The sequence below is a fragment of the Macaca nemestrina genome, chromosome 7 (genome assembly GCF_043159975.1).
Source record: "Macaca nemestrina isolate mMacNem1 chromosome 7, mMacNem.hap1, whole genome shotgun sequence".
NCBI classification, from domain to species: Eukaryota; Metazoa; Chordata; class Mammalia; order Primates; family Cercopithecidae; genus Macaca; species Macaca nemestrina.
Genome location: NC_092131.1, coordinates 150003366 through 150074403, shown reverse-complemented (window position 1 = coordinate 150074403; position 71038 = coordinate 150003366). Strand labels below are relative to the sequence as shown.

Genomic DNA, 71038 nt, shown 5'->3' with positions numbered 1-71038 from the left:
AGCAAGCACCAACCCCATTTAGGAAGGTAATTGAACTCTAGGCTGTGGCATTTTAACTGCAATGGGCAGAGACAAGGCTGAACTATGTTTACCCAATTTGAGAATTTTAGCTTTTTTTTTTTTTTGAGACAGAGTTTCGCTCTTGGTGCCCAGGCTGAAGTGCAGTAGAAAGATCTCAACTCACTGCCATCTCCACCTCCTGGGTTCAAGCAATTCTCCTAGCTCAGCATCCGTAGTAGCTGGGATTATATGCGACCGCCAACACACTTGGCTAATTTTGTATTTTTAGTACAGAGGGGGTTTCACCATGTTGGTCAGGCTAGTCTTGAACTCCTGGCCTCAGGTGATCCACCCGCCTTGGCCTCCCAAAGTGCTGGGATTACAGGCGCGAGTCACTGCACCCAGCCAAGAATTTCAGTTTTTTGGTGTTAAGAGATTATTCTTTAGTCAACAGTGATTAGCCAAAAACAAACAAAAAAAGCCTTCAACGGGCCCTTTTCCAATTCTAATCTCCTCTTCAGGACAGAGAGCCCTGAGGAGCCAGATGCCGTGTTGAGACAGGGCTCAGGTGAGGCTCTTAGGCACGCAGCTGAAGGGAGTTCACCTGCCCAGAGGGTTGAAGACCAACACTAACATTATCAACAAGGCAAGAGTTCATGCTAACACCACCCATTCCCTTTCCCTTCTCAGATAGAACCCAACTTGTCACTACAGAAGGTCTAAATGGGGGCCGGGCAAGGTGGCTCACGCCTGTAATCCCAGCACTTTGGGAGGCTGAGGCAGGTGGATCACGAGGTCAAGAGATCAAGACCATCCTGGCCAACATGGTGAAAAGCTCATCTCTACTAAAACACACACACGTTAGCCGGGCAAGGTGGCACGCGCCTGTAGTCCCAGCTACTCGGGAGGCTGAGATAGGAGAATCGCTTGAACCTGGGAGGCAGAGGTTCAAGAACACTGGAGTGCAGTGAGCCGGGATCTACCACTGCACTCCAGCCTGGCCACAGAGCGAGACTCCGTCTCAAAGAAACAAGAAAAAAAAAAAAAAAAAGGTCTAAATGGAAACTGCCTCCAGGAGGCTACATTTCAGATCAAAAAACTTGCCGGTTTTAATAGTCTGGCTATAGGTGTCCGATAAAGTGGGCCACTTCAGTCATTGAATCAACGCCAATAAGGTGGTGGGGAAAGAAATGGGGTCTAGCTCAGAGCCCCAGAGGCATGCGGTGGGCTCACCACCAGGTGGCTTTCCTTGGTCATCAGCTGCAGGCCAAGGGCCTGTCACTCTAACCTTGACCACAGAGATGAAGGCCTGCAGCTGAAAGCCAGGGGCCCAGAAACGTCCTCACCTAGGGCTGGGTGCAGCGGATTAGAAGTTAAGGAACCCTGGAGTCACCGCCACCACTGGGCGACCACCACACTCCACAACCTCTCTGGACAGGCTGAGAGGCGTGGGGGTTGTGATCAATGGGTCCGAGTCTCTCCAAAGGCGCATTTAATAGGCAGAGGAGAAAAACACCCCACCTGGCCCGGGCCGGCCACTGCCGACGTCATTGGCTGGGGATTTCTATAGGAGCAAAGCGTTCAGAGCTAACGCGGGTGCCCCCTAAAAGCCCCCGAAGGCTAAGGCCAGGGCAAGGTCCAAGTGAGCAGACCTAAGCCTGCGCAGCTGCTTCGGAACGGTTCTAGAGCCGTCTAACAAGGCCGATTTCTGCCGGCCTTTCTTGCCAGGGGAGGAGAAGCCCCAGACTTCACACCGAACGTTCCAGTCCCGCTGAAACGAGCCTTTCTGCTTTCAAGAAACCTGGTTCCAGGGGGCTGGCGCGGTGGGTTCCTCATCGTGCCGGCCTCGTGGGCGCTTCCCGGATGCCCGTCCCGCCCCGCGTCCCGGTGTCCGCCGCGTGCTCACCCAGCCGCCCTGAGCCTGAAGCCAGGCGCGGTGCTGCCCCGCGAGCCGCGAGCTCAGCAAGGCCACCAGGCGCTGGCAGTCCCGGGCGACGTCGCCCTCCTGCTCCTTCAGCCGCGGCTGGAAGCCCCGCTTCTTCCACCAGGCTGTCACCAGCGGCTCTCTCTCCAGCAGCGTCCCCGCGAAGGTCACCAGCGACACCACCCTGCCCCAGGTGGGGCCGGGGCTGTCGGAGAGCACGGCCTCCGCCATCAGCGCCACCAGCTCGACGCGGTTCCCGGGGTAGCCGCGGTAGGCGGAGAAGAAGGACCGGTGGAGCTGCCGTAACCTGGCGGCCGCGGAGCGCAGCACGGCGGCCTCGGGCGTGGACGGCCTTGGCTCAGGGGTGCCGGGTTCCCGGGCGCAGCACCCCAGATAGTCGGCCAGGAGCCGCTCGGTGCGCTCCCGCAACGGGTCAGCCATGGTCCGGCCTCTGCTGGGCGCCTCGGGCCTTCGCTGGTTTTCTTGGCCCGGCCGCGCCTCCCGCAGGGAAGGGCTGCCGTGCCCCGCCCCAGCCCCCAGCCCCCAGCCCCCAGCCCCCAGCCCCCAGCCCCAGGTATTTGTTTTTCAGGATTGAGAGAGCAGCCTTTGATGGGAATCCCACCTGCACCTGTTACAGTCCCCAAGGCAAGGCCTGCCGGCGCGCATGTGTTCTGTAGCAATCAGGTGCACTGGGAGGCTCTGGCGTTATTTAGCTCCAGGTCTGGGGACTAAGAACCTGAGGGGACAGTCTGGGAAGCTGGGCTGGGCTTCAGCCTCCTAAGGAGCGCTTGACAAAGGCTACACATGGCCCCTCACAGACCGCTCCCTTGGGCATTATCTGCATCTCTAGATTGGAAAGCACCCAGGTCTGTGTTGGGGATTCCTTTCTTTGGGTCCAGCACATGCGGCAGGAAAAGGGCGAATTATCTTGGGGGCTGCCAGAGGGCCAATATTGGCTGTATTCATTCATATTTAGTAAGAGCCTTTGTGGTGCTAGGCCTCCCCCCTTAGCCCTGAAGATACAATGGAGAACACCACATGTGGTTCCTGACCTCAAGGACTCTACAGTTTAGTGATGGCAAACAAAAGGGCTGTCCCTGTACAGTTTAATTCTGACTAGAAGTTGAAGGAGTCAGTACTAGGGCAGCAGCTGTTTCTTATACTATCATTCTGATACTGCTTGAAGTTCTCTTTACTTTTTATTGGCCAATCCCTAATTACTCCAGTCCCCTGATATAGCTAATATTTATATTAAACTTTCTCAGTTCATATGACTCCATGGCTTCTTTCTCCTGATCGGATCCAAACTGACGCAGAATGGATACTAGCAGTGATATTTCTGGGGGTTCAGGGGTCTGGAGCATGTTGAAATAGCCCTCCCAGGGTGAAAGATGAGTTGCTGCATCTTGCATCACTACAAAAGAGGCACAGCACTTGGTAGCTGTCTTATTCTGTCCAGGCTGCTATAGCAGAATGCCATAGACTGGGAGGCTTATAAATAAAGGCATTTCTTTCTCACAGTTTTGATGGCTAAAAAGTCCAAGATTGAGGCCCTGGCAGGTTCTGTGTCTTGTAAGGACCTGCTTCCTTGTTCACAGATAGCAGGCTTCCTGCTGTGTCCTCACATTGCAGTAGGTGTGAAGGAGCTCTCCGGGGTCTCTTTTATAAGGACAGTAATCTCATTCATGAGGGCTCCACCTTCGTGATCTAATACCTCCCAAAGGCCCCGTCTCCGAATACCATCACACTGGGGGTTAGGATTTCAACATATGAATTTTTGGGGGACACAGTAAGCCATTTTGGACTTTGAAGGCAACATATACTGTGTTTGAGTGTGCTATTTCAATCCAATTGACAGGCTGGTGGATTGAGGAGCAGAATGAGAGAAGACTGCAGAAGGTTCAGGCTGCAGTAAAGTGGCCCCACCACTTGGGTCTTGTGATCCAACAGATCCAGTGGGACTTTAATTGTCCAATAGGGATGCTGTATGGAGCCTCTGGCAAGCACTAACAGGAGAGAGGACAGACATCTAGAATTCTGAAGTAAATATAGAACCTCTTCTGAAGATAACTACTCTCCTTTTGAGAAGCAGGTTCTGCCTTGCTACTGGGCCTTGGTAGGGGCAGAATGCCTGACCATGAAGCTTGAGTGCCCATCATGAACTGGATGTCATCTGACCCATGTAGCCATAAAGCTGGATGTATACAGCAGCCATCTATCATCAAATGGAGATGGTGTATTGGAACAGCCCAGGGAGGTTCAGAAGGTGTAAGTAAATTGTACGAGCAGGCCACTCAGACTCTTCCAACATCAACTCCAGTTACTTTGCCTCCTCTCCCTTATTCCACGGCTATGGCCTCTTGGGATGCTGCTTATGTTCAGTTGACCGAGGGAGAAAAACCTCCAGCCTGGATTATAGATGGGTCTATACGACGTGCTGGTACCACATGAAAGAGAACAGCTGCAGCATCCACTCACACTCGCTCGGGTGACTGTGAAGGACAGTGGTGAAGGAGAATCCTTCCAGTGGGCAGAAATTCAAGGTTGTCCAGAGATGGCCAGAATACAGACCTACATTGATTCATGGACAGTCGCTGATGGTTTAGCTGGATGGTCAGGGCCTTAAAAAGAACAGGACTGGAAGATTGGTGACATGAAAATCTTGGAAAGAGATATGTGGCTGAATTCCTTTGAATGGGCACAGACTGAAGATATTTGCATCTCACGTGAATGCCCACTAAAGGGCATCCACTGCAGAGAAGACTGAATCAGATGGACAGAATGACATGCTCTGTGGCTGTCAGCCAGCCTCTCTATGCCAATGCTGTGGCGTCTGCTCAATGGGCTGAACGAAGAGCTCCTGGCAGCAGGGACAGAGGATATGTATGGGTCCAACAACATGGAATTCTCCCTCCAAGGCTGAGCTGTTTGATGCTTCTGCTGAGTGCCTAATCTGCTAAGGCAAATGATTCATTACAGTGAACTAAATGAATTTTGTTGGAATATAAATTTCTGTACATCAAATTCCCATTTGAACTGGTTTTGACATCTTACTGGTTCCCTTATTAATCAGTGAGTTAAATAAAAGCTTGGATACATGTTCATGTTTTATTTGCAAGAGAGTCATGATTTTACCTTTTTGTACATTATACTTTAGCAGTAAGACCATTGTTTTTTCTTAGATTTGCAGTAGCTTTGGGGTAAATGGTAAATCCTCTGGCACTGCCATTGGTAACTCAATAATGATGAATACAACTAAACAACAAATGAATACATTAACCTCAACATAGAATTTCCAGTTCACACAGTATGAGACAGTTTGTAATAAGACTTGGTGAAAATCCTGTCTCTGCAACTTGGAAGCAGTGCAGCTATGGGCAAGTTATTCAACCCTCCTAACCTCAATCTATCTCCCCGTCTAAAAATGGGGCATCATGGGGCTGTCACAAGGATAACATGAATTGGTATACACAAAGTGCTTAGCACAGTACCTGGCACATAGTAAAAGGCCATCATTCCAGAGAAACTTTCATCTGTAAATGGTAAATCCTCTGGCAAGGGTGACTATTCTCACTTGCCCCATTCTCAACCAAAACCAAAATGTGACAATATTAGTCTTACCTATGTAGTTTCTGTTTTATTGATAATAGCTAGTGACTACTTATTATTTTTTCCACGTTTTAAGTAACAGCTTTATTGAGATGTAATTAATGTACCATAAAATTCACCCTCTTAGAATCCAGTGGTTTTTAGTCTATTCACAGAATTGTGCAATCACCACCACTATCTAATTCAGCTGCCCCGAAAGAAACTCAGTGCCCACGCACCGTCACTCCTCACCCCAGCCCTGAGTGACCACTAATCTGCTTTTTGTCTTTATGAGTTTGCTTATTAGGACATTTCATATACATGGAATCCTACAACATGTGGCTCTTTGTCTCTGGCTTCTTTCCCCGGCACAATATTTTCAGGGTTCATCCATGTTATAGCATGTGTCTGCGCTTTCTTTCTTTGTATTCCACTGTGTGGATGCACCATATTTTGTTCATCAATTCATCCACTGTGGAACACTGGGGCTGTTTCAACTTTGGGCTATTATGAGTAATGCTGCTATGAACATTCGCATTCAAATTTCTGTGTGGACATATGTTTTAATTTCCCTTGGGTATAAACTTAGGAGTGGGAGGCTGCCAATTATCGTGGAAAACACACAGGTTGGAAACGGTGGCCTCTGCTTCATGGTTCCTGGTTTCTGACAAAGTTAATCTTTCACCATTGGTGTGCTGGTTAGATAACCTTGGGGGCAAAGACAGACATTTCCTGCTGTCACAGTCTTTACACAAACGCTCATACCATACTTACGATTAGTTGTTTATGTGGGTTAAATTAACCATGGAGTCACTCCTGATCCCATCTCCTTACTAGAGGGTCTGCATCTTTTTTTCTGCATCTACTTTTAAAAATAATTATTTTTAATTGACACATAATTGTACATACTTATGGGGTACAGTGTTATTTTGATACATGTATACAATGTGTAATGACCAGGGTAATTAGCATATTAATCCCTTAAATATCTATCATTTCTTTGTGTTGGAGATGTGAAAGTTGTTAGAATTCAAGAGCTACTGGTGTTTAAAAAAAAAAAAACCATGACAAATAGAGCTGGGGAGGCCATGAAGAGAGGATTCTCATGCTTGTATGCCTAATACGAAAATGATCACAAAATATTCTGCAAAAATTACAACCTTGCACATAGGCTGCCGCAACCTCACACAAAATTACTTCTGCAAGGACATCTGCCTAGCAACTGCCTGTCCAACCTTGGACTGGTGTGACCTTTGTTACTGATATTTGTAGCCAAGGATAATTCTTTCAAAACCATTATGTCATCCTCCTCATTTTTTACTTTAAAAACCTTTTTTTTTTTTTTCTTTTTTGAGTCAGAGTCTTGCTCTGTCACCCAGGTTGGAGTGCAGTGGCGCCATCTCGGCTCACTGCAAGCTCCCCCTCCTGGGTTCACGCCATTCTTAGCTGGGACTACAGGCGCCTGCCACCACGCCCGGCTAATTTTTTTTTTTAATTTTAATATTTTTAGTAGAGACGGGGTTTCACCGTGTTAGCCAGGATGGTCTCGATCTCCTGACCTCGTGATCCGCCTGGCTCAGCCTCCCAAAGTGCTGGGATTACATGCGTGAGTCACCGCCCGGCCACCTTTGTTTTTCTTTACCTCCTGGAATATGCACACAGTTTATTACAGCACACATATTCCTGTTGCAATGCCCTACTTTTGATTAAGTATCTTTTTCTTTTAGAGAGCCTGTTTTTGTTATTTAGGTTGACAGGAACACTCAAAATTCTTCTAGCTACTTGAAAATACACAGTAAATTATTGTTAGCGATAGTCACCCTACAGTGCTGCCACTAGACTCCTATCTTGCGGCAAATTTGATTCCATTAACCAGCTCCTCCCCACCCCCTGCTGCATCCTTTTTTGAATGACACGAACACATTTAGTCATTTCATTTCTTTCACTGGGGTTGGCCCTGCAGCAGCCCACGGGAGGCCAGAGTCCCCTGTGGAGACTGACCAACCCTGAAGGCCAGCCTGGCTCCAGCCAAGTCCTGTCTAGAAGCAGGAGTCTGTGGCATGTCCAGAAGAGTGACCCAATTCTCTCCGGTCACCGATGAGAGGGCAAGTGGTTTAGCATCGCAATCCTCACATAGGATTCACAGAGACAAGATTCACTCATGGCCTCACCAGTGGGCCTTTGGCTCAGATTTCCTGGTCCACCTCAGGCCCGCCCAGTCCATATCTCAGGGCGGGGCCCTGAAGGTGCAGGGCATGAACCTGCCATGGGTGGGATGATTCTTCTCAGCAGGCGAGTTTGGGAAATGAAGATCCACAAATCCCCATTCAGTCAGCTCTCCTAGGCTTGGGAGTGGCCTGGGCCTCAGCCCCAGTCTTCTACCCCACCCACTGTGCTTTTCCCGGGCTCCCAGGCATCCCCTTTTCAAAGGATTTTTGGGTCACAGGCCTCAGCTGGTCCCAAGCCCTTCCGACTGCCTCTCTGGGACTTCCCCCACCAACCAGGGCTGCCCCAAAGCCTCCTCCGAAGGCTTTCCCTAGGGTGGCTCTCCTCAATCATCCTGTCACCTCTTTCTTTCCCAAGTGCTTCCAAGGCCCTTAATGGCCTCTGGGAGGTCTCACATAGAAGGGCTGGAAAAGGGCTCATTAGCCCAGATCAGCTGTTCTCAAAGCATGATCCAGAGCCCCTGAGGGTCCCTGAGACCCTTCCAGGGGTCCTCAAGGTCAAAACTATTTTCATAATACTGACACTTTCTTTGTGAGTGTGTGTTGGTGACTTTTAAATTTTCATTTTCTCAGGAGTTTTCCAGAGACTACTGGCATGGGTGAAAGATCACCTTGATGGCTAACGGAACGTATGCATCTGTAATCTTGTGTTTTATAACTTTTCTCAGTCTTAATTTCTAATATGATAAATGTGGATACATACAATCCACAAAGTTATTTGGGGTCTTCAATAACTTTTAAGGCTGTAGGCCGGGCGTGGTGGCTCACACCTGTAATCCCAGCACTTTGGGAGGCCAAGGCAGGTGGATCATCTGAGGTTGGGAGTTTGAGACCAGCCTGACCAACAGGGAGAAACCACATCTCTACCAAAAATACAAAATTAGCTGGGCGTGGTGGCGCATGCCTGTAATCCCAGTTACTCAGGAGGCTGAGGCAGAAGAATCACTTGAACCTGGGAGGCAGAGGTTGAGGTGAGCCCAAGATCGCGCCACTGCACTCCAGCCTGGGCAACAAGAGCAAAACTCCGTCTTAAAACAAAACAAAACAAAAAACAGTGTAGAGGAATCCTAAGATCAAAAAGTTTGAGAACCACTGACCCAGATGAAGCACTAATTGATGAGAATTACTAATGTGCTATATGAGTGGGGGCTACCTATGGACGGGGAGGAGATGGGGGGAAAAGAGCGAGCTGGGGGAAGGGGAATGGGGAGAGAGGAGGAGGGAGGGAGAAAGGGCAGAAGGGGAAGGAAGGAGACCAGGAGAGAAGCGGAACAGGGAGAGAGAGGAAGAGGAGATGAGGAAAGGAGGAAGATTGAGAAGGGTTAGAAAAAGGAGTCTGGATGAATGAGAAGGAGAGGGGGAGGGGGCAGGAGAGAAAAGAGGAGGAGTTGGGAAGGAGAGAGGAGGCATGAAGGAGGCACTGGGAGGGAGGGAGGAGGTGATGGGAGGGAGGAAGGGATGGGAAGGAGGGAGGAGGACTTGGGAGGGTGGGAGGAGGAGATGGAAGGGAGGAGGAGGAGATGGGAGGGAGGAGACATGGGAAGGAGGAGATGGGAGGGAGGAGGCGATGAGAGGGAGGGAGGAGGAGGTGATGGGAGGAAGGGAGGAGGAGATGAGAGGGAGGAGGAGATGGGAGGAAGGGAGATGAGAGGGAGGAGATGGGAGGGAGGGAGGAGGTGATGGGAGGGAGGAAGGAGGAGATGGGAGGGAGGGAGATGGAAGGGAGGGAGTCTGGATGAATGAGAAGGAGAGGGGGAGGGGGCAGAGGAGAGGAAAGAGGAGGAGATGGGAAGGAGAGAGGAGGAGATGGGAGGGAGGCAGGAGGAGATGGGAAGGAGGGAGAAGGACATGGGAAGGAGCGGGGAGGAGATGGGAGGGTGGGAGGAGGAGATGGGTGGGAGGAGGAGATGTGAGGGAGGAGGAGGAGATGGGTGGGAAGGAGAGATGGGAGGGACAAGGAGATGGGAGGGAGGGAAGAAGAGATGGAAGGAAAGGAGGAGAGATGGGAGGGATGAGGAGATGGGAGGGAGGGAGGAAGAGATGGGAGGGAGAAGGAGACGGGAGGGAGGAGGAGATGGGAGGGAGGAAGAGATGGGAGAAGGAGACGGGAGGGAGGAGGAGATGGGAGGGAGGAAGAGATGGGAGGGAGGAGGAGAAGATGGGAGGGAGGGAGGAGATGGCAAAGAGGAAGGAGAGATGGGAGAGGAGATGGGAAGGAGGGAGGAGATGGGAGGGGAGGAAGAGGAGATGGGAGGGGAGGAGGAGGAGATGGGAGGGGAGGAGGAGGAGGAGATGGGAGGGGAGGAGGAGGAGATGGGAGAGGAGGAGGAGGAGATGGGAGAGGAGGAGGAGGTGGGATGGGGGAGGAGATAGGAGGGAGGGAGGAGAGAGGAAGGAGGAGGGAAAGGGAAGAGAAAGAGGGAAGATAGGTGGAGGGAGAAGGGAGGGGGGCAAACAGGAAGGGGAATAAGGAGGACACAGGGAGGAAGTTGGAACTAACCCTTCCTGAAGATGTGCTAAAGAATGAGGTATGCATGTCACATATTTTAGTGCCATCCCATGTTATAGATGGGGAAACTGAGGCTGAGAGAAACTCAGATATTATCACATATTCTGTGAACGTGTCAGAGCTGGGTGTGAACCAGGGTCAGACCTCCTTTGTCACCATGGCATCCCTCTAACTCACAGAGGAGTCCCAATATCAGGGGTGCCACCTTTCAGTCAGCTGGCCTGGCAGCTACAAGAACCCGGGACACAAAGGCCCTTATAACCTTGTGCTGTTTTAAACCACTTATAATCTAGAGAGGGGTGCGAAGGAGGCAGAAGGGCAGGAAGAGGGCAGTGGCAATGGGATGCCTGCCTCTGGCTCGCCTGGGAGAACAGGGACGGCTGCCAGGGCTCCGCCAGTGAGAGGCTGACCACGCATTCTAAAGCACTGGACTTGGCTTCATGTCACAGGTACTTCCCATAAATACCCATCACCCACACCTTTCTGCCTGAACTTTCGTTTTTTCTGGCCCGGAAGGGGGTTGCCTAAGCCTATACACCTCTAGGGGCCCATCTGTTTGGCCCCTTCACCTCCATTGGTTTCGTAGGTTTATCCCGAAGTCCTCTGGAAAAAGGAAAAGCTGATTATAAAATGCACTCAGCGTTATTTTCGATCTGCAAAACACAACCTATTCCATGGAGCTTACCCCTGAGTCTCCACATGCTGTCACATAGTCCAAATCCCGGCAGCACCCCCCGTGACAGCGCAAGCTCACAGCGGAGGGGGCTTCCTGCCCATGTGGGGAGTGGAAGCATTCTCCGGAATACTTTCCCTGGGCCTGTAAAGTGGCTTTTTGGATTGGAAAATCACAGTCTACTTTGCACATATCCTGAAGATGCTCTCCACCCCTCCAAACATAGAACCCGGAATGTGCTTCCCCTGGGCCACCTTTCCTTCCTTTCCTGTGCCGACCTTCACTTCTGGGAGCCGGAAGGCACACTGCAGAGCCAAAAAAAAAAAAAAAAAAAAAAAAAGGCTGTGGGACAGAGGGCTGGGCATGCCACCACAAGGCGGCCAGCTGCACCAGAGGCCACTATGGGACATTCTGGAGCAGAGCTCAGGAATCCCATGGTGTCCCTGACCCCTTCAGCAGCTGGCAGGAGCTGGCCAGACACTGGGCCCATTTCCTGAGCCCCTGCCCAGACTGGAATCTACTGGGACTTAAAAGCACTCTCTCTGGGCTCATTGGAGGCAGGCAGAGGCCTTTTATTTTTCTCTCTTTACCCCAGACCCCGGTGTGCAGTAAAACCACCAGTAACTGCTCTGCAAATGATCAAATTATTATGTTTATTTGAAGTGAGATGATGGAAAAGCTGGCCGGGCTGATTTTGGACCGAGTGGCCCATCACGATACCTGAACAAGCAGTTGTGAGGGTGGGCCTGGCATACCCCTGGAGCATCTGCTCCAGGCCTGTCCTATGGCTGTGCCCAGCTCAAGCTCTGGAACAGTCTCTCTGAGGAGCAGGGCCTGGAGCTGGGCTTGCAAAGCCAGAGCTACCACCAGAAGAAGGGCTGGGCTGGAGCAGGACCAGGAGAGGAGACCCGACAGTCCAAGGGACAGGGTGCTTGCAGCTTTCAGGCGCAGCCAGAACCTGCCGGCAGACCCCAGGCCACCCACGAGGCCGCAGGGCAGGCCTCACCAGGAATGACATCTGGTGTCTGAGGTGACCTTTTATTCCCCTAGATAATAATGCGTGCCATCTTTTTAAATGAGAAGTTTTCTAAAGCAAAGACTAAGCATCTACATCTTACAAAAAAACCAAAAAAGGAAAAGAAGGGATCCTATGACAAAAAGTACTTCCTTCTTCCAGAAGGAATTCTGAGTCTCAAATAAAGAGAAGATCTTCTTTTAATATTGTTTTTCTTTCTGTATAAGAGAAGCAGACATTATTATTCATGACTATCAATCAATTTGCATATGTAATTATAATTGCAATGCAATACATATGGATATAATTTATATGGACAAGATCCACTTTAACCTAAGTGTTTCCACTAATTCTACTAATAGGTTTTTAAATAAGTTTACTATCCTGTGTTCCTACACAGAGTTTTGCTTGCTCTCAGAAGCATTTGTTTACAAACAGCACTGGCTTTCCTTTCAATTCAGAGAAAACGCCCTGTCCAAGTGACACAGTGACATCATCATCATTCATCAGTCAAACCACCTGTCCTTTTGAGGCATTTCTCTATGTCATTTACAGCAGTTCACCATAGACAAAAATGTTTTACCTGAAAAAAGACAATAGAACAGGAAGCTGAAAAAGACACTTTTACAATAAAAACATTCTAAAAAAAGTGATTTTTGTCTGATTACATTTGGAATTGGAATTTGCTTCTATCCAGACCAGTTACCAGTCCTCAGTCCATAAAACCAGCACTTCCAGACGAAGGTTCCAGGCATCACAGTGCACAAGAAATATCAGACTTTAAAGTGCTCTGAAAATGAATTGACTCAAAGAAATAATACGGACTATATTAACTGCTGAATTCTACTGGTGACAGAATGAGTTGAGGCTACTATAATTTAGAATAACCTTAAAAACAGATACATTTTAAAGTGTTCCAAAAGAAAAATACTGTACTTGAAGGTATTCTCGCAGTGCTGAAGGCTCACACTAGTGTATTTCCAGAGGTGACAGTTTTAATAGTCATATTGGAGACGCTTAGTGACCTGTGAGCCATGGTTGCTCCCCTAAGCTAAACCGCAGTAAACCTAAGCTCCTCTAGAGGTAATATCTATTTACATGTGAAGATTTCAAATTCTCAGGTATACATGAGTGCATTGTGAGATGATTAGGCCCAGACCTGTGAAGACACAAACAGATAGATTTTAGACCTTTGTAGTTAACAACTTATAAAACTTGAGCTTAAAGAGATAAAATTAGTCTATTCACACACATGCATGGGCATACACACACACACACACACACACACACACACACACACACCCCATCCAAAATAGGGTGCTCCTGTGCCTTAGAAGGATAACACTGTACTCCTAGCAACGCAAAGGTGCTTCTTTGGACCCGATCCCCTCCTCCCTTAGTTAATTGTTTGTGGGGCATCTGCAGCCTCCTTACTAGGGTCTGGTTACTCTTACAGATTGACAACCAGAACCATTTGAACCCATACAGCTCACCGTATACATTAACAGGACTTTACTCAACAGATTGACAACCAAAACCATTTGAACCCATACAGCTCACCGTACACATTAACAGGACTTTACTCATTTAGGACACTCTTACCCAGGAAGATGAACTCACAGATAACTTTTTTATTTGCTTCAGGAATTTTGCAAAAATCCTAACACTAGACTACTCAACTTACCCTCTTTAGAAAATACACCCACGTCTCAGGACAATATAGAGCATCAAATGAGTACTTACTTTTAAAGGGTTCGTTCGAAACCCTCCCCCACCCATGTCCAGCAATCCTAAAACTATTATATCACAAAGTTGTCCAATCCTAATTAAGTGGCCCCCAACAAAGACCTGCCTTAAACCAGACCAAAAAAACCTCGTGCATGCCTTTGTCCTCCTCTTCTGAGATGCCACTACACCTCTACCAATTCTTGATGTTCCACACTGAGGTAAGCAATCAATTTAGCTTTGCTCTATGAATGGGCATCTTTTTTTTTGAGACAGAGTCTTGCTCTGTTGCCCAGGCTGGAGTGCAGTGGGATGATCTCGGCTAACTGCAACCTCTGCCTCCTGGGTTCAAGCGATTCTCCTGCCTCAGCCTCCCGAGTAGCTGGGACTACAGGTGCCTGCCACCACGCCTGGCTGATTTTTGTATTTTTAGTAGAGACGGGGTTTCACCATGTTGCCCAGGCTGGTCTGGAACTCCTGACCTCAAGTGATCTGCCCACCTCAGCCTCCCAAAGTGCTACAATTACAGGTGTGAGCCACCACGCCCGGCTTAAACAGGCTATTTTGGTAGTATTTTGGGGGAGCCAACACTCAACAAGGTTATGGAGCTATCTTTGAGAATTTAATGAAAGCCATGAGGACAAAATGCATACACCCCAAATTTGGCATATATAATTTCAGGGGCTTCACTTCCAAAATTAAGCTATAGGAAAACTAAAAAAAAAAAAAAAAAAAAGGAAGATAAAAGTAATAATTTCAGGGGCTTCACAGCCTCTTGGATCTGTGACCCTCGTCAGCACACGGTTAATAATTGTAATAAGAACCCTATACTATAGGAGAAAAGACTGGTTATCTGTGGTTTGCCAAAGGCTAGAATCACAAGAATCAGACTTTTAGGGTCAAAAGGAACTTTCTGGATGATGAAGCCTAACTATTCCCTCACCTACAGGCTGATACGCAGTTGTCGAATCTGTACGAAAATACCTGCATTGATGGGGCACTCACTACCTCTCCAGGCAACTAGTTCCTCCTGTGGCTGTGGGCAGAGCGGAAACGAGAGCTCCGCGAGGCTGACCAGGCCCACCTGAGCTTACTCTGAAAGCCTTCCCTCTGCTTCAGAAGGCCCGTCACCCCTCCCCTCTCCTCTCACACACAGAAAAAGAGAAAACCACCTCTCTTACTCTGAGGGTATGATCCCATGATCCTGAGCAGAAAGCAGTCCCATCGGGGGAAACTCGTAGAGTGCTAACGCGGTTTTCATGGCCAAACAGGATGGAGACCCGGGACCCTTTGAGAACATCCCAGACGTTGATAGTGTAATCATTGTATCCAGCAAACAGCAGGCGACCTTGAAGCAGGGTGAGATGATAGCTGTTAAGCCAGTTCCTTGCTTCCTGTTTCTCATTACATGACTGTCACTCACTCACTCATTCAGTAAGCAGTGATTCAGGCCCACTGAGTCCTAGGCACTTTACTTTGCCTTGAGGATTTAAAGGGGAGAAAGCACAGTCACGGCCCCTGGTGGAGGATGTGGGGCCGAGAGGAACAGATCACTGTAGCATCCCATGGTAACAGCCATAATGCAAGTGCTTTACACACGTAAAGTGCTATGGCACCAGAGAGGAAGGGGTATCAAGGGGGGCACTGCAGACACAAATAAATTATTTCTAGTCATTTGCTAGTTAACAACTTGTAAAACTTGTTTAAAGAGAGAAAGTTAAAGTGACATTTGAGCTGGCTCTTGAGGGTTGAATAGGAGTCAGTCATGCAGAGAAGGCAGGGAAAAGATGTTCCAGGCAGTAGCAGGAACTTCATGTGCAGATAGTCTAGGGATGTGTCTGGGGAAATCGAGTGGTCCAGGTAGCCAGCCTGTTACCTCTGCTTTAACTTTCCATTTTGCTTTCTTTCTTTGACATGATCTTTCTGGAGCTATGCTTTTTCACTAGCAACTTCCCACAAAGGAGCCATGAGCTTCACGGCACTGAGAAGGGACTCATTTTATTTTTTCCCTTTGAGTCGGAGTCTCGCTCTGCTGCCCAGGGTGGAGTGCAGTGGCACAATCTCAGCTCACTGCAAGCTCCATTTCCCAGGTTCAAGTGATTCTCCTGCCTCAGCCTCCCGAGTAGCTGGGATTACAGGCATTCACCACCATGCCCAACCAAGTTTTGTATTTTTAGTAGAGACAAGGTTGCACCGTGTTGGCCAGGCTGGTTTCGAACTCCTGACCTCAAGTGATCGCCTGCCTTGGCCTCCCAACGTGCTGGGATTATAGGCGTGAGTCACAGTGCCTGGTCAAGAAGGGACTCTTGCTTAACCTCCACCTTAGAGAAAAGTTCCCTTTGGGGCATGAAGAGAAGCAAAGACTGGGGAGAAAAATGCCTGAGAGCATTGCAGAAGTGAATTTCTGACACTTCATTGCCTTGAAGGACAGCATTAGGTGAGTACACAGCCTTCATCTCCCCCTGGAGTGAATGGGGCTAGGGGAAGTTGCCTGGAGCAGGGCAAAGTGGGAGGTCAGAAGCTCAGAGGAGGAAAACTGGTGCAAATGTGGATGATTTTGCATACTGGTCCACAGGAAGCTCGGTTAATGAAAAGGAACTGAGTGATGGTGGAGCGCTAGTTTCATTCCGGTCCTGTCTTACAGTCCCGGGAAAAGTTTCTGAAATAAAATCTTACCACTGAGGGAGAAGTCCACGCTGGATGCTCCAAATATGATACTCTCTTTGGAATAGATGGCGACCTCCCTGTCTGCCCGCAGGTCATAGAGGCGACACTGGGGGGCAAATAAATAAAGCAGCACTTACTTCTGGCTTCAGTTTGGTGATGTGATGACCACAGAGCTACAGGTAGGTGCTAGTGACTTGTGCAGTTTAAAGGATGAAGGAAAAACTTCTTAGTTTTTCCTACTGTTATTTCATCCTTTAGTCCCGACTCCTATTAATTTCTATTAGTCAGTAAAGAGTCCCGATTCCTATTAATCTCTATGAGTCAGTAAAGAAATGACAAATATAGCAAATTTCTTCAGGTATAAAAACAAAAGGAAGCCCCATTTTTTTTTTTTTTCTGATAAAGGGCACATGTTGATTGTAGAAAATTCTGAAATATTCAGAAATGTATACAGAAGGAAATGAGGGTCACCCTAAATCCTAGAGGTATTTACTAATTTTGAGCTGTTTCCTTCAGTCCTATTTCTATTTTATGTGTGTATCTGAATGGGCTGGATGTTTCACTATTGCTTCTATTAACATTAGGTTATACCTACTTTCTCATATCATTAAAAGAAAACTTCAAAAAACATTATATATATGGTTACTGAATATATCAGAATCTATTTAGCCAAATCCTGTTGTTTCGGTTGTGTTTAATTTTTCTCTTTTATAAATATTATGATGACTATTCTTACATAAAAATCTTTACATGTGTTTCTGGTATTTTCCTTAGACGAGGTAAGAAATAGAATCCTTAGAAGAGTTATCAGGAAATAGCATGACCAGATCAGAAGTAGAGATGTTTTATTTTCTATTTTATTTTATTTTGAAATGGAGTTTCGCTTGTCACCCAGGCTGGAGTGCAATGGCGCAATCTTGGCTCACTGCAACCTCTGCCTCCCCGGGTTCAAATGATTCTCCTGCCTCAGCCTCCAGAGTAGTAGGGATTAGAGGTGCCCGCCACCTCGCCTGGCTAATTTTTGTATTGTTAGTCTCATTTAGTAGAGATGGGGTTTCACCACACTGGCCAGGCTGGTCTTGAACTCCTGACCTCAGGTGATCCACCTACCTTGGCCTCCCACAGTGCTGGGATTACAGGCATAAGCCACCATGCCTGGCCAAGTAGAGATGTTTTCAAGCTCTTGATTCGTATCTGCCCTCTAGCAGGGTGATGCCAACTATCCTGACCCCAGGCTTGTTCCAGGCTCCCCACCAACCCAACCTCTGAGCATTTCTTTGCTAATCCAAGTGGCAAAATGGGCATCCGACCACTGAAAACTTAAAACATACATTTCTTTGATTATGGGTGACTTTGAAAACATTTTCAGGTGTTTACTTGCCATTTTGGATTTACTGCTTTGTAAATGACCTGCATTTTACCCTCTTCTTTAATTGGAGTGTTCGTTTTACTGCTTATGTAACCCTATTCATATCTACAGGATTTCAACTTGGCCTGTACTGTATGTGGCAAGAAGTTTCCATGATGTATTCCCTTATGTTGTTATATAGCTTTGACATACAGAAGTTTTACATTTTCATTATTTCAAAACTCTCAATCTATTCTTTCGTAATTTCTTTAGCAGAAAATGAGAATGAAAACCATTATTTCATAAGGTATTTTATATTTTGAGGGCAACAAGAAAATATTTTTTCTCTTGAAAATAATTTGGCAATCAGTATCAAAAGCCTTAAAACTGGGTCTATTTATGGCTCAGCAAGTTATGTCTGAGAATGCTAAGGAAATGATAAGCAAGGTACAAAAACACTAATAGCAATGTTTTTAACAGAAAAAAAAAACCTTGATAAGAGCCAAAAATTCAAGACGGATGTCACGTTCATAACATGGAATACAACTCAATCATTAAGAAAATATAATGGAGAGAAATATTTATCGGCCTGGGAAAATGTTCACATTCTGTTAAGTGAAAATGCCAAATTACAAAGCATTTTGTTTGTCAAAAAGAAAAAAGTCAGAAAGGAATTCATCCAACTATGATTTTTCTTGGGTAAGGAGATCAAGGTAATTTAATATTCCCCCAAATTTTCTTCATTGAGTACTCATTACTTCTATAACCAGAAAAATAGTTATTTTCTAAAAATAAGTTAGCAGATCCCTCTATTGAATAGGAAAAGCTCTCAATAACTTAGAAACATACCGTAGCATCATCTGACCCTGAAGCAAAGGCATCTCCACTGGGATAGTACCTGCAGAGAGAAAGTACTTTATCCAGGGTGGTGATTCCCGACCCTGGATGCCCATCAGAACCATGCTAGGCCCTTGGAATCAGAATCTCTACTTCTAGGGACTTAAGGAATATTTGCAGTAGAAGACAGAAGAGGAAGCTCATACGTCAGGCCCACTGACTTCTAGTTTTCTTCCCTGTTAGTGGGGGACAATGATGCTGGCCTTGTAGAGTGAGATAATGTGTGTTGATATCAGGCACAGAACACAGAGCAGACCCCCTGTAAATATAGTTTCCCTCAATCACATATCTAATTTCTAAGACTTGGCCCAGAGCTCAGGGATAAGAAAGGGGTTATGAGCACAGACACGGAATCAGATGCACAAAGCCACATGGGATGTCTGCACTGACCATTTACTACCTGCGATACTTTTGGCAAATGACTTCCTCTTGCCCAGCCTCAGTTTCCTCATCTGAAAAGTGAGAGTAATAATGCATATTTTCTGCTGTGAAGTTTACGTAAGACAGTCCATGCAAAGAATCCGGCATGGTGCCAATTAAAACACATTCCATGAATGATGATTATTACTGCTATAGTCATTCTCTTCTCAATGATTAGTGAGAAATATGGGTCCTAAATTATAATCCAGAGGCAGAATGAGAGCAAATGTCTTTAAACCCCTCCGCTCTGCCTCACCCGGCTGTGTTCCCCACACCTTCCATTGTTTCTTTTTTTGTTTTTTTTGAGACTGAGTCTCACTCTCTCACCCAGGCTGGAGTACAATGGCCTGAACTCGGCTCACTACAAACCTCCACCTCCCAGGTTCAAGCGATTCTCATGTCGCAGCCTCCCAAGTAGCTGGGATTACAGGCACATGCCTCTATGCCTGGCTAATTTTTGTATTTTTAGTAGAGATGGGGTTTCACCATGTTGGTCAGGCTGGTCTCGAACTCCTGACCTCAAGTGATCCACCCTCCTAGGCCTCCCAAAGTGTTGGGATTACAGGTGTGAGCTACCACACCAGGCTTGTTTCTTCTTTCTTGTGCCAGTGACTTACCCTATAGCTCCACAAAAGCCAGAGGAGGAGCAGCCCTTTAAAACAGCTAAAGTTATTCCTCCTACCCGCGGGAGGGGAGAGTCAAAACATTTGGCAAACGAGAGGGAAGCTTGACTTTGTGTGACTAACTTACACTGGCCTGAAAGACGGGGATGGAGAAGAGAAAAGCTGGATGAGAAATGTTAACCATTTTCAGCTCTGCCCCAGTCAGTCCATCACGGTGTGGGCACATTATGTTTTTGAAAGCATTATGAATTCATGGAGTATCTGACGCATCCATATTCCAATGTCAAAATGATTTCTAGACTAAATACCATTTGGGGCCACATGGGCTATGATTTCCTTCTGCTGGTGGGAAGTTCAGGGACCAAGTGTATTATCTTCCAGGTAATACGCAGATTATCTGGAAGAGACTTTTTGTGCCCCCAGTGTCCCCTCTCTCTCTCCTATAGCTATGGTTAAATAAAAGCAGGATTTTTTTTGAATGGCACCAAACCCAGGGGGTGCTACTGGAATTCAGTGGCTGGGCCACACGGATGGTAAATGTCTTACATGGAACATTCCCTTACAATGAAATGTCCTTCCCAAAATGCTAATAGTGAACCCCACCGAAAAACACCGGTTTGTTCTGTTTTTCCTGGGCACACGGCAGAATGAAAACTGTTTCTAGTCTTCCTGTAGCCAGATGTGGCCATATGATCATGTTCTGGCTCATGGGATGCAGACAGAAGCGATAAGTGCAACTCTCCTCTACCAGCCAGCTGGAAAGAAGGCATGGTGGTAGGCCAGTGGGGGCAGGAGAGGGAGCACCATCCTAGGGAGTGGGTTGCGAAGACAGAATGAGCTGTCATAGCAGCTCAGATTTTAAGGTGAGAAAAAACTTCCATCTGGTTTAAGTCACTGTTATTTGGGCTTCTCTCATACAAGCCCATGTCCTAACTAATCCAGTGTACTACAAAGGGCATGCTAAGAGAACAATGACAATGCTCAGTAGAACCTCAGCCTTGGGTAGACATGGTAGCCAGTGTTTGCCCTGGAAGAAAATCAAAAGGTACCCTGAACATGGCCCACTGAATCAGTCCCTGTAGCATCCGTAAGATGAGTCTCAGCATCAATTTACACCGTTCCATAAACTAACTTAATTGAAACTGCATTCACTCTATATAGAAAAATGGCCATTTAAATTTTTAAGTTATAGTGTTCTCTATCAATAATTGGGTTTATGTCTCCATTTATCAACATCATCTTTTATTTCTCCCATTAAGAATTCATAAATAGTTTAAAAAGTTTGGTTACTTCAAATACTTTAAAAAGCAAGATTTTCTCTCTCTCTCTCTCTGACTTCCTCAGTGCAGGAGGAGATCGATGAGTAAATTGGCCATGCAGTGTGGTCCCCCTCACACAGGAGGGCACCTAAGTCAGCCCTGGAAACCAGGGGGGCTTCCTGGACAGAGGGAAGCTTAAGTTGAAAACTGATGGTCAAAGGAGGTTAGAGGCAGAGGGCTCAAGGGAGATGAAACAGCTCAGGTGAGACAGTGTGCATTTTATTTTTTTATTATTATTATTTTGGAGAAAGAGTCTCATTCTATCGACCAGGCTGGAGTGCAGTGGCGTGATCTCGGCTCACTGCAACTTCTGCCTCCTGAATCAAGCGATTCTCGTGCCTTAGCCTCCCAAGTAGCTGGTATTACAGCCATGTGCCACCATGTTTGGCTAATTTTTGTATTTTTAGTAGAGACGGGGTTTTACCATGTTGGCCAGGCTAGTCTCCAACTCCTGACCTCAAGTGATCTGCCCACCTTGGCCTCCCAAAATGCTGAGATTACAGGCATAAGCCACAGCGCCCAGCTGAGTGTGTGCATTTTAAAGCTGTACATTGGCCCTCCATAGCCATGGGTTCTACACTCATGGATAAAATCAACTGCAGATTAAAAATATTCTAAAAAAGAAAAGGATTGTTGCATCTGTACTGAACCTTTTTTCTTGTCATCATTCTCCAAACAATACAGTCTAACAACTATTTACATTGCATATACATTTATTAGATATTATAAGTAATTGAGAGATGATTTAAAGTACATGGGAGGATGTGCATAGGCTATATGCAAATACTATACCACTTTAATTTTATTATTTATTTATTTTTATAACTTCAGCATACCCTGAGAAAATACTACATAGTTTTATGTAGGATTTTGGTATCTGAGGGAGGTCCTGGAACCAATCTCCCACAGATACCAAGGAATGACTATACTTTATTAATACATAGTGGCTTATTTTTGTGGCTTTATCTTCTATCTTGCATTTTACTAACTTCATTTACTATCTGTAGTGATTTTCAGATTGATTTCTTTTGATTTTCTAGGTAATTACTGCATATTTACAATAAGTGAGAGTCCTTTTGCTTTTTCCTTATCCCACATTTGAGGGCAAGGAGTACTAAAGTAAGTACGTATTGTTTTTTGTTCTTGTTTTTAAGAGAAACAATTCTCGTGTTTTCCCACTAAGTATAATGAAGATTCTTGGGAGTTCTGAGTATAATGAAAATACTTTATAAACTGTCTCAACAGTACCATCTTCCATACATGGCAAGTCCTGACCTCTCTCTTAGGATCTAATTCATGGATCCTGCTACTTACTTGACATCTTGAATGTTTAATAGGCATCTCAAACCTAACCAGCCCCAAAGAGAGCTCCCCAATCCATATGCAAAACCCACCTCTTCCCCCTATCCTTCCAGTCTTCCCTGTCTTAGCACATGGACTGCTGCTTACTGCCCTCGATAAAAGATGTGGGTTCCCTAAGCTCAGGGTTCTTCTAGAGTGCATCCCTTGCATCTGCCAGTGTCATTTGGCCCTTTTCATGTCTCCCTGTGGAACTGGGGCTCAAATACCAGCACAAACAAGCTGATATCCTGGCTACTGCCATTACTATCAGTAATAAACTGTCTTTCATCTCTGACCCAGGAGTCTCGTGTCTTCTACCAGCATCCATGAGCTATGGCAGCCCAACTTGTTAACATGTAGGTAGACAAAATCTCAGACATTTCGTAATTCTTGACATTTCTGTCTCCACCATGTCTTCCTTAGTTCCAGTCACCATCGTATCTTTGTTGAACTCACACAACCACCTCTAACTGGTCGTCATTTTTCCATTCTTGTTCCCTACAATGTTTTCTCCATATAGCCAGTGATCTGTTTGGTTTGTTTGGGTTTTTTCTTTTTGAGACATGGTCTCACTCTGTTGCCTGGGCTGGAGTGCAGTGGCACCATCTCGACTCACTGTAGCCTCAATCTCCCGGGTTCAATCGATCCTCCCACCTTAGCCTCCTCCGCACATCACCATGCCCAGCTAAATTTTTGTATTTTTTTTTTTGGTAGAGACAGGGTTGCACCATGTTGCCTAGGCTGGTCTCAAACTCCTGGGCTCAAGCAATCTGCCCGCCTCGGCTTCCCAACAGAGAGATCTTTTATGATCAGGTTAGCCACCCCTACCCCTCCCAACTCAAAACTCTCCAGTGACCACCTGGCCTTTTTTTAGGTCCCTTAACCTCTCATCTCTGTGCTTTTCCCCCAGCTCTTTGCGTGCCTGGCTCTTTCATCATCCTGGCCTCAATGTAAATGTCACCTTCTCAGTAAGGCTGTCTTTGACCTCTAAGAAATGACCCATCCCATCTCCCTATTTTACTTTTACCATAGTAGTTATCAGTATCTGAAATTGTATATTTGTGTTTGGTCTAGTTTGTCTCCTGTAAGAGAGTAGAGACCTTGTCTATCTTGTTCACTAGTCTATTCCCAGTTTCTAGAATAATATCTAGCATATAAATACTCAGTAAATATTTATTGAATGAATGGATGAAAAATGCTGATTCAACCTAGGGAGGATATTAATTGCTCCTAATGCAATTAAATTAAAATTCTCCATGAGTTCTGAAGCACTGTTCAGTTCCACCACAATCAGCCTTTCTTCCTGGGGAGGCCTCTCTCAGCCAAGTAAACTGATCTGGAGGCGGTTCCTTGGCTAAGGATTACCCAAGCCAGGCAATGCCGGCAGAACAGAGAGGTGGCATGAACATTCTACTCACTGACCGGACACTGTTGATGTCAGATTCATGTGTTTCAAAGGCCTGCACGCACTGACCGGAGCGCATGTCCCACACCATGGCTTTCTTGTCACATCCCTACAAATGCAAAATTACCCAGAGTTATGGCCACTTCAAGGAATGTCTATAGACAAGGCACGAGTCCCAGTTATATAACAGAGACCATTTATTTCCCATTAGCAAATGGTTGACAACACACTTTTCTGAGACTAGCTTTACCTGAGGGCAGTCTCCTCAGTCAGAAAGCCCTTAGCAGCCTAAACTAGGTCTTGGGATGGGAGGCAGGAGGCAAGGCACTCAGTTTCCTCTTTTAGCTTGTTTTCTTCTTTTGAGCATTTCTGAATGGAGGCAAACCCTTCTTACCCTCCCCCGGGTATCTCCCTTCCCTTCGTTTTCCCTCTTTTCTCTCTTCTCTTTATACTTGCCTCCCTAAGCCCAGAGGGCAAGGCAGGCAGGCAGTGGTGCGTGGTGGGCCCTCTCTAGCTGTGACATTAATGGGTTGGCAGTGCCCAAATGGAGCAGCTGAGAGTCCCAGCTTTGTTTCGGTGTATGGAGCAGCCCTCAGCAAAGCTGGAGAGCCAGGCGCCCCGGGCCATCTGCACCCTCAGCAGCATGCCGGGCTGGGAATCCGCAAACCAGAGGCCCATCAGGGTGCTGCCATTGACGCGCCGGGTGGCTTAGGCAAGTCACCTCCCCGGACGTCTGCCTCAACACCTGTAAAGTCAATGCTGTCTTCAGGTTGCTAACATGACCCAGAGGGTCACAGACGTGAGGGTTTTCCCATTATACTGTCAAGGCTCTGGGAGCAGCTTGATAAGTTCCTGCAGAGTGGTCATGTTATCAAGCTCAAGAAGTAGAATGTGGACTCTCAATAGTCAAATAGCTTAAATGGTCAAACAGCTTAAACAGTCAAAAAGTAACAGCTTAAAATTGGTGTCCAAGTTATTGGTTTCAACTTGGAGCAGAGGGAGGTGTGTAATGAAGCACCATCACACATCTGAGGAAGGCCCGTGGCCCAAGTGTCTTTACTGAAAATGTGGGCAAAGAAACCAGAAAGGCCTTCACGTCTTTAGAGGACAAGAAATTGGATGCAGTTTAGTGCTCTGGATGAGACAATATGATCTCCAGTAATAGCAGTAATTTTTAAAAAACACAGTAGAGTCGAGGAGAGATAAACACGGATACCAAGGCACAGGGGTGAAACATCTACACATGGCCGAATACCCAGGAAGAAAATCAGGGTCCCTGCTGACTACAGCTCATACAGCCCTTGCCTGGCTCCTAGGATCGATGTGTGGGCAGCCTGGAGCAAAGGTCCCTTAGGTGTCCCAGCTGCAGAAGTCACCTGACAGTGTGTGCGTCACTGTCCTGTCTCACCACTGCCTCCTGACGGAGGTGAGACAGGACCCGTGGGAAGGCCAGCTGGCCCAGCTCTCTGTCCCTATTCTCAGGCTGTCCACAGAAAGACTCGCCCCTCCCCTTTGCATACACACTGCAAACTCTTTCATCTACTGCTTGCCCCATCCTGGGGAGGGAAGTGCAAACACCACTGTGCACTATGCCCAACTGATAGAGGATGCAACTTCCAGTCAGGCAGCAAAGCCCCGACCCAGGCGCCCTGACTGCTAGTCTAGCACTTCTCTGAGTCTCTGTGGCCCTGTGTGCCAACTCTGAGCTTTCAAAGCCTCTGTTTCTTGCACCCTGTGATGGGAGGGAGGATGGTGGCTGGTAGGGGTGGGGTGGGAGAGTGCCCCACAGGCCCCAAGGCCCTGGCGGCATCACAGCGTTGCCTCAGCTCAGTAGCCATCTGACCTGCCATGCCCTTGTGCGCGTCTCTGATGCTCTCAGATGCTAAGTCTCTGCTATTTATTTGAGGAATGACATTTTAAAATGTGGCAGATATACACCTTGAGTTGCAGCACTCATACAGGACAACATTCCAGATTACTCTGTAGACTGCTAACATCAGTGGCAGAACAGAAGGAGGCCCTCACAGCTCAGCCCTGTAGCTGCCCACCAAGCCCCCAAGAGGGGCCTGGAGCCAGTGCAGTCACTGCAGGAGCTGGGGGTTTAGTGGGGAGTTGAGGACAATTCCTGCAGTCCCTTCTAGGGAAGTGCCTAGGCTAATCCCATGAATGGACAAGAACTGCTACCATAAGCCTCCTTAGTGGACATAGGAGCCCTAGGGAGTTTCCGTTGGGTCTTTACCCCAGACACGAAGGTGTTTCCAGTTTCTGAGGGGGCCAGGTCCAAGCAGAGGACGTCAGCCCCATGTCCGTGGAAGCTCTGCAGTAGCTGCCCGCTCTCCACGTCCCACAGGGCACACGTGCCATCGCCGCTCGCTGTCAGGATCTGCCCGCAGAAAAGGACAGGAAGTGGGTGGCTGTGGTTATTGCTTCTGCCAGGTGCAGTCAATCAGAGGCTTAACGTTCTGCAGGAAAAAGCAGACTCTACACACACACACACACACACACACGCAGACACACACACACACGCGCGCACACACACACACGCAGAGACACACACACGCAAACACACACACACGCAGACACACACACACATGCGCACACACACACACGCAAACACACACGCAGACACACACACGCAGACACACACACACGCAGACACACCTGCTGTATCTGGGTTCATGCACAGAAATCTCTCTCCTATACAAAGAAGGAAAAAGTACATTTCCTGCACTCTCACGGTCCTTGAGTTGTGTGTTTATGTGCCTGCCTCCCTGCAGAGCTGAAATCCTGGCGGCCTCATGGTGGTACCTACAGGGCTCTACACACACCTGGCTCGTAGGAAGTGTTCCGTTAGTCTCTGCTGCACGTTTGAAACCTTTGATGCCTCCCACTGCTGTGCGGGCCAGACACTTAAAGTTCTTCTTGGATACTGATGCACATCACTGGGCTGCTTGCTAATACAGAGTCTGGGGTGGGGCCTGAGAGTCTACACTTCTCACAGGCTCCCAGGGAACACTGAGGCTGGTCACAGGACACACTGGGAGCAGCAGGGGTCTAGGCAGCATCTTGTTGGACACGTTCTCTGTTGTTGCTTTTCCCAAGCACAGTGCTGTTCAGAGGCTTCCCAGGACCACTGACGAGAGCAAGAGGATATTCATGCATATACAGGTTCAAGAAACATTTGCTGTGTGCTGACAGTGTCTGCCAGGCACTTTGCTAATGCATGAGGGTTTGCAGAAAGATTGTGTCTCAGTTTCTGTTCTCCCAGAATTCAGTTTAATAGGATTGCCAGTAAGAATGAAACTAACATAATTCCCCATCCCTGTGTTAAACAATTCTGGGACCAGGCCAACTTTCCTGTTACTATGTTAAACCAGACTGAGACCGAGTAAAAATAACTTCACTGCTTGCTGAGAAAATACCTGCTCCTGGGAGAAAAGACTGTGAATCCATTAGACAACTTAACAAGATTAACAGCTTGCTCATCCAGACTCACTTCAAGACTGTTCCCTTGCTGGGCTCACCAATCCAAAGCTAAAATGGCTTTGCAAGACCCACCTTCAAATCACCAAGCCTGGACCCTGAAATCCTCTAAGTACCCTTCCCTAATTCCTCCATTTTCAGACCCTACTAAGATTCTGCCAGTGCAGGTTCTCCCTTACTGCAGGAGGTCAGATAACCTTAGCTTTGCTTGGCTGCAAGTATTTCTGATGTTCGCTTGGGGAGTTGACATCACCAGTGGACAAGGATCGAAGACAACAGCATGGGTGTCTCACCACTGCCTCCTGACGGAGGTGAGACAGGACCCATGGGAAGGCCAGCTGGCCCAGCTCTCTGTCCTTATTCTCAGGCTGTCCACAGAAAGACTTGCACCTCCCCTTTGCATACACACTGCAAACTCTTTCATCTACTGCTTGCCCCATCCTGGGGGGGGAAGTGCAAACACCACTGTGCACTATGCCCAACTGATAGAGGATGCAACTTCCAGTCAGGCAGCAAAGCCCCGACCCAGGCGCCCTGACTGCTAGTCTAGTGCTTCTCTGAGTCTCTGTGGCCCTGTAGTTACTGGGATCCAGTGACTGGATCCAGGTGTGCACACAGGAGGGTCCCAAATCCAGTGTGGTGATATCTGAGTTGGTCTTCAAGGAAGAGTGAGAGCTGGCCAGGTGAAGGAAGGGAAGGGGAGAGAGAAACTCCAGGGGGGCCTATGTCTGCACTAAATGAAAGGTGAGTCCGTTCACAGGTGGGGACTCAGCCTGAAGCCAAGAGGGCACTCTGGAAGCTTCTGGGCAGGAGAATGAGAAGAGCAAACGTATATTTTAGGAAACTCTGGCGGAGGCCCAAAGAGCCTCTAGATAGCTTACGAGTACAAAGGTCAGCCATAGAGTAAAGGCACACGGGGGTGCCGGGGGAAAGACACGGGGGCGGGGCTGAAGTTTTACTTTTTGTCACTGCCAGTGTGTGTGAGGCCTGGGCTCTGGCTGAGCATACCTTCCTGGGGTTGGGAGAAACGCAGTGAGGACTCAGTTCAGGGCCCTCATAGGCCCAGCTGGCGGCATCACAGAGCCCTGAGCCAGCTGGGTACTGACAGCAACGGAGGGGACCTGCAAGGGAGAAGCTCTGGATAGCAGAGCCTCCCTACTCCCTGCCTTCTGGCTGCTCCACAGGGCCTGGGTGGGGTGATAAGACTGGAGGAAGTGGCTCTTGCAGCGTAAGTGTCCGCAAGATAGTCCTTTGTGGGTGATGACTGATGGCTGAGGAAAGAAAAGAGGAATCAGGCCTTATGTGCCGCTAGCACACAGTGCACCCACCGACCACACCACACCTTCAATTTCCAGCTGCTGATAGGGTCTCTCCTCCTCACCCTTTGCCCCCTTTGCCTTTTTCTCCCCCTCTCTCTTATATGTTAGGCCTTGCACATAAAGAATCTCATTTTCCCCCCAGCACTTTGGGAGGCCAAGGTGGACGGATCACCCAAGGTCAGGAGTTCAAGACCAGCCTGGCCAACATGGTAAAACTCCATCTCTACTAAAAATACAAAAATTAGCCAGTTGTGGTGGCTCATGCCTGTTGTCCCAGCTATTCGGAAGGCTGAGGCACGAGAATTGCTTGAACCTGGGGGGCAGAGGTTGCAGTGAGCTGAGATTACGCCACTGCACTCCAGCCTGGGCAACAGAGTAAGACTCGGTCTCAAAAAAAAAAAAAAAAAAAAAACTCATTTTTTTTTTTTCTTTTTCTGCAGGGAAGGAACAAATTACAAGGAGGGGAATCTGCTCCCACCCTAGCATTGAACCCACTGGCTGTCCACAGGACCCCCTCCAGCCTCGACTTCCCTCAGGAGGCCTGCATACATCCAATAAGATGACTTAAGCTGGCAAAGTAGCTTATGGACACACAAAACCTGAACCGAGGCTGAATTTGGGTATTAATATTTTGTTAGACGCTTGAATTCCCTTAGTCTCTCCTGGCCCACACCCACTAGTGGTTGTTCCAACTCACCGTTTTCCTAACACTTGCAATAACTTACAGTTTATTTTGAGATACCAGGTCCAAACAATTTTCTTTAAGCAACGACCCAGTCTTGCTCTTTAATTTAGGAAATTTTCATACCATACTGTTTGGTTAAAAAAATGAATAGTTTTTAAAAGTTAAAAGTAGATTTCTAATACTTTTCAATTTTGTGTTTGTGATCTTCACTATAAGTAAAAATAAATTTTAAAGACCATTTATTCACATAAATGCATTAAACAGAACCCCTAACTCATTGTCACTCATTTGTTCTGGAATGCAGAGAATTTGTAGGTTTAATACCATAGTCTCATACCAGCCACTTGAGTTTCTCTTTTATCATCCTAGATCCCAGGGATTGAAGAAAGCTGGAGGTTCATGAGTTCAGTAGTACCCAAACTAGGCTGTGTATCAGAATCACCCATGAAGCTTTGTGTTAATAATAATAAAATTGGCTGGGTGTGATGGCTTAGGCCTATAATCCCAGCACTTTGGGAGACCAAGGCGAATGGATCGCTTGAGCTCTGGAGTTCAAGACCAGCCTGGGCAACACAGTGAGACCCCATCTCTACAAAAAGTACAAAAATTAGCCAGGCATGGTGGCACGTGCTTGCAGACCCACTACAGGCCCACCAGCTACTTGGGAGGCTGAGGCAGAAGAATCACTTGAGCCTGGGTAGTGGAGGCTGGTGAGCCCAGACTGTGCCACTGCACTCCAGCCTGGGTACTAGAGAGAGACCTTGACTCAAAAAACAAACAAACAAACAAATAAATAATAACAGTTAACACTTACTAATATTTACCAGGGACTATACTATTTATATGAATCATCTCGTTTAAGTCTCAGAAAACCTTATGCAGGACAGATTTAATACTTTACTATCCTCATGTGCAGGTAAGAAAAATGAAGCATGCAGAAATTCAAATGCTGTCTAGGATCACTAGCTAGAACATGGTGGAGCCAGGATCTAATCTTACTGTCTGTCTCCGGAGCCACCCTTTACCTGCTCTGCCTCCCAGGCCACGTCCCCGCTGAGGTAGCCAGCTGAGACTTCCCTCTATCTCTGGCTAAGCTACTTGTTGGAAAAGAAAGCACCTTTTAACCTAGAGGTGCCCCCTTTCATCCCCAACCCTGCCCTGTGGCAACACAGAGTGAGGCTGATGGGTCTCCACAGAGGGGCTTCAGATGCCTGATGGTTGCGGTAGCCCCCTGAGCCTGCCTTCATCCAGCTTAAATGTCCTCTGTTGCTTTGGTTTGCCTCAGGCCCAAAGACATCTGGTTTTGGCCACTGCAGCCAGCCAGTGGCCACAGTGCCCCCTGCTGAACAAGTCTGCAAGATTCCTGGTTAGGCTCAAATATTAGGTGTAAACAACAGGTGCACAATGGCGATATTGCAAGTCCCAACATCCCTCCTGTCAGCAACTGAACAACTACCCAGCCACCTGACCTCCCTGCTTCTAACCTCCCCATCCCCCCGACATCAATCACTGAAGCCAGAGTAAACTACGGAAGGCTGTAATCTAACTCAGACACCCTCCTCTTCCAAACAAACCCAAATCGGACTCACCCCTTAAGGGCTCCTGCCACCTACAGGGTCCAGCCCAGGCACTCAGGGAGCCCTGGGATCTGGCCCCACCCACCTCTCAGCTGCCTGCCTCCCACTGTGCTCCCTCACACGCTGTGGCTGCCTGGAGTGGCAGCGGTCCTTCTTCACTGACAGCAGCAAGTCTGTGACCAACCCCTCCTGCTCGGAGCTCCCCAGTTCCGCCACTGTCCAACCATTACTGGTTTTCATGAAGGTCCCTGAGGGCCAAGACTGAGCTTTTGGCCCCAGAGCCATGTGGTATCTGGCAATGTGGGTAGTAGGTACTGAGAAGGTTTGCTGAATAAGTGTGAATAAATAAATGATGCGGTGCTTTCACCACTTGCTAAATAAAACTTAGTCAAACTGTTAAAGGTTGTGTTGTTTTCACTGTAGTGTATTCAAAGTAGAGCAAAGATTTAATATGGTGAAGCATTTTCTTTTTGCGTTGGTTAAAACAGGACTGTAAAGTGAGATGCATGTAGTGCCCAGCTCTGAAGCCCGACAGCTCAGTGAAGCTTTACACACGTTAGCACGCAGACCAGGGCACAGTAACTGCCTCTACCCCAGGGGGTTCTCTGCTCCACTCCCACCCTCGCCAAGTCAGTCAGAGGAGGATTTTCAATATGCCATGTAGTTTATCTCAACTCTATCAACCATCACTAGCCCCAACTTTCTCACGTTATTAAAAGTCATAATAATAACTGATGAGAAACAATAGGAGCTTCCCCTTAGAGCAAACTACTGGAGCACACCCATCTTGTTCACAGAGATGCCAAAAGCTTCCTCTCCTCTCTGCTCCTCTTTAGTGCTCCTTGGCAGGTCAACCTGACACCGGGGGCCGCTTATTTACCTGCATGTCAGAGTTGGTGAAGCTGCAGGCCGACAGGTAGTTGGTGTGCATAGCAACAGACTTCTTTTTGGCAGCCATGTTTTCATTTTTGTCAAACGTCAAGGGATACACAGAACACTTATTATCCAAACCACTAGGATGGAAAGAAAGAAGTACCAAAGGTTAATGCAGAGTAACAGAATATGTGTCTACTTTCCCAATCACATAAACTTTTCAACATATTCTCTTTAGCAGTATCATATATTGTAACCTTTCCTCCAACTTTTAAAGTTTTTTTTTTTTTTTTTAAATAGAGACAGGGTCTCGCTATGTTGCCCAGGTTGGTCTTGAACTCTTGGCCTCAAGCAATCCTCCCTTGGCCTCCCAAAGTGCTAGGATTACAAGTGTGAGCCACTGCGCCCGGCCAGTTTGAAGATTTTCAAACCTACTGTAAAACTGAAAAAAAAAAAAAAAAAGAATAGTATACTGAATACCCAGATCCCTTCCCTTAGATTCAGATGTAACATTTTGTCATATCTGCAGGGGCAAATTCTGAACCATTTGACTGCAAACTGCAGATACGACATTTTCCTTCTGAACACTTCCATTTGCAAATTTACATCTCCTAAAAATAAGAACAGTCTCCTATCTACCACATCCTTATCACATTTGAGAAAATCAACAAAACCTCCGTAACATCATTTAATAAGCCAGCCATATTCAATCTTCCCCTATTGTCGCTAGGATCCAGGGCCCAACCAAGGCTCACATATTGCATTCAGTTGTTACGCCTTTTTAAGATCTTTTAATCTAGAACAGACTCTACCTACTGTTTGTTGTTCATGACAGGAAATCTTAAGATTGGCTGTGTATAGAATGTCACATATGGTAGATTTGTCAGATGGTTTCTTAATGGTTAGATTCAAGTACTGTAGAACATTCTGGCAATAAGAGTATCAAGGTGCTACTGTGTACTTCTTTCTTATTGCTTCATGTCAGAAGGCTTGTAATATCTCTTCCAAGATTGGTAAAGCCAACTTTGATTACTTGGTTAAGGTGGACCACTAGATATCTCCAGGGTAAAGGTAATTTGTTCATAATCAGTGATAATCTGTGGTGTGATGTTTTTGAGACCATAAAAATATCCTTTCCTCAACCACTTTCATACAGGAACTTTATGAATCAAACCTTGCTTGAATCAAATATTACTTTAGGGGTGGAAAAGGCTGATTTATTTTGATAATGTCTTCCATATTTATTAGCTGGTGTTTTTCTGTAATGAAGAATCCTCCTTCCCACTATCACTGTACAGTCATAAATTTTTCTTCTTAATTGTATCATGATCCATTATTATCATTACTACATTTGATGCTCAAATTACCCCAAATTTGGGGCCTCTTCAAGCCAGCTCCTGTTTTGTTTTGTTTTGTTTTATATATGACGCCTATTGGTCCTTGAATGTTCCTTTACTTTCTAGAACAAGAAAATATCCTAGCCTCACTTTATTCTTTTCCCCCCAAAGACCTAACCCCAGCCTTACCCTAAGGTGCTCTGCTTTCTTTTTGTAGGGAACAATATTTAAGATGGGGTCACTGTTTTCTGACGCACTGGGAAAGCCAAGGGTCCCTTCTGCTTTCCCAGCTTCCTGGGAGATGCACAGGTGTATCCTTGGGTAGTTTCTTATCAGTAATTAGCTTTGGCAAACTTGTTTATAGAATGTGCAGGGGAGGCTGGGCGTGGTGGCTCACGCCAGTAATCCTAGCACTTTGGGAGGCCAAGGTAGACAGATCACCTGAGGTGAGGAGTTCAAGACCACCCTGGCCAACATGGAGAAACCCTGACTCTACTAAAAATACAAAAATTAGCTGGGCGAGGTGGCACACACCTGTAATCCCAGCTACTTGGAAGGCTGAGGCAGGAGAATTGCTTGAACCTGGGAGGCAGAGGTTGCAGTGAATTGAGAACACACCACCGCACTCCAGCCTGGGCAACAGAGTGAGACTCTTTGTCTTAAAAAAAAAAAAAAAAAAAAAGAATGTGCAGAGAATGATTTGCACTTAGGCTATGGTAAGGGACAAGCATGCTGTGGACTATGGTCCTCCCTGACCCCTGAGCTGGGATATGTCCTCCCCATCCTGAGTCATTTCTGTTGAGATACTTATTACTTAGGGTTATTTGCATTGGTACGAGAAGCAGGAAGGTTTTGCAGGGTGATGCATCCAGTGTTGAATCTCTGCTTTAGTACCCAACTAATGTTGTGATCTTGGTTACGTATTCATCTTCGAAATCCATGATGACACCTGGCCCAGTGCCTTGCACACAGGAGCTCGTAGTAAGTATACAATACCTAAATGAAAGCTTCTTGGGGATACAGCTCTTAAATGAGAAATATTGTATATATAATCAATTGACACATTTTTTGGGGAAAGGGGATTGTGCCAATACCATTTGGGTTTTAGCTTTCAAGTTTGGAAACAACTGAGCGAGAGACCCAGGAGCCAGGTAAATTAAGATAAAAAATAACCCCATTATTACCTACGATGACATTTAGAGAATGTGGCATCAGTGCAGGTCTATGTGATAATACAGTTGCAGGGATGTCATACAGTCATGTTTGGGAAATGTTATGTCAGACTTGCCACTAGAAACTCAAATGAATCACAGCTGCTCTTAGCAGTTTTGGGAAAGGTCTGGGAAGGGGAGATGGTACTTCTACCTGCGATAAGGAGTATTAGTTTCATCTTTGACGCTCTCTCATCCACTAGACCCCCATATTTTAAAAAATGCCTTCATAAGTGTTCATACCTTGAACTTCCTCTGCGTTGGCCCCTGTAACAGCCAGTGAGGCAGCCAGGAAAGGTGCTAGCACCTCCCACATGGCAGGGTGGGGAAACAGAGATGACAAAGATCAGGGCGCCAGCCATCCCTCCACTCTGAACTCTGTGTCTGCACCAAGCTAAGTTACCAGAAAGCTATCTATCTGGGCCTGGTAATGCTGCTCTCTTCCTTCCATCCCACTACCCTCATGGGAATTCTTGCGCTGCATTCCATTTAGTGAGGGTAAAATTAAGAAACAGCCACAGCATCACTTCCTAAACTACTGCTGAAGACATTGTTCACTGTTACCATATTTACTATACATTGCAGAAGGGCCTACCCAATATATTCTTTCTACAATTTAGAACTGCGTATCTAATAGTTCAATACTGGACACTGAGGGATTATGTAACACATCCAGCTCTATGCATCTGCTAAAATTCATGTCCAATTAGAAATGTATTACCCTAGGATTTAAAAAAACGTGGAGAACTTATGATTCCTACTGCGTAGTGAAGAACTGACACTGCAGGAGAGGTCTGGCTTTTGCCCTCAGCCACTTGGAAGTGATCTCTGGGCCCCTGGAATGTCCTCCATGGTAAGAGTGGCTTGGTTTGCTTGGGGCTTTGGGCACCACTTTAATGATGTGATTTATGATGGGGGCTTTCGGATGCGTCATATCAGGTCTGATCTCCAGAGGAACTTGAGACTAAAGGTATCTGCCCGAACTTCTAGAGAGACTGGAGACTAAAGGTAAACCACACAGGCAGGGTGTGGTCAAGCCCCAGTAAAACCTCTGCACACCTAAGGCTCAGAGGACCTTCCCCAGCTGGCAATACTCTGCATGTATTATCATACACCGTGGCCAAGAGGAAACAGCGCTGTCAGCGACCACCCCAGGGAGACGATGGCTGGCAGCTCCATGTCTAGACTCCTTCTGGCTTCTGCCCCAGGGGTCTCTTCCTTTGGCTGGTTCTAATTTGTATCTTTCCACTGTAATAAAACTGTGGGAGTAACTACAGCACTTTCATGAGTTTGGAGAGTTGTTTTAGAGAATTCCTGGGGTTGTGGGGACCCTCAAATTTGCAGCCAGGATCTGAAGTAAGGGGCACTCTTGGAACTGTGCCTGCTAACTGTAGTTGGCTAAACCCCTTTGCACCAACCTTATAATTGTGGCCTATTTCTCCCTTGCTTGCTTTCTCTAATAGATGTGTTACACATGTAGTACAAATATATATATATGTCTATATATATATGTTTACATATATATCTTTTATTATAGCACCTCTTATCCTTTTAGGAAGTAGATGGTAATAAATTTTATATAAATACTGGCATCCATCTATAAAGTGGAGACATAATCCACTTTTGAGCTATTTTAAAAATTAAAAAATATGGGCCAGGTGCAGTGGCTAACACCTGTAATCCCAACACTTTGGGAGGCCGAGGCAGGCAGATCACTTGAGGTCAGGAGTTCGAGACCACCTTGGCCAACATGGTAAAACCCCATCTCTACTAAAAAAAAACAAAACACAAAAATTAGCTGGGCATGGTGGTGCATGCCTGTAGTCCCAGCTACTTGGGAGGCTGAGGCAGAAGAATGGCTTGAACCTGGGAGGCAGAGGCTGCAGTGAGCCGAGATCATACCACTACACTCCAGCCTGGGTGACAGAGTGAGACTCCATCTCAAAAAAAAAAAAAAAAAAAAAGTGAAATACATGTATGTGAACATGGGTTCCAAAGGGACATGTGGTCTTGGCCACTGGAAGGAGAATGAGAATATGTCCCCAAAGCACCCACCCAAAGGGTGGGGACGCTGGAGAAGATGGTTGGTGTGACTGGCTGAAGAGGGCGCCAAAACGTTTGCTTGGGGACTCAGGCTTTTCCTCTCTAAAATAAAATTCTTTCTTCCTGATTATAAAGAGAAAAATTCCCATAGTCCCATCATCCAGAAAGAACTACTATTTTATTTGGTATAGTTCCTCCAGCCTTTATAATATGCCTTTTTTTTTTTTTTTTTTCCTTTTTTTAGACAGAGTCTCGCTCTGTCTCCAGGCTGGAGGGCAGTGGCGCGATCTCGGCTCACTGCAAGCCCCGCCTCCCCAGTACACGCCATTCTCTTGCCTCAGCCTCCCGAGTAGCCGGGACTGCAGGCACCTGCCACCACGCCCAGCTAATTTTTCCGATTTTTAGTAGAGATGGGGTTTCACCATGTTAGCCAGAATGGTCTCGATCTCCTGACCTCGTGGTCCGCCCGTCTCAGCATCCCAAAGTGCTGGGATTACAGGCGTGAGCCACCGCGCCTGGCCTAATATGCCTCTTTTTAAAAACATGGCTGAGATACTGTGGCAGAAATATTTTGAATGGTCTCAGAACTGTTCAACACAGGGACCAGGAATTATGTCGGTTTCAGTTCTCATTGCCAAACCTGTTAAACTGAGCTCCAGGAGAATAGAATAGAGAATAAGTCACACTCTTGCTAGTAATCTTGATGCCCTTTTCACATAGTGTAATTAAGAATTTTCCTTTTTAATGGCTGTATGATATTCCATTCAATTCATGTACCACAATTCACTTAAGTTTTCCTGGATGGGTATGTTGGTTCCTTTTTTCTTTCCTTTTTGTTTTTGGTTTTTTTTTTTTGCTTCATTTTATTTTTGAGACAGGGTCTTACTCTGTCACCCAGGCTGGAGTACAGTGGCATCATCACAGCTTACTGCATCCTTAACCTCCCAGGCTCAAGCAGTCCTCCCACCTCAGCTTCCAGAATAGCTGGGTCTACAGGTGTATACCACCACACCCAGCTAATTAGATTTTTTTTTTTTTTTTTTTTTTTTTTGTAGAGACAAGGTATTATTACCACATTGCCCAGGCTGGTCTCGAACTCCTGGGCTCAGGTGATCCTCCTGCCTCTGCCTCCCAAAGTGCTGCTGGGATTACAGGCGAGAGCCATCACGCCTGGTGTTTTTTGCTTTATTTTTAAAAATACTACAATTAATGTCATTGTCCATATGGCTTTTCTATGTTTTGGATCATTCCTTTCAAATGAGTTCCTGGATGTGGAGTCACCAGATCAAAGGCTATCAGTTTTTCAAGGCTTCTGACAGATATTACCAAGTTGCTTTCCAAAATGTTTGCAACGTTTATAGTTCTGCCAAAAGCATTTGAGAGAGGAGATAGGTTTGAGAGATGAGATAGGTTTGAGATACTGTCAGTTTGTAATGAAAATAATTATGAAAGAGAGTTTTATGGTTCTTTTTTTTTTTTTTTTTAAAGAGATGGGGGTCTTGCTTTGTTGCCAAGGTGGACTTGAACTCCTGGGGTCAAGTGATCCTCCCACCTCAGCCTCCCAGGTGGCTGGGATTACAAGCAGGCACCACTGTGCCAGCTTACGGTTTCTCCTTTGACCAAGTTCAGGGAAGGATTTAGCATGCTGCTTCACAAGTAAACTACAAAAACTACGAGTTCTTGTTTGTTTGTTTGTTTTTGCTAAGAGAACAGTATTTTATGGTTAACACAAAATCTGAAAAGCTGCTGTAGCTCCAACTTACCCACAAGCAATGGCACATCCCGACGGGGCATAAGCACATGCCATCACCCACGTGCAGGGCATAGTGACCGCGTGCTCCTGAAACACAGCACAGAGTGGACAACTAGCACTTCCACACAAAACTCTTTTTTTTTTTTTTTTTTTTTTTTTGAGATGGAGTCTCACTCTGTTGCCAGTCTGGAGTGCAGTGGCACAATCTCAGCTCACTCCAACATCCGCCTCCCGGGTTCACGCGATTCTCTTGTTTCAGCCTCCTGAGTAGCTGGGATTACAGGCATGTGTCACCACGCCTGGCTAATTTTGTAGTTTTAGTAGAGATGGGGTTTCACTATGTTGGCCAGGCTGGTCTCGAACTCCTGACCTTAAGTGATCTGCTCACCTCGGCCTCCCAAAGTGCTGGGATTACAGGTGTGAGCCCCCGTGCCTGGCCACAAAAATCTTAACGTTTAAATTTTAGAAAATAAAATCACCAGATGCCTACTGAATTACATTCTAGTTTCAAAAGGAAGTGGTATAGGGTAAAGATGGGCTCAAGACTTATGAGGGGACTCTCATAATCAACTTTATGTCACATATTCGAAAAGTTAAAAAGTTCAACTAGCAAAAGCAAAGCAAAACAAAACAAAAACCCTTCATGTTTTACTTCCTTCTTAATGTCATACTCCCTTTGTTCTTCTGCCTGAGTATGAGGGCCCCTTTGCTTTGAAAGGTATGCCCAAATCTCCTTTCAGATACATACGTTTCCTTGTTTACTCTGATTTCCATTTTCAAAATACACTCTGGAATGACTTTTTATAGATGTATTTTCAGTTTGTTTACTTGTGAGTCTGCAAGAGCCTGTGTCCACTGTGGGACCTAAACCATCCCAGGGAAGGTATGAATGGGTGCGGGGAGGGGAAGGCGATCTTCGGTTGTGCTCACAGACAATGAGAACTGGTAACGTGGAAATATTAAGAACTAAGCATGACAGTCCCTGGCTTCTGGCTTCACAGGGAGAATAAGAACCACCGTGGGCACAAGCGGCTGGCCTGCATGCGGTCGCACATCTTGGTGGTGGTGGAACCAGGACCAGGGTCCACGTCTCCCATGGGAATAAGACCTCAAGCTCAGATGTATTGGAAATATGGCTCTGTTGTTTGCATATCTGCGTGCAGGAGGACAGGGGTGACTCAGCCAGCCAGCAGCCAGGGACGGGCGCGCTTAGTTCTTCATGCTTCCAATGTACACTCAAGTGCTGGTCTTCTTCTCTGTTATAATTATATGTGTTTTTGTGGGGAAACACAGGCCCCAATACTGCCTGCCCAAATACTATTGTCAATAGCAGTCTCGTAGGCTTTCAGAGGCCAAGAATAATCTGCTGCTCTCCAGAGAACGAGCTGAGGTAGCCACTGTCAGCACAGGGTATCCCGGGCCCCCTTCCTCACAAGCAATGGCTGTATTCCCTGCCACGGGCCACAAGTGGCACCCTTGGCTCCCCAGAAATCAGTCTGTGCTCTAAGCCATGATAAGGTGTAAACAGAAGCAACTACACTCCTGCACAGTCCAGAAGATGCTGAGGAGTGCTGGGAGAGACGGAGGCTTCCAGGGAGCTAGGCGCTGTATAGCAAAGCCCTGTGCAAACTGTTAAGCTGTCATTTGTATTCCCCAGGGGACTGACCATTAGGGACTTGACTCTACAAAATGATTCTGGCCCCTCACTTGACCAGGTCATGTCACCAGCTGCTTCCCACGACAGTGACTAAACACATTCGACAATGCGGAATATGGCTGCTGTTCACTATGAGACAGAGACAGGTCTCATGTTGTTCACAGCATAAAGGAAGGCTTTCTAAAGAAATATAGGAATTCTTATTTAATACACAATACTCTTTATTGTAAATGCCAATGCAATGCAGGTGTGCCAGCATACCTGCACGTAGGTTTTGGTCTTCAACTTTCATTAAGAGCTAAAATTTAAAAGTTGAGCTGTGCATGCCCAGGCCAGACTTGCAAGGGGATCAGACTGCATCACAGGGTAGCTCTGCCCAATCCCACTGCAGCCTCATCTTCCCCACCCTCCATGCGTTCATTCCCACAGGGCTATGGAGTCCGGTCAAACAGAGGGGAGGGAATGGAGGATTTCGGTGCCTCTTATCACTCAGAAGACAAATAGTACATGCAGTTGCACACGTGGACGCAAGTGTTCCATGCTCTGCCCATTTCTATGTTGGTACTGGCAGCCCCTATAGTGGCTCTAATAGTCCTCTCGGGGTGAGAGGGGAATAAAGGCTGCAATGGGCTGGCTGAGCTGTTCAAACACGGATGGGCCATCCCTAGAGAAAACTGCTTGCAGGGACACGTGGAGAAAAATCAGGACAGGGCTGGGCAGCTGGATCAGAGCACCTTTAACTAGGCTGGGGTTCTGAAGTGCCTAATGTGGCTGGGAACAATGCCTCACCTTATTCGTGGTGAAGGAATCCCACACGATCACCTTCCCATCCTGGAGGGAGAAGAGCAAACAGTTCAGAGGTTGTCAAGTTCTTACATATTACTGCTGAGAATTCCTCATAAAAACTGTGTCCAGCAGGGCAGTGTGAAGTGGAAAGCCGGAATGAGGATCTGGATAATCAAGACCCCCTAACCTTCCATGAAAAGAAGCGGAGTGAGTGCGGGAAGGGCTGGATGTCCCAGTGGAGCCGAAGGATCTCAACCTTACATTCCTTGGAAAGATACAACAACAGGAAACAACACGCTGACACTTCTTTCATACCATTTACAAACCATGCACAAACTGTTGGTACACTATCATCACCCGCCATACCCTAAATGTCAACAAATTATACAGAGGAAAGATAAACCTGACATTACCTTTAGGGACCTGACAGGTAAATAATAAATCTTTTTCTCCTACAACATCTCCGCTACTTTGTCCTTTCTCCCATTTGCTTTGGAGCCCATGGTCCCCGCGGCACCATCCAGGAACCCCTCTCCCCATTTGCTGTCCATTTCTCTGCCAGGGACAGCTGCGGAGGGGGCGGAATGGGCCTGAGATCAGTCTAATTCCTTCAAGGGCTCACAGATGTCACAGCTCCAGCTCTGACATTTCGCACCTACGCTGAGAACAACGTGCAATATGCGCCATCGTGGTGGGAACCCCTGTGGGCAGCTGTTCAGTAAGCAAACAGCACTCCCTGCCAGGGTGAATGCAGAGCTGGCCCTGCCACAGAGAATGCTGCCACTTTCACGGCAACCCAGCCGCGGCCTCCCGTGGGTGTGGGTTGTGACTATAGCATCATCTATTTGTAATGAAAACCCATCAGAGATAAATCCATGTGAGCCCTGGTCCCTGCAAAGCAGTCCCCTGCCCAGACCGTGGCATGCAGGTTGCTGGGCAGACAGTGGAAGAAGACCGGATCCTCAGGGATGGGAAATCTACAGCCACTATGGCAGGCTTGATTTTGCAATAACTCAAGCCATTTGGGGCCAAATTTTGGTGAATGAGGTGGCAGAGATATGGATGGAAAACATCACTTAAGGGCAGAAGCAAGATTGGATCCGCAGTGACACAGCTGCTTGCTTTGCATGATCTGACGGAAGATTTCTGTGTTAACACCATGCATGGCAGATGGACCCTGAAGCAAGGTCAAAGTTGGTGGTTTGGGGCCTTCTGAGATTCCAAAGCACATTGGTTCTTCTGGTCTTAATTTCTGCCTAAATGGCCCACACAATGTGTGGGGTGGATTCGATAAGCCTGTAGCACAGAAACTGGAGTGGGGCCACACGCCTGTATCATGGGGTCCTCCGCACCTGGAGCCCCTAATGGCTGGGGACTGGTTCCATGCACTGCCCACATCAGCGACCATGTTAGGGGCTTCTTCCACCTCACTGCCTGCCTGTCCCCCGATGTGTGCTCTGGAGTCCCCGTGTGTGCCACCCACTGTGTGCTCTGGGGTCTCATTAAACTAAGTGTGGTCTCCTCGGTGAGCACAGATTTATGTGTAGGGGTCTATGTACCAAGACAGAAAATATGCTTCTACCCTCAAGCCTTAATCCCACGTGGCTGGGGGGATGACTCTCCTGCATTGAAGCAGGAAGGCTGCTGATGAGTCCAAGTCTGTTCCAGAGGCTTCCTGCTTTCCAGCCTCCTCCCCACACCCACATCCACCTCTTCCAGCTCTGGAACAGAGCAGGATGGACAGGGTGTACCCAGCCCTGCTGAAGATCCTCCCTTCCAACAGCAGTATGTGAGAGACAGAAAACCCAACACAAAGCCTACCTTGTCTGGATTTAAGTCGAAAGGCTAGAGAGCAACATGGATATCCTGATAAGCACCTTGTAAGAATAAGCTCTTGAAAAAGACTAGAAAGAAGTGCTCTAAAATAATAATAATGGGCAGGGCAAGGTGGCTCACGTCTATAATCCCAGTGCTTTGGGAGGCTGAGGCAGGAGGATCACTCGAGCCTAGGAGGTCAAGGCTGAAGTGAGCTGCACTCCAGCCTGGGTAACAGAGTGAGACCCCATCTCAAGAAAAGAAAAAAGAAAAAGAAAAAGCAATAATAATGGTTGTGACAGGATGGTGGGAGTAAAAGGTTTTTATTTTCCAGTGTTTCTTTAATGTAGTAAAATACATAAGTGATAAATTAATTTTGATCTTAAAAAAAAGCAAGTGCAATGTGACATACTAGATTTGTAGGTAATCCAGGAGAGTAATAACATTTGTCCTATCAAACGCAAAACTGACACAGACTTTACAGTCTGTGGATTCTCTAGAGTATATCCGGTTTTACAAGGGTTATATAAAAAAGCAAACCAACCTGCTTTTGGAAAAACTGAGCACAAGGCAGGGGTTGGGGGAAAACTATGCTGATCATAAAAATATGATTTATAGAAAAAATAAGATTTTGAGAAAAAAATAAACACTCTCACTCCGTTGCTCAGGCTGGAGTGCAGTGGCATGATCTCAGCTCACTGCAACCTCCGCCTCCCAGGTTCAAGAGATTCTCCTGCCTCAGCCTCCCGAGTAGCTGGGATTACACGCTCCCGCCACTATGCCCTGCTAATTTTTGTATTTTTTAGTAGAGATGGTTCACCATGTTGGCCAGGTTAGTCTTAAACTCCTGACCTCAGGTGACCCATCCGCCTCAGCCTCCCAAAGTGCTGGGATTACAGGCGTGAGCCACCACGCCAGGCCGAAGATCTCTTTTTTTATTGAGACAGGGTCTCACTGTGTTGCGCAGGAGTGGAGTGCAGTGGCATAATCTCAGCTCACTGCAGCCTTGTCCTCCTAAACCCAAACAATACTCCCACCTCAGCCTCCCAAGTAGCTGGCACTACAGACACGCACCACCATGCCCAGCTAATTTTTTATTTCTATTTTTGTAAAGACGAGGTCTCACCATGTTGCTCAGGTTGGTCTTGAACTCCTGGATTCAAGTGATCCTCCCGCCTTGGCCTCCCAAGGTGCTGGGATTATAGGCATGAGCCCCATAACCAGCCTATAGAATATCTCATGTGACTTCAGTTTATAGCTTTATGTTCAATACATGTTACATAAAAATAGACATCAAAAGTACTAAGCTGTGGGAGCCAGACTCCAAGTGAGACTTGGAGCCCAAATCATTCCAGCTTCCTGGTAGTCACTTTTCTATAGTCTCTTTCCTCTTTATATCAGGGTTATTCTGTGTGACCAACAGAATACAACAGAAGCAATGGACTGTCACCTCTGAGGCCAGGTCATGAAATACAGCATGGCCCTGCCTCTGCCCCTTCTTGTGGATCACTCGCTCTGGGAGAGGCCAGCTACCATGTTGTGAGCAGGTCCAATGGTGAGGAACTGAGGCCTCCAGCCAAGAGTCATGTGAACAAGGCACCCTGGAAGTGAGCCTCCACCTTAGTTCAGCTGTTGGCAACCACAGCCCCGACCAGCATCTTCACACAACCTCACAAACCACCTGAGCCTGAACCACCCAGCGGAGCCACTCCCGGATGCCTGATTCTCAGAAACCATGCGAGATTATTAAGCTGCTAAATTTGGGGTAATTTTTTGGAGTAATAGATAACTAATAAATAATATATAAAATAAACTATGTAAATGATATGATTTTTAAAATTGTACTTTACAAGATATGTATCTTAACATTGTTCTTTATGACATAAGAATTGCTAAACTCCTTAAATTGAAAGAAAGTCATTGATAGAATCTTATGCCCTCAATTTGGGGGGAAAAAAAAAGAAACTATTTAAAAAATGGTTTCATTTACAAATAAGACTTTGAAATTATTTTCAATGGCTCATCACACTGGTTAAACTACATCTACACTGTTTCAACTATTATCAACTTCAATCTACCCAAATTAGTGAAGTTCTATAGTATGCAAGAGAGTTCTTTATGCTAAATCACATCCTTTGGAGAATGAGCAAAGTCTTACAAAGATCAGAAAAGGGCTTTTGGAAAGGGACAGCCCTCCTCCCCCTTAGCTATAAAATCCAAAACCCGCTCACCCATTACACAGCAGGTGTGACCTACCTGTGACGAGCTCACGATCCTCCTCTTATCTTTGCACCAGTCCATGCACAGGACTTTGTTCCCATGGCCTTTGAGGGTCCTTCTGGTCTTCATGACAAACTGCCCCAGGGCCTCTACCCGCTCCGCCACCTGGTGCACTGGAAGGACAAGGCCATAGTCAGTCCCCTTGGTAAGGACCAGGTTCTGGGCTTTGGGCTGGCACAGCACAGACACAGGCTCCACACAGGAAGGCAGCCCCATGGGTTTCCTCCACAAGAAGCCACAGCTTGATTCCCTGATTCCTTACCATTACATCCTAGCAGTACTCCTTCTTTTAAGATCAGTAGAGGGTAGAGACGACACTGCCGTTCCCTCTTTGTGTTTAAGACCCTATTTTTTCAAAGCACTTTTATCTATGCATGTTGAGGGATTAACAACAAGACCACCTCATATTCATAAAGTACTACATAAAATTCTTCCCTTTAACGGCCACAGCTCCGAAGAGGAGGGCAGGACAGGCAGCAGAGTGAGACTGCTATGCCCATTTAGCAGGTGGGGAAACTGAGACTCACAGAGGTTATCTGGCTAAGACAAGTTCATACAATCACCAGCGAACCAGGGTGAGGCTTCTAGTTCTCCTGCCTACCACTCTCTCATCACAAGGAAAACTGACTTTACAAAACTGTTCCAAGAGGACTATAAGGTACACCCTGCAGCTCTAGCCCTGGCTGTGTCTAGCTGACCCTCTGTGTGCCTAGCACCGGCCTGGACCGTGGCAGGTACCTCATACACATGGCGCAGGAAAGAATGAACCAGCGAACTGCCAAGCAAGCTGTCTGCAAACTGCACACCTGTGAGTTTACTGAAAAACTTACCATCCACAGAAATCAGTGCAATGTCCTAAAAGTCTGAACACACGATCCACTCATAGCACCACTTATACCAGAAAGGAGATCCAAAAGTCAATCTCTCAGGGCTGGGACAACAGCTTCTTTCCTGAGGCCAGCTTTCTAGGGCTTTCTAGAAAGGCTTTCTAGAAAGGGCGAGCTTTCTAGGGGCTTGTAGATAAGCTGAGACTCATGAGTCTGAGAGGGACAAGTTCGTAGGAAATGGCTGGAAAGTCACAAAGACCAGCTGGTCCAGACCCTTCATCATGCAGGGGAGGACGCCGAGGTCTGCAGGGATCCTGTGGCCACTCACCACTTCCCTCTCTTGTTGGTGGCTATGTGAGAAGGAGAAGCCAGGGCTCTGAACTCTCCCTCTACATCTCCTTTAGTGAAACCTCTCAGCTGGCCTTTCTCCAGGCAGGTGAGGAGGGTAGAGGGCATTTTCAGGGGGGAACAGCCTAGGCAAACAGACAGAGGAACAGGGCGGGAAGAGGCAAGGCAGCTGCCCCTCATGTCTTCCCAGGGAGCTGCTGAGGCTTGACGGGGCTGTGGCCCATTTCCCTTCAACTGGCAGCCTGCGCCGAGAGGGGCTGACTTTGTGGTCTGAGTTCTATGACAGCAGCATCCCTTCCTGGGAAATCCTTCCTCCATCCTTCCCTCCCCAAAATGCTTCAGTGTGTATGTCCTAAAAACAAAGAACTCTCTTAAATAACCAAAGCGTAATGATCAAAATTAGAAAATTAATGCTGAAACAATACTAATCTACAGACTTATTGAGATATTGCCTATTATCCAAATAATAACCTTCACAGCAAAAGGAAATCCATGGTCAGAGATTGAATTCAGTTGTCATGTTTATTGCGCCCCCAGTTATTTGGTTCCTTCTTGTAATGTGGTCTGATGCTTCCTTGAGATTAGTTTGGGTAAAACACGTTTGGCAGGGACACAGAGATGGGGTGCTGAGCTAATGTCACTGCCTCCCGCCTGGGCACAGAGGTCCCATTGCCGGGGGGGTCACCGGGGATCATCTGGTTAAGGGGGCACCTGCCAGGTCTCTTCACTGGAGAGTTACCATTTCACCTTTTGTAATGAAAAGTGTCTTGTTAGGGAGGTACTCTGAGACTATATAAACGTCGGGTTACCCCTCAAACCTCAATGGCCTTAATTTAATACTGCTAATGATTCTGGTCTGAACGAGTGATTGTGATGATGGCTGGCAAGTGGTGATCTTTCTCAGTCCACCCTTCCCTCTGCATTCATTAGTTGGCTTTCTAAGGAGGAGCTTTGCCTCCTCTCCCAGTTGTTTATTTATTCACTCATTTATATTAGTAGAGACTCATGGGTTCTTACTTTATTCAAGAGGTTGTAATCCATTACTAATACTATTGATCTTGATCTTCAAATTGTCCCAGGTGACGGGGAGCCCCGTCAAGCAGGTTCCCGTGACCTTCTGACATGTCCCCCTCATAGGCTGAGCACTTCTCATTCCAAGCTTCCACTGTTCCTTCCCTGTCCTTGCCCTAAAATCAGCTGCTTCTCCAAGAAGTTTTAGTTCCTTTTAGTTGCCTCGTTTCTTTGTGATAAAAGAGCAAAGTTGCACATGGGCTAAAAGTCTTTGTGAAAATCCAAACTGTAAAAATACTTGCTAAACTAGGCCAGGCGCAGTGGCTCACACCTCTAATCCCAGCACTTTGGGAGGCCAAGGTAGGTGGATTGCTTGAGCTCAGGAGTCTGAGATCAGCCTGCACAACATGGTGAAACCCTGTCTCTACCAAAAATACAGAAACTTGGCTGGGTGTGGTGGCACACGTCTGTCACCCCAGCTACTTGGGAAGCCGAGGTGGGAGGCCGAGGGGGGCAGAGGTCACAGTGGGCAGAGGTCGTAGTGAGCCAAGATTGTGCCATGCACTCCAGCCTGGGTGACAGAGCCAGACCTTGTCTAAACAAACAAACAAACAAAAAACCCAAAAATCTTGCTAAACTCTAAAGTGCTACATGAATGTTCAATTATTATGCCATTGCTTCTGCTAAAACATTGCATTATTTACTGCCATAAAACAGCATATTCATCTTTTACAGATATGTTCTTTACAAAATACATCAAATGAAGTTTAAAAACAGATTGAATTTTCCAAATTCTTATAGTTATAGGACTTTTTTTTTTTTGAGACGGAGTCTTGCTCTGTCACCCAGACTGGAGTGCAGCTGCATCATCTCGGCTCACTGCAACCTCTACCTCCCGGGTTCAAGGGATTCTCCTGCCTCGGACTCCCAAGTAGTTGGGATTACAGGCACGTACCGCCATGCCCAGCTAATTTTTGTATTTTTAGTAGAGACGGGTTTCACCATGTTGGCCAGGATGGTCTCAATCATCTGACCTTGTGATCCACCCACCTTGGCCTCCCAAAGTGCTGGGATTACAGGAGTGATCCACTGCACCCGGCCATATAGGCCTTTTATATAAGGCTCTATCGGCCCAGAGTTGTGAGCATATTTTATTTAGTATTTTACTTTGAAATTTTACATCAATATTATTGCTGCTTCCCCCAATTCAGCATTAGGACAGCCATAACTTTTTGATAATTTCCCTTTTAATAAAAAAGATGATTCACCCAACCAAAATAGAGCCCTCCTTACATAATGTGAATTTGAATAGATCCCAACTATTAATTATTTTTTCTCACTACAATTTTTTTCTTCCCACATGTAGATTACTGCCAACCCACTCCATCCTGTTTCTATCTGCCAAATTTTGCATCCACGGAATTAAAAAATTTTTTTAAATTAAATATTAGGAAGTTTAAAAAAAAAGACCTAGAAATGAGCTGCATATGTGCTGGGTATTATTTGTGCGAGCTTGGTTCAGGGCAGATGTGGTTTCTCCTTTGCCTTCTGGAGGACCATTCCTGCAGGATTTAATTTTTTTTTTTTAATGTTGAATATAACCAGCTGGTTTCTATAATAAGAATTTGCTGGAATAAAATGACACCCTGTTAAGAAATTCCACTAGCTTCAGGAAGACAGGAGTGCTGTCTTGTTTGATCTTCTTCAGAGGCAAAACTGGAGCAAAGCAGTTAAAAATCCAGGCTCTGGATGTGCGGGCCTGGGTCAAAGCCTGGCTCTGCCGCACACCAGCTGCACAACCTTGAGCAAATACTTTCTTGCCATCTCTCTTCCCCTGTGGGGTTGTGGGGACAACTATTCAAGCCTGGCACAAAGGGAACACTTGATAAGGGTTGGCTATGACATTCTCCAGCTTGGCCTACAGTGAGTACCCAGTAATATTTACTGAAGGAATAAATGAAATGCTTAGTATTTATTCAATTTCAATCAACGGCAGCAATCCTAAGCAGCAGTTTTTGGTGGGCCAACAAAACAATCAAGCCTCTTTCCCTTCTTTTTCTGTACCTCTCCCTATCCCTAATCCATCATCCCTACTTCAGCTGTCAAGCAACTCACCACTTTAACAGGGCACGCTCCCTAGCACTGGGCGTGGGAGGCACACACATGGTTTCAGACCTATTTTCTGATCCAAGGAGCTCACCAGCCTTTTGTTTTTAAAAAAAGTTCCTTTTTTTCTTTTCCCCCTCCTGGCCCTATCCTGTTCCCTGAGCAACTTGGATTGGGTCGTTACCACGCACAAACCCTTATGCCATTTAGATACAGCTCAAACTCTTTTCTAATTCATTCCAGTTCAGTCTGTGCCAGCCTCTGGAACCACCCAGGTATACGAGAGTCAGTCCCTGCCCTCACTGGAGTTCAGAGTCAAGGGAAGAGATGGAGCCATAACGATGATTTCCACATAACGTGGGACTTGCTAAGCAAGATGTGTGGACACAGGAAGCTTCTGTCCCAGAGGATGGGGCACTGCACTGGGCCTTTTGGGGTGGCATCTGAGCGCAGGTGAAAGGATAAAAAGGTGAGTCAGATGAGAGGAGGTCCTAGGTGGGTACACTAAGCTGAGGAAATGGCAAAAGCAAAGGCCCCACAATAACACTGATGTAAAATTTTTTACATCAGTATTTTTTAGGGGTGGAATAAACAACTTGATTGCAGAGATAGGGGTAGGTGCGGGCAAGTAATGGCGCTGTACATCCATGACAGAGCTCATTTATCCCACGGTGACAGCAGACTGCTGTCATCAGAGGAGTGGCGTGGTCGGATTTGCCTTCTCATGACTATCTGCGGCTGCAGCGCTGGAGGACAGCGCTGGCGGAGACAACACTGGAGGAGGGAAAACGGGGAAGAGACTCCCCTTCTTTGGCAGGCCCCTCTGCAGCAGACACACCTGCTGCACCACCCTTCTCTGTGGTCCCTCCAAGGTCAGACTGGAACAGCCCAGAAACTGCTCCCTGTACCTGGATGTTCTCCTTCCCATGTCCAGGGAGAGGACACCTGCCTCTGTGGCCTCCAGGCTTGGTTGGGTCCCATGAAGCTTGAGAGGCTGAATATTCTGGATGCCAGTCCAGACCAAGGAATCAGAATCCAAGTCATGGGAGCAACTCAAGAGGAAGTGTAGGCCAGTGAATGTTTGCTGCTTGAATGATGGTTCCAGAATCTCTACTATGTGCCAAGAACTGTGCCAAGTGCTTGGGTACAGAAAAGAGTAACCAGTCTCTGCTCTTACTGAGCTCACAGTCTGCAGGGGGCAGACCTAGGTCAGCACCCAGGTAACAACTACAGTGCAGTGTGATGGTGGCTGACAGAGGCTGTTACCCAGGGTCAGGGAGCCAGAGGGGAACAGGGCTGACTCTGCTGGCAGGCATGGTCATTAGAGGGGACGTCACTGAAGCCTGGTTTGAAGGATGCATAGGAGCTGGGGTGGAAAAGGGTAGGTGGGAAATTAGCTTCTTTTTTTTTCTTTGTGGGGGAGGGGGGTGGAGTCTCGCTCTGTTGCCCAGGCTGGAGTGCAATAGAGTGATCTTGGCTCACTGCAACCTCTGCCTCCTGGGTTCAAGCGATTCTCCTGTCTCAGCCTCCCGAGTAGCTGGGATTCCAGGCCCATGCCACCACACCTGGCTAATTTTTGTATTTTTAGTAGAGATGGGGTTTCATCATGTTGGCCAGGCTGGTCTCGAACTCCTGACCTCAGGAGATCCACCTGCCTCTGCCTCCCACAGTGTTGGGATTACAGGCATGAACCATCTCACCTGGCTGGGAAATTAGCTTCTTGTTTTTGTTTTTTTTTTTTTTTTTTTGAGACGGAGTCTTGCTCTGTCGCCCAGGCTGGAGTGCAGTGGCGTGATCTCAGCTCACTGTAAGCTCCGCCTCCTGAGTTCATGCCATTCTCCCGCCTCAGCCTCCCGAGCAGCTGGGACTACAGGCGCCCACCACACGCCCGGCTAATTTTTTGTATTTTTAGTAGAGAAGGGGTTTCACCGTGTTAGCCAGGATGGTGTCGATCTCCTGACCTCGTGATCCGCCCAACTCGGCCTCCCAAAGTGCTGGGATTACAGGCGTGAGCCACTGCGCCCGGCCGGAAATTAGCTTCTTAATGTCTACATTTGTTGCTGTTTTTTAGGAAAACGGCAGACAATGACCCAATTCATGGGAGTGTTCTGAGGTTCAACTGAGAAGGCAAATTAAAGTGCCTAACAGGCAGCTGGCAGGCCAGGCGTGGGAAATCTAGAGTTGGTGTACTAGGAACTGAGAACTAGAAGGCTGGAAACAACACGACCCGGAGAAACGGCGGACCCATAAAAACTAGAGATCATGTTTAGAATAGCAGAGAATGGGAGAGTGAAAAGAGGGGTTGTGAATGGACAGATGGTTTTGTCTTGATTGCCTTTTATAGAATTATAGAAGTAAATGTATATTCATTGAAAATAATCAGAAAATGAAAATATATGGTCACTTAGAATTCTGCTTAGGCTGACCATTCTTATCATTTGGTGTGTACCCTTCCAGCCTTTCCTCCACATATGTGCACACACATATATATATGTATGTAAGCAGAAAACATGCCACATAAAATTTGGGGGACTACAGGCATGGAATTACAGGCATGAGCCACCACACCCAGCCTATCTATCATTTTTAATGACTGCATAACACTCCACTATATACACATACTATAATCTCTGACTCTCCTACTGGTGGACACTTACTTTGTCCCAGGGCTACCATGATACCCTTGTACTGCATTATCTCCTTAGATAAATTCCAAATCATTGAATTGCTGAGTCAAAGGGAAAGCATATTTTTTAAGGCTTTTGATGTATGTTACCAATATCCACCACTGATACCACTGATTGTGTGTCTCCTGGGTGACGGGCGCTGGGCTGAGTGCTTTACACAACAGCCGGAGGACAAAGGCTTCATCTCCATCTCTACAGATGAGGAGCCTGGAGCTCAGAGAGGCTAAGGACCTCATGCACACATACCTGGATCCCTAAGAACATTTACATATCTTCAATAATGGGAGAACCTGTGGGCAGGTGGTTATCATTATCTAGAAAATCGAGGAGTAGGTGAGGCATTGACAATGGTTTCTTAGTCCAGGAGACATCCTAACTTTGAATCCTCCATGCCTCTGTTTTTTTGTTTGTTTGCTTTTGTTTGGTTTTGTTTTTTTGAGACAGAGTCTTGCTCTGTTGCCCAGGTCTGGAGTGCAGTGCTGTGATCTTGACTCACTGCAACCTCCACCTCCCAGGTTCAAGAAATTATCATGTCTCAGCCTCTCAAGCAGCTGGGATTACAGGCATGCGCCACCAGGCCTGGCTAATTTTTGTATTTTTTTTTTAGTAGAGATGGGGTTTCACCATGTTGCCCAGGTTGGTCTCGAACTCCTGGCTTCAAGTGATCCACCCGTCTCGGCCTCCCAAAGGGCTGGGATTACAGGTGTGAGCCACGGTGCCTGGCCATACCTCTTTGATGTAGGCAGATCAATGGGTCACAGAGCTAGAGAGCCTAGATCAGGAGTGAAGAAACCTGCCTGGGTCTTGGCTTGGCCGCCACTTGGCTGGAAGAATCATGGAAAGTGAGAGAGAAGAGACCTGAATGACTCAACAAGCAAGGACAGAGCACCTTTCACAGGCTGGTCCTGTGCTGTGCGCCAGGCAGAACATGATGGACGGCTCCCAGCTGGATGGAACTTGGAGTTGGGTAACTATGTGGAGCGGTAGTCTTCAAGCTCCCATTTTACTTGTACGAGTCTCCTCCAACTGCCTCTGCTTTGGCTCATAGACAAAATCTTACCAGAAGTCCAATACGGAAAACAGATGAAGGTAGAACTGAGCTGGTGAACAGTGGAGGGAGGGTGACGGCCAGACACAAAGGCATGTCTGCCCCTGAGTTCCAAATATCACGTCTACCCCTGGAGTCCAAACAGCAAGCGTGAAGGCCAGTGAGCTACACCAAGCCCCCTCGCTTCTCAGAAAAGGAAAACGGGGCCTGAGGGAAGAGCACAGTTAACAAATAAAAGGTGAACACATGTCTCCTCTGGGCCTGCACCCTGCTCTGTAAAATGAGGGTATTAGAGTGTATCTCACAGGGCCTTGGAAATATGATATAATTCTGGCCAAATCTTAACTTTTCATCAAGATGTGGCTTACTCTCAACTTTCAGGGAATAGTTTTGTTATTTATTTTATAATCTGTGCATACATGAACTGAAAGCAAAAGATATGGTGTGCAGCTCAATACACAAGAATTCAAACCATGTAAATTTATAAAGTGAAAATTCACAACAGGGTCCTTCTCATTACATCATAAGGCAATGGGGGAAATAAAAAAAAAGGAACCAAAGCATGAACAAGCTCTAAAATGTCCCTGAAAATGAATACTCTGAAACTGATTGTAAAGAAAACAAGTGAGATGTCTTAAATAGGAAGACAAAACTATTCAAAAAATGATCTGGAATCACTTTCAAATTTGCACTAATATATACAGTCTTTTCATGGCACCTTTTGGTAGATTAAAGGAAACAAGCAAAAAGAAAAATTAATGCTAATTTTAAAAAACTGTAGTCTGATTCTGTGCCAAAGTAGAATGGGATAGGATGGATACAAAACCCTCAAACAGGCTGATCCGAGTGCAATGGTATTTACTACTAATTAATTACAACCAGTTACAGATTTCTTTGTTCCTTCTCCACTCCCACTGCTTCACTTGACTAGCCTTAAAAAACAAAACCAAAAAAAAAAAACCACAAGGTGGGCCAAGATGGCTGATTAGAAGCAGCTGCGAACCGCAGCGCTCCTGGAGAGTGGAATGGCGAGTGAATTCTACACCTTCAACTGAGGTATTCAGGTTCTTGCACTGGGACTGACTAACCAGTCGGGGCGACTCATGGAGAACGAGGAAAAACAGGGTGGGGCGATGGCCACATGTTCTCACTTATAAGTGGGAGCTGAACAATGAGAACACATAGACACATCGGAGGAACAACACACACTGGGGCCTGTCAGGGGCATAGCAGGAGGGACAGCATCAAGAAGAATAGCTAATGGATGCTGGGCTTAATACTTGGGTGATAGGTTGATCTGTGCAGCAAACCACATGACACATATTTACCTATGTAACAAAACTTCATATCCTGCACATGTACCCTGGAACTTAAAAGCTGAAGAAAGAAAAAACAAACAAACAAACAAAACCCTCTCAAACACCTGTATGGAAGGAAAACATTTACAGTCACATTTATCTCACTTGTATTTGTCAGAGATTTGTGAATTGCCTTAAAAAAATTCATGAGGCTGGGCGCAGTGGTTTGAGACCAGCCTGGCCAACATGGTTAAAATATAAAAAAAAAAATTAGCCAGGCTTGGTGGTATGCGCCTATAATCCCAGCTACTCGGGAGGCTGAGGCAAAAGAAGCACTTCAATCTGGGAGGTGGAGGTTGCAGTGAGCCGAGACCACACTACTGGACTCCAGCCTAGGCAATAAAGTGAGACTCTATCTCCAAAAAAAAATTAATGAGCCACAAAAAATTCTACCCTGAATTCCCTAATGAAAAGTTTGGAGACACGCGGTGCCGTGGGGCAGGGGGAGAGGCAGAGGGAGGGGACATGGGCTCATTGCCACGTGTGTCCTGCACTCTGTCCCTCACTCGCCACCGATGACCCGTCTTGCCACGCGCATGCCCTGACACCGCCCCGCAGAAACGCTTTGGTTACCCACAGTCTTTTGCCAGATGAGACTGGTGCCCATGGTACTGGCTCCTCATCTCACTCGGGCTTATGCCAAAGATGTAAAATTTGGTGCAGATGCCCAAGCCTTAATGCTTCAAGGTGTAGACCTTTTAGCCGATGCTGTGGCCGTTACAATGGGGCCAAAGGGAAGAACAGTGATTACTGAGCAGAGCTGGGGAAGTTCCAAAGTAACAAAAGATGGTGTGACTGTTGCAAAGCCAATTGACTTAAAGGATAAATATAAAAACACTGGAGGTAAACTTGTTCAAGATGTTGCCAATAACACAAATGAAGAGGCTGGGGATGGCACTACCACTGCTACTGTACTGGCATGCTCTATGGCCAAGGAAGGCTTTGAGAAGATTAGCAAAGGTGCTACTCCAGTGGAAATCACGAGAGGTGTGATGTTAGTTGTTGATGCTGTACTTGCTGAACTTAAAAGCAGTCTAAACCTGTGACCACCCCTGAAGAAACTGCACAGGTTGCTACGATTTCTGCAAATGGAGACAAAGAAATTGGCAATATCATCTCTGATGCAATGAAAAAGGTTGGAAGAAAGGCTGTCATCACAGTAAAGGATGGAGAAACACTGAATGATGAATTAGAAATTATTGAAGGCATGAAGTTTGATTGAGGCTATATTTCTCCATACTTTATTATTAATATATCAAAAGGTCAGAAATGTGAATTCCAGGATGCCTATGTTCTGTTGAGTGAAAAGAAAATTTCTAGTGTTCAGTCCATTGTACCTGCTCTTGAAATTGCCGAAGATCATCGTAAGCCTTTGGTCATAATCGCTGAAGACGCTGATAGAGAAGCTCTAAGTACACTCGTCTTGAATAGGCTAAAGGTTGGTCTTCAGGTTGTGGCAGTCAAGGCTCCAGGCTTTGGTGACTATAGAAAGAACCAGCTTAAAGATATGGCTACTGCTACTGGTGGTGCAGTGTTTGGACAAGAGGGGTTGACCCTAACTCTTGAAGATGTTCAACCTCATGACTTAGGAAAAGGTGGAGAGGTCATTGTGACCAAAGACGGTGCCATGCTCTTAAAAGGAAAAGGTGACAAGGCTCAAATTGAAAAATGTATTCAAGAAATCATTGAGCAGTTAGATGTCACAACTAGTGAATATGAAAAGGAAAAACTGAATGAACGGCTGGCAAAACTTTCAGATGGAGTAGCTGTGCTGAAGGTTGGTGGGACAAGTGATGTTGAAGTGAATGAAAAGAAAGACAGAGTTACAGATGCCCTTAATGCTACAAGAGCTGCTGTTGAAGAAGGCGTTGTTTTGGGAGGGGGTTGTGCCCTGCTTTGATGCATTCCAGCCTTGGACTCATTGACTCCAGCTAATGAAGATCAAAAAATTGGTATAGAAATTGTTAAAAGAACACTCAAAATTCCCACAATGACCACTGCTAAGAATGCAGGTGTTGAAGGATCTTTGATAGTTGAGAAAATTATGCAAAGTTCCTCAGAAGTTGGTTATGATGCTATGGTTGGAGATTTTGTGAATATGGTGGAAAAAGGAATTATTGACCCAACAAAGGTTGTGAAAACTGCTTTATCGGAGGCTGCTGGTATGGCCTCTCTGTTAGCTACAGCAGAAGTTGTAGTCAGAGAAATTCCTAAAGAGAAGGACCCTGGAGTGGGTGCAATGGGTGGAATGGGAGGTGGTATGGGAGGTGGCGTGTTCTAACTCCTAGACTAGTGCTTTACCTTTATTAATGAACTGTGACAGGAAGCCCAAGGCGGTGTTCCTCACCAACAACTTCAGAGAAGTCAGTTGGAGAAACTGAAGAAAAAGGCTGGCTGAAAATCACTATAACCACCAGTTACTGGTTTCTGTTGACAAAATATATAATGGTTTACTGCTGTCATTGTCTATGCCTACAGATAATTTATTTTGCATTTTTGAATAAAAAACATTTGTACATTCCTGATACTGGGTACGAGAGCCATGTGCCAATGTACTGCTTTCAACTTAAATCACTGAGGCATTTTTACTACTATTCTGTTAAAATCAGAATTTTAGTGCTTGCCACCACCAGATGAGGAGCAGCCTTTCTGTGGAGAGTGAGAATAATTGTGTACAAAGTAGAGAAATATCCAATTATGTGACAACCTTTGTGTAATAAAAAAATTGTTTAAAGTTAAATAAAAGGTTTGGAGAATTAAGTTATGGGACCATCTTTAAGATGGAATACTATATGGTTCCATATAAGAATTTTTAATGATGACATTAAAAGAAATGTAAATGACATGGGGAGCTACTCAGTCCATTTTGCTGAATGTTAAAACTGGGCTCAAATCCTCTATCTAGTACAGTCCCTACTAAGCTTAGAAATATATACACAAACATGGAAACATAAGCTATGAAATACATCAAAATATTAAAAATGGCTTCCTCTAGGTATTGAGATTATGAATGACTTGTTTTCTTTATATTTGTAGATTTTTCCACAGTGAGCATTTGTTTATTGGCAAAGTACTCTAAACACCCTTGCATTAGCCAGCTCGAGTATAATGGTGAATGCAGAGAAAGGAAGGGGAAAGGAAATGAAGGCAGGTTAGCTTTCTGCTCCCTCTGACGGCTGCAGGAGGCACGTGGCCGAGCAACAGGGAAGAGGATGACTGTAGAGAAACCGACTTCTGTGAGCCTCAGTACACAGATCACATGTTCTTAGAATATGAAAAAAGTCAAGGAATATGTTTGTTCCAGGCTAATCTAGAAAGTTAGTTTTCCTAGATTTTTCCCTAAGCCATAAATCAGAATAGTCCAAGGCTCTAAGCCATAACGCATTCAAGAATAAAACTTTTCAAAAAATTACATTTAGAATAGATAGAAAAGTTAATGGTATCAGACAATACATCCTGTGTATCAAATGTAGTCTAGATTTGTACTCAGAGAAACGACATAAACTTGCTTTGTTCCTTCACAATATTAGAATCTGCCTCAAGGAGCTGGGAATTGGGGTGAAGCTCCCACACAGCCCCAGGAGGCTGCTGTGCCTGTTGGCTGAAACAAGCACCACGTCCTTCCTGTTTTGTCTGCTTTGAGCCTTTCAGATTATTCCTCAGTTTAATTTCAAGTTAAAGACTCTTTAGAGCTGAAATGTTTTCCCCTTTCTCTTTTTATTTTTCGAGACAGGATCTTACTCTGTCACATGGGCTTGAGTGCAGTGGTGCAATCATAGCTCATTGCAGTCTCAACCTCCTGGGCTCAAGTGATCCTCCCACCTCAGCCTCCCGAGTAGCTGGGACCACAGGTGCACACCATCATGCCTGGCTAACTTTTAAATTTTTTTGAGAGTTGAGGTCTCGCTATGTTGCCCAGGCTGGTCCTGAACTCCTGGGATCAAGTGATCCTTCCGTTTTAGCCTTTCAAAGTGAGCCACCACGCCTGGCCTCCTTTTATTCTTGATCTTGACTCCCATTCTAGTACTCATTTTTCCCTTATTATAAAAAGCAGTAAATGTGCTGGGTGTGGTGGCTCATGCCTGTAATCCCTGCACTTTGGAAGGCAGAGGCAGGTGGATCGCTTGAGCCCAGGAGATCAAGACCAGCCTGGGCAACATGAAGAAACCTCGTCTCTACAAAAAAATGCAAAAATTAGTCAGATGTGGTGGCACACACCTGTAGTCCCAGCCACTTGAGAGGCTGAGGTGGCCAGGAGTTTGAGGTGGCAGTGAGCCATGAGTGGGTCACTGTACTCCAGCCTGGGTGACAGAGTGAGAATCTGGCTCAAAAAAACAAAACAAAACAAAAACAAAACAAAACAAAACAAAAAACCCAGTAAATGCAAAGATGGGTATAAAATGAAAAGCACCTTCACTTTCCAAACCCCTCTCTAGAGGTAACAAGTTCCCTGTGTATCCTTCCAGACATTTACTGCATCTACAAGCACCCCTTGTTTATTAAGATCATGTTATATATACCGTTTGGCACACTGCTTTTTATTTTCTTTTACTTAATAAAAAAATTGACACCTTTTCATACATGGATTTACTTTTCTTTCTTTTCAACGCCAATCTCTTCTTCTTTTTTTTTTCATTTGATAAATATTTACTTAGCCTAGCTCACTGTTGTAGGAGAGTGATCCACAGTAATTAATACAAATAAAGTACCTGCTGCCAAGGTGCTTACATTCTAGTAAGGGAGACATAAAATCAACCAATCATCAATCAGTCAACAAAGAATAAATGAACGAAAGTAATTTTAGAGAATGATAAAGTGAACAATGAAAGGGAGCTGAAATTGTAGGAAGTTGGGACAGACATGGCCATTTTAGATTAAGGAGTCTCCATGTTGCCCAGGCTGGTCTTGATCTCCTGGGCTCAAGCGATCCACCTGCCTCTGCCTCCCAAAGTGCTGGGATTATAGGCATGAGCCACCGTGCCCAGAACATTTGCTGCTTTTTATAATAAGGGAAGGTGCCTCTGAGGAGGTGGAATATGAACCGAGACAGAATATATGAAATAAGCTATGCAAAGAAGTGGGAGGACATTCCAGAAGCGACTACACAACATGTCTGAAGGCTGAAGGCAAGAACAAGCCTGATGGTCTGAAGCTCACCAAGATGTCCAGTGTGACTGGCAATAGTGAGCAAGGCATACACTGATCCAAGGTGAAATAGAAGAGGTAGATGGAATTAGGTCAGTTAGGGAGACTGTTGGCAAATCTCAACTTTCTAAGAGAAGGTCTAGCATGGTGAGGAGGACAGCTGTCCTGGGAGCCTGAACCTTCTCTACTCCCTTTTCAACATTAGAGTAGCTGCAAAATCTTAGGGAAATCGCTTCACCCCTCCCTGGATCTCAGCGGCTTTTTCATCTATAAGCGACAGGGCTGTTGGGAAGCGAAGGAAATGTTTTGTGCTGGAAGACTGAAGCTGAAGCCGGGAAACCCTCCTGATCTAAGAGCTGTGTGATAGGCTAAATAATGGCTCCCAAAGGTGTCCACATCCTAATCCCCAGAACCAGTGACGATGCTATCTTATGGCAAAAGGGACTTCATAGATGTGATTAAGGATCTTGAGATGGGGAGATGATCCTGGATTATCCAGGTGGGCCCAACATAATCACACGGATCCTAGTAAGACGGAGCAGGTGGGTTAGAGTCAGAGAGAGAGGTGACCACAGAAGCAGTGCTGAGAATCACGTGCGCCTTGGGCCGAGAACATGGGCAGCCCCTAGAAGCTGGAAAAAGCAAGAAATGGATTCTCCCCTAAAGCCTCCCGAAGGACCTGCCCACCCATTTTAGTCACTGATTACAGGCCTCCGGCGCTGTAAGAAAATAAATGTATGTTATTGCAAGCCACTAAGTTTGTGGAAATTTGTACAGCAGCATGTGCTGTAACCACATGATTCTAAAATGCCTTGGAATCAAGCGAGGGAGTACTCGCCTGTGGTAGAGGATAAGCAGAAAGTGACAAAGAGAAAGCTCTGGGGAGAAGCAGGAAGCTCTGCGGGAGGAAGGGGAAAACAGGGCTTGGGGCTGTGGAGTTTGATGTGAGCTGGTTTCCCATCAGAGGACCCATATAAGCTATTAATACTTCCTACATTTAATGTTGGCCACGGGTCTGGCTTGGGGATGAGGGCCAAAGGGATGGAGGTGAAGAACTCAGGGTCTGAAAGAGGAAAGCTTCCTTTTTCCCTCAAACTTTATGCTATACAATTTTATTGTGTGGACCTTAAGGCAAGAATTTGGACAAGTCCAAGCCAATAGGAGGTAACAACTATCCTGGTTTGCCTAGGACTGCAGGGTCTCCTGGGCTGCAGGACTTTCCATTTTAAAACCTAGGGTCTGGCTGGGTACGGTGGCTCACGCCTGTAATTCCAGAACTTTGGGAGGCCGAGGTGGGTGGATCACCTGAAGTCAGGAGCTCGAGACCAGCTTGGCCAACATGGTAAAACTTCATCTCTTCTAAAAATACAAAAATTAGCTGGGTGTGATTGTGTGTGCCTGTAATCGCAGCTACCGGGGGGCTGAGGCAGGAGAACTGCTTGAAACTGGAAGGCCGAGGTTGCAGTGAGCCGAGATCGTGCAACTGCACTCCAGCTTGGGTAACAGAGCAAGACTCCATCTCAAAAACAAACAAACGAACAAACACACACACACACCTAGGGTCCCAGGCAAACTGGGATGAGTTGGTTACTCCAGCTGATAGTCTAAAGGGGTCTCCCTGACCAGGACAGAGGCTACTGGGTCACCTATACAATAACACTAAAATGCAAAAATGTTCAGGTATCTAACACATGTTGCTCTGGGGAATAAACCATGCCCCTCTGGTGTCAGCCACATACCCAAATTTGGTACTATAAAACTCACGTGTCTGGCCACACATTCCCAATTCACAGGAAAGCATCCTTGGATTCCAAAATGGGAAATACCTGCTGAGGTCATCATGAAACACGGGCTGAGAATCTCAGCTGGGCAAGAAACAAGGCCTATGTGTGCCAGAAACAAATCTGTCAGGCCAGGCGCAGTAGCTCTCGCCTGTAATCCCAGCATTTTGGGAGGCTGAGGCGGGCAGATCACCTGAGGTCAGGAGTTCGAGAACAGCCTGGCCAACATGGTGAAACCCGGTCTCCACTAAAGATACAAAAATTAGCCAGGCGTGGTGGCACGCGCCTGTAGTCCCAGCTACTCGGGAGGCTGAGCCAGGAGAATGGCTTGAACCTGGGAGGCAGAAGTTACAGTGAGCTGAGATTATGCCACCACACTCCAGCCTGGGCGACAGAGTGAGACTCCATTTCAATAAATAAATAAATAAATTAATTAATTAATTAAAAAAATTAAAAAGGCCAGGCGTGGTGGCTCACGCCTATAATCCCAGCACTTTGGGAGGCCAAGGTGGGCAGATCACAAGGTTGGGAGTTGGACCAGCCTAACATGGTGAAATCCCATCTCTACTAAAAATACAAAAATTAGCCGGGCATGGTGGCGAGCGCCTGTAATTGCAGCTACTCAGGAGGCTGAGGTAGGAGAATTGCTTGAACCCAGGAGGCAGAGGTTGCAGTGAGCCAAGATCATGCCACTGCACCCCAGCCTAGGCAACAGGGCGAGACTCCATCTCAAAACAAAACAAAACAAAACAACCGGATCTGTCCACTAAGGGGCTGCCGGTCACTGTAAGAGATACAGGAAAGTGCCTGCTGCCAGCCCCTGCTCTGGCAAGTGAAGATTCAGTGTATGATCCTCCCCAGCTTCACCAGACCCTTCCCACCTTCCCCCAGGCTCTCAGCCACTTGCTCAGTGCGGAGCCCTGAAAAGAAATTCCCAAGCTGAATCCCAGCCCAACCACCAACCAGCTGCATGACCCTGAACAAATCATTTGACTTTGCTAAGCCTGCTTGTTCATCCCACAGATGGTGATGATACCACTTTCCTTCATACAGGGAAAAATGACAGCACAGTTGTTTGACACCTGGCAGGGCTCCAGCTTATACTTCCACAAGTAAAACTCATCAGCATCCTTTCCTCCCTTTCTCACCTGTCTGCCAAGGGATGAACACACTTAGGAAGGAGCTGGGTGAGTCTGGGCTGGGGTAAGGTAAAAGCGGCTGTGGGGTCAACTATGGGACCAAGAGAAGCTCAGAAATCATCTCTCGCTCTTCCACCTTCAGCTGTAACGTCCATTAGGAGCTGGAAAGTGCCACCCAAGGCAGGCTCTCTGATAAGAGGGAAAGAGATATTTGTCAAGAATTCTTACCCCAGGTCACGTAGCTCTCACACTTTATTTCCCTCCCTCAAGCTGTCTTGTTCTGCCACAAAACATGACAGGCAGAGTGAGCCCAGTAAAGCAATCAGATCCATCCTCTCTCTAGAAACCCTCCAAGGGCTTCCCGACTCACTGGGAATAAGAACCCAAATCTTCACTGTGCCCACAGGGTCCTGCATGAGCCCCCAGCATAACCTGCAGCTGGATTCTGCCCTGCACACTCCCCTCCAGACACACCTGCCTCCTCGCTCTTCCTCAGATACATTAGATAGGCCAAACACAGCCCCTCCCGGGGCCTCTGCCTAGCTCCTCCTTTTGCTTGAAGCTTGCTCTCCAGATGGTAGTCATGGTGCTGGTTCTCTTCCTTCGGGTCTGGATTCAAAGGCCCTTCTCAATGAGGATTCCCTGGGCTACCTTCTCGAAAGCTTCTGCTCCCCCACACCTCATTTCCTGCTGTCTGCTTTAGTTCTTTTCTCCCTAACGCGTGTCATCTAGCGTGCCACCTAGCGTGTCACTCCCGCACTGGAATGGAAGCTCTGCCAGGGAGGGATGCTGGGCTGACTTGTTCACCTCAGTATCCCCCAGGGCTGAGAACAGTGCCTGACATACAATGGGCTGGCAGAATGTGTTGAATGAGTGACAGGCTTGGGTGTGTGTACATGTCAACAGAGGGGTGGAGACAGGAATAACCCCTAGGTCAAGCTGACTGAAGGCTGGAGATGATGGGATCTCGCGCCTGGTGGTGGGAGGGAACTGACAAAGCCATGACAGGGACAGGTTTGAGGTCACTGCATGTGGAGGTGGGTTTGGAAGTGTGACATGGAGGGATCAGTTTAGAGCTTCCATTTTCTGTGGAGAAGGAGTCCAGGTGGAAGGGGAGGAGTCAGAGACTCATGCCGCATAGAGAGAGTCTAAAATTTTCACTGTGAAGAGCTGACCAGAGAAACTCCAGCCAGCTCTGACAGCCTTGGTGAACTAGTGACTGTGGGACTGACAGTGGTCTCAGCGAGCCTCCTGTGTGCCGCTTCTACAGCAGCATCTGATGTTCAGCTGCAGGCACGAGAGAGAGGGGACAGCAGATTCATCCAGGCTGAGGTTCTGCCAGGCAGCTCCCATGAAGAGACAGAAGGACAAGGAAATTTGGATTGCTTGGCAAGACAGTTGCTGAAATGGTGGCCAACGTCTCAACACTGGATACTGAAGGAAGAGAAAAAAGGAAGGGGCTGAGAGACTGGAAGAGAGGAGAGCTAGGATCCTGGAGGAAGGAGCTCTCCCCAGGGAGAGAGTATGCTTGGAGGTGGAGGCAGTGATTAGAGATGTGGGAAGAGGAGCAGTCCTGAGTGCTGACAAGAACCCAGGCATGCGTGCAGCAGGGGTTGTGAAGGTGAGGGGCCCGCATGTCATCTCACAGGATGGGGCAGGGCTTAGGGGCAAGAGGAAGACTCAAGCCACAGTCCGAAGAAATGCCAAAGTCCTTAAGAAGTGAGAGAACCTGGCTAGGCACACGGTGGCTCATGCCTATAATCCCAGCACTTTAGGAGGCCAAGGCGGGAGGATCATTTGAGGCCAGGAGTTCAAGACCCGCCTGGGCAACATAGTGAGATCCTGTCTCTACGAAGAATTCTGAAACAAAAGTAGCCAGGTGTAGTAGTATGTACCTGTAGTCCCAGTTACCTGGGAGGCTGAGGCAGAAGGACTGCTTCAGCCCAGGAGGTTGAAGCTGCACTGAGCTATAACTCCACTCCACTCCAGCCTGGGTGACAGAGTGAGACCCTGTCTCTCTCTTTTTTTCTTTTTTTTGAGACGAGTCTCGCTTCACCAGGCTGGAGTGCAGTGGCAAGATCTCAGCTCACTGCAACCTCCAAGCTTGAACCTGGTTCAAGCTATTCTCCTGCCTCAGCCTCCCGAGTAGCTGAGATTACAGGCACCTGCCACCGTGCCCACTTAATTTTTGTTAGAGACGGGGTTTCACCACATTGGCCAGGATGGTCTCGATCTCCTGAACTCATGATCCACCTGCCTTGGCCTCCCAAAGTGCTGGGATTACAGGTGTGAGCCACCCTGCCTGGCTGAGACCCTGTCTCTTAAAAAACAAAAACAAAAACAGATGAATAAAGAAAAGAATGGCTGAGCACAGTGGCTCACACCTGTAATCCCAGTACTTTTGGAGGCTCAGGCGAGCATATCACTTGAGGTCAGGAGTTCAAGACCAGCCTGGCCAACATGGTGAAGCTTACTAAAAATACAAAAATTACCTGGTGTGGTGGCACATGCCTATAGTCCCAGCTACTTGGGAGGCTGAGGCAGGAGAATCCCTTGAACCCGGGAGGTGGAGGTGCAGTGAGCCAAGACTGCACCATTGCACTCCAGCCTGGGCACGAGGGAGCAAGACTCTGTCCCCCTCCCGCCAAAAAAAAAAAAGAAAAGAAAAGAAAAGAAAAGAAATGGCCGGGAGCTGTGGCTCACGCCTGTAATCCCAGCACTTTGGGAGGCTGAAGCGGGTGGATCACCTGAGGTCAGGAGTTTGAGACCAACCTGGCCAACATGATGAAACCCCGTCTTTACTAAAAGTACAAAAATTAGCTGGGCGTGGTCGCACGTGCCTGTAATCCCAGTTACTCAGGAGGCTGAAGCAGAATTGCTTGAACCCAGGAGGCAGAGGTTGCAGTGAGCCGAGATCGTGCCATTGCACTCCAGCCTGGGCAACAAGAGTGAGACTCTGTCTCAAAAAAAAAAAAAAGAAAAGAAAAGAAATGAGAGAACTTGGCTGGGAGATCAGGAGACATGTCAAAGGGGAAGTGGTCAAAAGAGTGATAAGAACCTTCAGAGAGCAAAGGTTTTATGGGGGGTGGAAGAGACGTGGTCTGGAAGCTGCAGGGGAATCAAGAGGGACACAACCACATCACTTCTGGTCTTTCCAGCTCAAAATTCTGACATATGCAGGTAGGGACAGACCCTTCCACTGTGGGTCTAAAATCTGGCCCTAGCTTTCGAGGGCACCATATTCTTGGCAAGACAAAAAGAAGTTTCCTCTTTTGGGTTGACTACATTTGCCCCCTGAGGTTCCCTATTGAAAAGCTGCATCTCTGCTCTCTCTCTGTCTTAAGGCAACTTACAAATTCACAGAAAAGCTGAAACTATCCAGGCGTGCAGCCTGCACTATTGAATAAGTGAATTTCTGGAGAACGCCCTCTGCATGAAGCTCAAAGGGGTTTGGCAAAAGAAATCTGAAGTGAGCCTGAGCTGGCACTCTGATTGCCTGGGGGGGTATCCAGGTCCCATCGCTTATCAGCAGGGGACCTTCGGTAAGTCCTTTAACTTCTTTGTGCCTCAGTTTCCTCATCTGTCAAATGGAGAAGTTAGACGACCTATGAATACTTTTCACCATGTTGGCCAGGCTGGTCTCAAACTGGGAGGAGGATTTCTGGGAAAACTTTTGCTTTGCTTTCTTGATAGGGAGCAAAGAGAGACTGGTGTCCATATTCCCCCTTCTTCCTGCCTTGGATACAGAAGTGATGTCTGGAGCTGTGGCAATCATATTATAATCATGGGGCAAATGTCACTGCTCTAAGGTGTGGAGAAGAACGGCAGAAGGAGCCTGGGTCCCTGATAGGGGGGTGGTGGGAGTGGGGGGGTGCAGCTGAACAAAAGCAGGTGATCTTCCACCTTTGCTCTTGTTATGTAAGAAAAGTAACTCTCAATTTGCATAACCACATTATTTGGGGTTTGTGGTTAGTGATTGCTGGACACGATTTCTAAGCTTAGAGTGCCTCCTATTTAAAGGAGACCCCTAGGAAAGCACAGCACACGCTAGATCCAGGTCATCCACTTCTCTTAAGTCATCTTCAGAGATCAAAGGCTAAAGGCCCTAGCATGAACCCCATTTTTCCATTCCAAATAGAATGTAAAGGGTGGCACCGATTAGGAACGGCAGGAGAACAACGTCAAGGTGTGCGCGAGGGCACGGTGTGAGGCCTTGCTCAGCAAAGGGGAGCTGCCACCCTCGGAGCTGAAAAGTGAGCAGATACTACCACTTCCCCAAGCCTGGTCCCCAGTCCAAGCTCTGCTGAGGAGGAGCCCTCTGACAAAGTAAAGGAAGGTTGTTCTGGCCAAGAGTCACTGAACCTGGCTATTTAATCTAATCACTCACTCATAAAAATCACAGAGCCAGTTCTGAATTACGGTGGTGGTGGTGAAGAATGCAAGTTTAAGATTGCTATGGCTCTTTTATGCCAATCCACCATATCGATCCAAAAGCTTCCTAAACAGCCTTAAACGAACTGAAAGGTTGAATTTGGTGAGCTCCACCGCTTCCCTTCTCTCTCAGTCATCCATCCAGCTTCCCGCCCCCAAGGATAGGGGAGAGGCTGGAAAAATGAGCTTTGAAATTGCAGTCTCATAAAAGCAAAACTGAGAAAAGACAAAACAGTGATGGAGAAAGCCAGACGATCATTAAAAAACAAAACAGGAGTCTCTCCCAGGCCGCGCCCACACGGGCTCGCCGCGCTCGCTCGTCACCACCGACACCCCACCTCTTGCCCTCCGCATGGGAGGGGCAAGAACGTGATCAGTTCGCAGCTTCCAGGCAGGTGATGAGGTTAGCAAGTCCCGCAGTCCTCCGCTAGCTGGCGGCGGGGGTCTGCCAGGTGCCCGGACCCTCCGAGAGCCCCACGCCCGCGCGCCCCGGGGCTCGGGACCGCTACCCGCGGCTCACCTGCGCGCCCGGGCCCTGGGGCCCTGCTCCCGGGAGGTGGCGCGGGCCTGGCTCCCGTCGCAGCCCCGGCCGCCCCGCCAGGGAAGTCGCGAGCGTGTCCGGCTTGCCCCGCCCGCCTCCCAGCCCGCACTCACGCTCCACGTCGTGCAGCTTGGCCCGCTCCTCCTCCAGCTTGCCCTTGAGGCTTTCGGCCTCGCTCTTCAGCGACGCCAGCGTCTCGTTCTCGTGCAGCGCCTCGGTTGCCATCTTCGCGCGGGGACGCGGCGGGGAGGGAAGCGGAGAGCGGGGATGCGCTGAGCCGCGGTGGGCGCCGCTCCAGCTGCAGTCCCCGGCCCGGAGCACCGCCCCACGGTCCCGCCCTCCGTGATGACGCCAGCAGCTGCGGGCCCGGCTGCTGCGCCTGAGCCCCCAGACCCCGGCACCTGGGCGCGCGCTCTGGCGCAGTGCCCAGTGCGATGTCCGCGTCAGCGCTGCCGCGCACACTACCCCGGAGAGGCAGGGAGTGTCAGGCCCATTTTACCGGCGGGCAAACTGAGGCTCAGGAATGCTGGGTTATTTGCCCGAGGACGCACACAGAGGGAAGGGCCAAGCCGGATTCCACCTCGGGACTCCCCGCTTCTGGGGAGACCGGTGAGGCTCCCGCGACACGGCCCTCCCATCCCCACGCCTCTCGTGCAGATCTCCGCTCTGTGGGACTTGATTGCGGGCTGCGGGCCCGGCTTCTGCAGGCAGAGAGAGGACGTGAGAGGAGACGGCTACGAGGCTTGGCCGCAGGTAGCTATGGTGCTCCCCCGACAAGGAACAGGAAACCCTCTTCGTTTGTTAATCTAAATATACAAAAATAAAACTAGTCGCTGGGTTCTGAGACGGAGTCTCTGAGGCATTAGGAGGCCCACCCTTAGTTTTTCTTTTCTTCACGCAGGAATCAAGTCCCTGGCCTGGGGGCGGCAAAAGGAGATGGGCCGTGGGTCGGTGGGCGCGCGGGCTCAGACCTGGGGCTTCTGAGCCCACGCCCAGGCATCTGGGACCCCTCACTTCTGAGGCCACCTCCAGCCCTTTAGAATGAAGGGCTGGCACAGTTCTAGCAGGATGCACATTTAGTGACTTCTGTCAGACTGAAGCATCCCCTCGCCCCAAGCGCCTGAAGTGTGAGGGCAGTGTTCTAAGTGCTTTAATTCGCATTTGTTTAATCCTCCCAGGAGTCACCTTGAATGGGCACTCTTATCCCCACTTTACAGAAGAGGAAACTGAGGCACAGAAAGACTGAGTGATTACTCAGGGGGCACGCTCCTAGAAAGAGGGAGAGACAGGATTTGGACCCAGACAGGCTGGCTCCATAGTCCTCTGGACTTTGCTGTGGCTGATCCAACTCAAGCCTTCTCCTTTTTGCCTCTTCTGTGATCTTGCATGCGTTTGTGCAGAGAACGAGAAGGCAGATCAAAGTTACAAATTCTGTGGGAACATCATTAAGCAGAATCTTGGGTGCTGTCCCCACCTCTCTGTACCTGCTCCCTCCCAGAGGAGCCAGCCTGCACTTACTGCCCCGGGCCCTCTCTATCTGAGAAAAGTTGAAGGTACTTGATATAAATCTGTACATAGTTGTTTTGCAGGTTAGAGTCTGAGATCCTCAGTTTCCTTATCTGGAAAAGCTTCTTCATAGGATCTGCTTCATAGGATTGTTATGAGAATTAAGTAAGATGGTGTGGGCCGGGCGCGGTGGTTCACACCTGTAATCCCAACACTTTGGGAGGCCAAGGTGGGTGGATCACCTGAGGTCAGGAGTTCGAAACCAGCCTGGCCAACATGGTGAAACCCTCTCTCTACTAAAAATACAAAAAGTAGCCGGGTGTGGTGGTGCATGCCTGTAACCTCAGCTACTCAGGAGGCTGAGGCACGAGAATCACTTGAACCCTGGAGTCAGAGGTTGCAGTGAGCCGAGATTATGCCACTGCACTCCAGCCTGGGCAACAGAGTGAGACTCAAAAAAACAAAAAGATAGTGTGGGTGAAGACCTTAGCACACTTCTGCATACATAGCAGATGCTTATTCGCTGTTAGTTCTCTTTTCTGTTCCCATCCATATATTAATAGATTTATTTGTCGTTGTTCCTCAGTATTTAAGTATTTAGCATAGTACTTGCATATGGTAGGTGCTCAGTTAATGCTAGTTTATTAAATTGATGTATAAAACAATATATAAAATATATAAATCTGTATAAACTATGTTAAAAATATAAACGTATAACAAACATGTTTATAAATGGATAAACATATAAATACAATTATTTAAGTATAAGATAAGAATGTAAAAATTTAAAAGCAAAAATATTACACCTGTTTGAGAGTTTGTAGAGCAAAAGGTTAAGAGCACAGGCTCTGTCTAGATCTGACTGCCTGGGGGCAAATCCTGGCTCTGCCGTGTGGCCTGAGGGATTTACCTGTCTGTGTCTCGGGCTCATCTGTAATCGGGAGACAACGCCCCCTCCAGACTCTGGATGGCATTCGGAGAGAGCAGTGCGTGGCACACAATATGCATCTGTTATTATTACTGAGGCTGCCTGTGACACTTGAGCAGTTCACATGAGATAATTTAAATGAGACACTGGGTCATGGGGGATACTTTTCACAAGGGCCATCTCGGGGGGCTCAGGCAAGGCAGCCTCGTCTCATCACCTCCTTAGGCTGGCTCTGGACCATTACAGGATGTGTGTGTGTGGTTCAGGGTCCTCCTGGCTGTGAAGATCTGAGGCACGTGGTACTTCTCACTGGTGTGTGCCGTCTTCTGGGGGTTCTTTCTGTAAAATAAACCTCAAACAGCCTCCAACCTGGAGAATCAACTATCTAGATATAAGGCCATCAAACTTTTAATGGTTGGGCAGTTTGCCAAGTGCTTTCTTGTATTTTGGTGTTCACTCCCTTCTTGTATTTTGGTGTTCACTCCCGCTGAGGAAGCCAGATATCAGAAAAGTGAGGTCAGCTACATTCCACAGTGGTTGAGATAAAGGGTCACTCCTATTCATGAAAAGGGCCCAATGGGGACTGCGTCTACATCATCCCAAACACTTGGATGAAAGGCCAGCTGTCAGTCACTAGATGTCTCCTCAGCTGAATGATGCTGTCTGAATATTTGGGAACCCCCAAGTAGAGAGTAGAGATTGTATTAAAGTAATTGTGTTTTTTGCCATTGCTTTCAATTGAAAGCAATGAGAATTGTTATGAGAATTAAGTAAGATGGTGTGGGCTGGGCACAGTGGTTCACACCTGTAGTCCCAATACTTTGGGAGGCCAAGATGGGTGTATCACCTGAGGTCAGGAGTTCAAAACCAGCCTGGCCAACATGGTGAAACCCTCTCTCTACTAGAAGTACAAAAATTAGCTAGGCGTGGTGGTGCGTGCCTATAACGTCAGCTACTCAGGAGGCTGAGGCATGAGAATTGCTTGAACCCTGGAGTCAGAGGTTACAATGAGCCGAGCTCGCACCATTGCTTCAATTGAAAGCAATGGCAAAAACCACAATTACTTTTGCACCAACCTAATAGTGGCGCTAGCCGTCCACTGTTCCCTAGAAGAGTATCTCCAGGCATGGCCCCTGTGCCTGGGAGAACCTATGTGCCACAGAGGACTCAAAATCTGGGATTTTGCAGAGGAAGTTGTTTAAAAAGCAGAAGGTTAGATTAATAAATAATGGGGAGGGGGGTAAGGCCCCCAGAAAGCAGGTTTGTTTTTAAGAACTAAATGTCCTCAGTTCTACAATTCGCAGAGCCAAGTTAGAACATAGAATGTAGAAATATACTACAGGTAGAAGCCCGTTACACCTAGACTGAAGACACATCCAAACTGCTATGCTGTATCAAAGCGTTTTTATGCCACCCTAGGCTGTTTACTTGCTATTTGCTTTAAGGGAGTAATTTTGAATGTAATCACTGTCAGGGGTTACAATGAAATCAGAAGGATAAAAAGCGCCCTTTCTTTTTCAGTTGGATAAAATGTATTCCTCTCTTTGATTGTCTTACAGATTTTGTTGTTTTAAATATGTGAGGATTTCCTACTGGGCTTTTCAGGAGGAGTGTTTACCACTTTTCACCAAGTGGGGGCTCTGCTCAGCTGCACTATTGAGCGCAGCTATGCAAATTCTCTGAG

General features: G+C 47.0%; 2 protein-coding genes and 1 pseudogene across 3 annotated transcripts in view; 1 reads left to right on the top strand and 2 right to left on the bottom strand.

Annotated features, from left to right (window-relative positions):
• Positions 1-2417, bottom strand: part of LOC105490215 (BCL2 like 10) — a 3408-nt gene extending 991 nt beyond the window's left edge. The window contains exon 1 of one of the 2 annotated variants that reach the window (XM_071099441.1): positions 1838-2417. In XM_071099441.1, the coding sequence (XP_070955542.1) occupies positions 1838-2365 (528 nt within the window). In that variant the 5' untranslated portion in view covers positions 2366-2417. The remainder of the gene's footprint in view (positions 1-1837) is intronic. The other variant, XM_011755623.2, reaches the window with a different exon arrangement.
• A 9135-nt stretch (positions 2418-11552) lies between these two features.
• Positions 11553-67225, bottom strand: LOC105490201 (G protein subunit beta 5). The gene is made up of 11 exons (XM_011755605.3): positions 67034-67225; positions 44475-44611; positions 40407-40448; positions 37971-38047; positions 31624-31756; positions 25919-26062; positions 23697-23788; positions 18524-18572; positions 16336-16432; positions 14841-15007; positions 11553-13093 (listed from the first exon to the last, which is right to left on the bottom strand). The coding sequence occupies exons 1-11, from the start codon at positions 67143-67145 to the stop codon at positions 13082-13084; spliced, it is 1062 nt and encodes a 353-aa protein (XP_011753907.1). The 5' UTR covers positions 67146-67225; the 3' UTR covers positions 11553-13081.
• Positions 54876-55873, top strand: LOC105490193 (60 kDa heat shock protein, mitochondrial pseudogene; annotated as a pseudogene).
• Positions 67226-71038: the final 3813 nt, after the last annotated feature.

Bases quoted from the DNA above. Each gene is read 5' to 3' on its own strand.
- LOC105490201 (XM_011755605.3), bottom strand. From the start codon at position 67,145: ATGGCAACCGAGGCGCTGCACGAGAACGAGACGCTGGCGTCGCTGAAG. The intron at 23,789-25,918 runs GTAAAGACCCAA...TTGCATTTGTAG, and splicing joins GAAACACCTTCGTGTCTGGG to GGATGTGACAAGAAAGCCAT. The intron at 15,008-16,335 runs GTAAGATTTTAT...CCCTGCTTCAAG, and splicing joins CGTGGACTTCTCCCTCAGTG to GTCGCCTGCTGTTTGCTGGA.